This window comes from Glycine max, chromosome 8, assembly GCF_000004515.6.
Source record: "Glycine max cultivar Williams 82 chromosome 8, Glycine_max_v4.0, whole genome shotgun sequence".
NCBI lineage: Eukaryota > Viridiplantae > Streptophyta > Magnoliopsida > Fabales > Fabaceae > Glycine > Glycine max.
Genome location: NC_038244.2, coordinates 13,181,995 through 13,244,873, shown reverse-complemented (window position 1 = coordinate 13,244,873; position 62,879 = coordinate 13,181,995). Strand labels below are relative to the sequence as shown.

The 62,879-nt window shown below is 33.8% G+C and overlaps 5 protein-coding genes, 1 non-coding gene and 1 pseudogene across 13 annotated transcripts; 1 reads left to right on the top strand and 6 right to left on the bottom strand.

Annotated features, from left to right (window-relative positions):
* Positions 1–5,651: 5,651 nt before the first annotated feature.
* On the bottom strand, positions 5,652–9,401 carry LOC100802322 (uncharacterized). 2 transcript variants are annotated; one of them, XR_001389485.2, is made up of 4 exons: positions 9,124–9,401; positions 8,689–9,025; positions 7,285–7,358; positions 5,652–6,289 (listed from the first exon to the last, which is right to left on the bottom strand). It is a non-coding gene; the product is annotated as an uncharacterized protein (transcript). The 2 variants fall into 2 exon arrangements; XR_001389484.2 differs by having other exon boundaries at positions 5,652–6,257.
* Positions 9,402–21,730: 12,329 nt separating this feature from the next.
* LOC121175304 (uncharacterized) lies at positions 21,731–26,930 on the bottom strand. Its single transcript, XM_041018224.1, has 5 exons — positions 24,056–26,930; positions 23,883–23,986; positions 23,732–23,818; positions 23,305–23,652; positions 21,731–23,227 (listed from the first exon to the last, which is right to left on the bottom strand). Exons 1-5 carry the CDS (start codon positions 25,668–25,670, stop codon positions 22,199–22,201), a joined length of 3,183 nt encoding a protein of 1,060 aa, XP_040874158.1. The 5' UTR covers positions 25,671–26,930; the 3' UTR covers positions 21,731–22,198.
* LOC100527791 (uncharacterized) lies at positions 26,775–27,436 on the bottom strand. The gene has a single exon (NM_001250526.2). The coding sequence runs from the start codon at positions 27,378–27,380 to the stop codon at positions 27,075–27,077; it is 306 nt and encodes a 101-aa protein (NP_001237455.1). The 5' UTR covers positions 27,381–27,436; the 3' UTR covers positions 26,775–27,074.
* Positions 27,437–31,738: 4,302 nt separating this feature from the next.
* Positions 31,739–40,876, bottom strand: LOC106799740 (aspartic proteinase CDR1). 7 transcript variants are annotated; one of them, XM_041018220.1, is made up of 5 exons: positions 39,420–40,876; positions 38,763–38,837; positions 33,670–33,853; positions 32,384–32,781; positions 31,739–32,148 (listed from the first exon to the last, which is right to left on the bottom strand). In XM_041018220.1, the coding sequence occupies exon 1, from the start codon at positions 40,839–40,841 to the stop codon at positions 39,474–39,476; it is 1,368 nt and encodes a 455-aa protein (XP_040874154.1). In that variant the 5' UTR covers positions 40,842–40,876; the 3' UTR covers positions 31,739–32,148; positions 32,384–32,781; positions 33,670–33,853; positions 38,763–38,837; positions 39,420–39,473. The 7 variants fall into 7 exon arrangements, with proteins under 7 accessions (XP_040874154.1, XP_040874152.1, XP_040874155.1 ...); XM_041018218.1 differs by having other exon boundaries at positions 32,384–33,853; XM_041018221.1 differs by lacking the exon at positions 32,384–32,781.
* LOC100801790 (probable aspartic protease At2g35615) lies at positions 34,913–38,079 on the bottom strand (annotated as a pseudogene).
* An 8,367-nt stretch (positions 40,877–49,243) lies between the features above and the next one.
* On the top strand, positions 49,244–50,302 carry LOC100800705 (aspartic proteinase CDR1). Its single transcript, XM_026129397.1, has one exon. The coding sequence runs from the start codon at positions 49,244–49,246 to the stop codon at positions 50,300–50,302; it is 1,059 nt and encodes a 352-aa protein (XP_025985182.1).
* Positions 50,303–57,983: 7,681 nt separating this feature from the next.
* LOC100800174 (probable aspartic protease At2g35615) lies at positions 57,984–59,306 on the bottom strand. The gene has a single exon (XM_003532875.5). The coding sequence runs from the start codon at positions 59,304–59,306 to the stop codon at positions 57,984–57,986; it is 1,323 nt and encodes a 440-aa protein (XP_003532923.1).
* Between the last annotated feature and the right edge of the window lie 3,573 nt (positions 59,307–62,879).

Here is a 62,879-nt window from a genome sequence, read left to right as displayed (position 1 = left end):
ATCTATATACTTATTACTTGAGTAAGCAGTATCAGCTTTTTAGTTGCACTTATACCAAATGTTGCCTGGAAACTTTAGTAGTTTTATAAATTAAACATCCTTTTGTTTTTGTTTCTTTGGCAAAAAAAACTTTTGGTTCATCCTTCTAAAAGTCTCACATTGCTTATAAATTGAGATCAATGATCATTTAATAAACATTTCCTTTCTTTGATTTGGTTTTCTGATTTTGTTGGGGTGGTTTTTCATTTTGAAATAAATTTGATTAAATTTTGATGGTAGTGAAAGACTGAGAGGAGAATTAAAGGGTGACATGTAAGTAATGAGAGCACTTAATTCAGTAAACGATTGCAGACAAATTTTGATTTTAGAGGCATAATATGACAACTTTTTAAGTTAAACCATTTATTCATCTTTTTTAGATTTTCCGATCATATAATTATCACAGGAATTAACGAATGACAATAATAACGTAATTGTTTTATTGATATTTAATTTTTATATAACTTTTGTTGAAGATAAGTCTGTATCTTTTAAGGGTGGAGAAAGACTTTTGTGTTCATAATAATTTTATCAATTTGAACAAGTTTGTTGTGAACAACATTACCTATTGTAAAATTAAGGATACATGTGATTTAATTAAAAAAAAGTTCATAAATAAACTTAGATTAAAAACACTCCATTAAGGTTTCATTTAAAACTCATGTTACTTTTTTTTTTGACAGAAAAAACTCACCTGACTTGTTATATAAAATAAACCCAATAAAACCCAATATCATAACTTTTAGTGCATCTATTCCAGTGATTTTTTTTTCATTTATCTTGGTAAAAGGTACCTGGGTGGTTGAGAGAAGATGCTTATAAATGATCCCTAACCTCCACTCTTAAGTGATGTGAGATTTTGTGATTATCAAAACAAGTCTCCTAGTCGAGATTAAGAGGCAAGAGTGACTTAAACCTTCCTTCTAGGATCAATATTTTAACCTCAAATCCACATATATCATTAGGGTTTTCATATTTGAGGTATTATCTGCTTAGATATGACAATCAATGATGCGTCATGGTTTTATCCTAATAAAAAGTGTCTCATTGGATTGAAAGGAAAAAATATTTATAAATGATTTATGGTCTCAACTCCTACTTAATGTGAGACTTTGTGGCCATCAGAATAATATATTATCTCACCAACCCTTATCTCAAGGAAACCAAGCCACATGCATGGAACAAAATCTATACTTTGTAACAGCTGTTACTTTTTTAAGGATATTAACAGTTTTTGTATGTTACAACAGGTTAAGAGCAACAAAGGCAATAGTTAAATCAATAGCCAATTAAATTTTTTTAAGCCTAAAATATGTTTTTTTCCTTAAAAATATCAAAAAATTTGAAAATCATCGTTACAAAATTTTTTATATATTTTTCATTCTCGTAAAATTGAAATGTATTATTAATAAAATTGAAAACATTATACTAGCATTCTCTTGTATGTTTGAAAATATTACACTATCACTTCCTCAAATCTTGAGTGTAAAAAAAATATATTCCCTCAAATCTTACACTAACATCCTTTACAAGAGAGATGGATATAATGGTTAAAAAAACAAAAAAAAATGTTTATGTTATATATTACACAAAACCTCAGGGAGAGAGAGTATTGCTGTAATTTGTTCTTTCTTTTATTGATTACCAATAGAGTAATGCTAACATTTTACGAAAAATATTGAAACATTTGAAAAATACAGGTTGAATTTTATTTTATTTTCACATTTTTAAGAGAATTTTTCCTTTTTATTTTCACATAATCAATCAACTTTAAACAAAGTTATAATAAGGTTATTTTTTATGGTTTAAGAGAAAGGACAGAGGAAGTGCACACTAATGTTAGATTTGGTTGAAAGGATTATTAAAAAAAATATTCACGACACTCACTAAAACCTATACATCTTGTGAGGAAAAAGTCTTGGATAGATTCTTGCCTAAATCTGATGTGTTAGACACATCCAATAAAAAATGTCACGTGATTATAAAATATAAAATAATATAAACTGAAAGAAAGAAAAATAAAAAGACTTTTTAGTTTGAATCTAAAAGAGCAAACCCAAATAGTGAAACACACACTGCTATGCTAACAGCTTGTCTCTTCGATGTATCGAGGTTGGATATTAGCAGGGGAGGAAGCCACTATCACAATGTGTAAGTATTGTTGTTAACTAGAAAATAGGCTTCAACCAATTTGGTTTGCTTGTCTGTCTGATAAAATGCAGTTTGCAGCAAAGCAATTCTCCAAATTGAATTGATAGGAAAGGACTTGATGACACATTATCATCATTGCATTTTGTTCTATTTTCATTATCAAATAACTGAGTTTTCAAATATGTTTTTAAGTGTTGAAATACATAGACCAAACTCTTGTATGCTTGACTTGGGCAAATTGTTTTCTATGACAAATTAACTCTAGTAATATGTGATTGAAGTTTTAAGGTGTTTACATTTGTTAAGAATAGTCTTACATCGGGTAATTCATGAACATGATAAGTACTTATATAGCTGGGTAGACCACCCTCTTATGAACCGATTTTTAAGGGTACCTTTCGAATGTCTTTGCTGCACTATAAAATTTAATATGATATTAGAGTCATATTCTGCTTCTGTCCAGTGGGTGCCCTGGCTCGAGGGGGCATGTTAAGAATAGTCCCACATCGGGTAATTCATGAACATGATAAGTGCTTATATAGTTGGGTAGACCACCCTCTTATAAACCGGTTTAATACTTTGAGCGTATGAACTTTTGGTCAACATAAGAGAGACTTTCAGTACAAGAATAATACATTAATAATTTACGTAACTGCGCTCTCAAGGAATTTTCCTTTTTTTTTAATATTCACTGTTTTTACCTCCTTTTATTTTATCTGTAAAATTAATTTCTACATTTTATTGGACAACATTCGAGTAATTAAAAAGTGTAACACTTCCGCTGAACGGTGAGCCTCAAAACACAACAAAGATTTTGTGAGTGCTGGTCGGCAATCAGCTGAGGCCACCTTGTGCATTTGAGAAGAACAAAGATGAATTTTTTAAAAAAAAAAACCAAAAACTAGTTTTAGTTTTAAGAAAATATAAAACTTAAAAGTACTCCAAGCTGGCTTTAGTTGCTTAATTTTTTAAGATTTTAAATTTTTTAAAAATGTGTTGGGCCCACTTTTTCTTTTAAGAGAAACAAATTTTTAAAAATTGAGTCAAAAAATATTTCTTTACCTTATTCGTGTCTGTAAAAGTGAATTATGATAATTTTATAAATCATATTAAAATATGTTTCTATAAATTTTACAAAAAAATGTTGAAATAAGCTTTTTTTTTTAATAAATTTCATAATCAAGTGTATAAATAACTTTTGTACAACAACTTATTATTAAATAAAGACGAAAATATATTTTTGATCTTTATAGGACTTTATTTATTTATTTTAGTTCTTTAAAGTTTTTTGTTTTGGTTTTAATGTCCACAGTCACGTCCATATATTCAAAACAGTTGATGATTGATTTTAAAATATAATTCACCAAAAAGAATTATACGTGTTTGTCTTATCTAATTCCTTAATGTTGTGACAAATTAATAGACTACTAACATCGTCAATATGTTATTTGTTATTGTTGTTACTTGATAATAGAGATTAAAATAAAAAAAAATTAAATCTTTAAAGGACTAAAAAAAACTTTAAAAAACTAAAATAGAAAACACCATATTGTATAGGGACCAAAATGTTATTTAGATCTTAAATAAATATTGTATTAAAGTATGTACTCAAGTGCTACTAAATCTCTTTGAAACCAGGCATTGTAAATTGTTAAAATCTGAGACTTTCCCAATTGTCTTTTAAAATATCCCTACAACTGATTACTTTTTAAGCATATTTTAATTTGATTTAGTAGCTGTGGGCTAATGATGCCAATTTTTAATTAGCCATGATTTATTGCTTGTTTTACCCAATGAAAGACTCGTTAGTTTTTTTTATATTTAAATCACTGGTTGTAACAGTTAAGCTGTGTGAAAAATGTGAAATATATCAGTCTAATTTACTCCTTACATGTTTGCATATGTTAGTTTTTATATGTTTATGTTTTTATAACATGGTATCAAGAGTTTCTTTGATCTTTAAGGGTCTACAAGAGAGAGAATACAGATTTATTGAAGGAGAGAAAAGCATGAAAAACGGAGTGAGAAGAAACCAATAAGAAAACTCACAAAAAACCTCCAAACACCAAAAAACGGCTTCCAGCGGTAGATCTTTACCTCCACCTCTTATATTTGCATGTGAGCATTATCATTTGTGGGCTGCAAAAATGAGGACTTATCTTAGAGCTCAAAGTTTGTGGGATGTGGTGGAAAATGAAAGTAATCCGCCACCATTAGCTCAAATGAGAAATCATAATGACAAAGGAAGGAAGAGCACTTTCCATTATACAGTTAGCACTGCACGATAATGTTTTTATCAAGATCCTGACTCTTGAGACTACAAAAGAGGCATGGGATAAGTTGAAGAAGTTCCAAAGGAGTGAAAGAACAAAAAGAATGCAAGTGTTGAACTTAACGAGAGTTTGAAGCTGTGAAAATGAAAGAAAGTGAATACATCAAAGATTTTACAGATAGACTTTTAAAGGTGGTTACACATCAGATTGCTTGGTGATCAACGGGTTTGTAGAAAAAAATCTTGATGTGCCTTCCAAATAGGTTTAAGTAAAAAAAAAATCCTCTCTTGAAGAATTTTTTTTTTTCTCAAATATCCATTGGAACTTTGGTTGGTTAGAAAAAAAGGAGGAAGAAGACAACAAAGGGGAGGCTAGAAAAATAAGTTTGTCTCCATTATAAAAAGAGCAACCATACAGAAAACTTTGGTTGGTTTGGGTCATGAGTTAAATATAGAGCTTGTAATCAACTTGGACATGTTTAGAAGATTTGCAAAAATAAATCAAATCAGCAGAGCCCAGGGAGCTCAAGTTGTTGGCTTTTTCCCTAACAGAGCAGTTGTTTGATGCTGCATGTAGTTCAACTAAAAGTAGCAGAGAAATTAGGCTAATGGACAGTGGGTCACAAATCATATGTATATCCCAGACCATTTCTGAGGCTTTAATTTTAGAGTTTCCAATCTTGAATGGTATTCAAGTAAAGATAATACTGAAATTGAAGCTCAAATTTTCTGGAACATTCAAAGAAAAATAAGGTCCTGCAAAGAGCTTGTAGTTCAATGTACCAAATTTGATCAAAGTTGTAGTTCGAGGCCTAAAAGCAAGTTTCATAGAAGTGCAAGGAGGGAAGAATTCAAGTGGAGTCTCTGATAAAGACAATAACTTTGGTTAAATAAATCTGACAAAACCAAGGGAGGTCTAACTCAATTGGTTGAGCTGGATACGTAAGTATTATAAACCCCTTAATACAACTGTCTTTGATTCTTATGGATAAAAAAAAATCTGACAAAAAATAGAATTTATTGTTTTATAAGGATTAGGAACGTTAATGAATTGCAACCAAGAAATCAGAGCAGGTATTAATTTACATTATCTTTTGTATAAGAAAATTGGTATTGGAGCACATGGCCGGTTAAACATGTGGAGCTTGCAGCAGATCCAATTCTCAACACACAATCTACCAGCAAAACATTCAACAACTTCCAACTCTTCTATGGAAACAAGCCAAAACATTATTGTTTAGGAAGTATTTTCCATTATTATACAAAACTGACCAAATAATGTACAAAAACATTTAGGGAGTATTTCCCTTTAATATACTACAGTAAAAAAAAGTCACTAAAACTTGGTTTAATGCATCAATAGGTCCCTGAACTTTTTGAAAATTTGTAATTAGGTCCCTCCCTAAACTAAAAAAGTTGTAATTAGGTCCTTGATCTTGTACAATTTTAGTAATTGAGCCCCAGGAATTGGTTTATGATGGTTTGCAATCACCTGAAAAATAACAATTTGTCATGGTTTTACTAACTCCAAGGACCCAGTTACAAAAAATGAAGATCAAGGACCCAATTACAAACTTTTTAGTTTAAAGACAGACCTTATTAAAAATTCTCAAATAGTTCAAGGACCTACTAATATATTAATGACACAAAGTAAAGCATTAGAATTATCACCGTCCTCCAGGGTGCCCAACATAAACCACTATGCTGATAAGCCCACCTGGCATTAGAATTCTCTATGCAGCTTCCAATGCTAGTAATGTTGTTTCTGATCTTGTTATTATCTCTTTGTCACCACCTGGAAGACAACCTAAGTTGAATGCAACAAGCCTATGCAGAATATTATGATAGAAACAAGCTTTAAATGATCAGGAAATTGTATACACAGCAACTCACCATGATATGCAGTTTTATAATAATAAATACATAAATATTCAGGGTTACAGCTAATATTGATAATCTTTTGGATCAATGTAATGTTTAAGTAGACACTAAACTGATGGTTAGGCTTGTAAATCAACATTCAAAATTACTATTTTTTTCTTGTTTTGTATTCATATCCAATTGATGGAAACATGGAAAAATTATAATTTAAAATAAAATTCTTGGGCTATCTTATTCTTTGAAAATTGTTTTGGTAGTATCCTGTATTCCTGTATGGTTATTGCAATCCACTGATCTAATAAGAATGACATAATCAATCATTAGTCAACAATAATATATAACTAGCTCCATATGGACCTTATCAAATGTGAGTTTACCAACCTACATCTATAATCAAATCAGCCTTTAAAGCCTGGCCATGAAAGTGGAATGGCATGATATGAAGATTTTATATTAATTCATTGCAAATTTTGACACATATCTGTTTAGCCTTGAATAAGATGCATGCAGATGAGACCAAGTTGGCATAAAGACCAAGTTATAATTCTATTTTCAATAAATCTATTAAATGAACAGTATAATTAAATTAAGAGTATACCCCAGTCCTAGTCTCCAACATGATAAGCATCAATCACTTTAGTTCCAAACTTTACATAATCCTTGACTTTGCTAAAGGTCATTTATTTGAGTCCTTTTCTCCCTTTTATTTTTCACTGTCACTTCATATAAATAAAGAACTAAAGTGAATGATGTTTTGCAAAGTTAGGGACAACAGCAATAATTTTACAGATTCAAGGACTAAAGTGATAAATGTTTACAATTTCAGAGACTCAAATGAGGGTTTACTAATGAAATTAACTGCACCAGTTATTTATTATCATTAGCTTCTAAACATGAAGTAGGAACAGGGGAATGAGGTTAAGGGAACATGAAGCAAGTACCTAACTGAAGCATTCCTTGGAACAGCATTCTCCATTTTACTATGGCAGATATTGAAGAGCTTGACAAGTTGTTTCTGCATGTATTTTGAAATTATTGTTGGGGACATGGAAGTTCTTAGTTGTTGCCAAATTAACTAAACCAAAACTAAAAGGCTCAAGGCCAGTTCAAGTGCCAAGACTAGGATCAAGTGTTATCCTAGTAACTTTGTCTATGGCTATGTAACACAGACTATTTTATACAATATTTTCACCAATTAAAAGTTGAAACTAATTGCTCAATTATAGTCCCGACCTCATTGGGATTAAGTGATTCTTCCAGCAAGAGTGAAATGTTATCTAAAGCATCTTTTTGAATGTCCAATGCATACACACAACCATTATGAGAATCATCAGAAACCAAATTAAGCATTGCTAAGGTGTCAAAACCATTGCCACAAGTGGCATCAATGACAGTGTCTCCTTTCTGGACAACATGTTTTCATACCCTGGTAGGAACAAGATATATAGCTATTATTAAGGCTAAATCTATATAGATAAATATGAGAATAATAAAAAGTAGCAGTCTGGCTAAATAGAGTTCTGTAACAACCTTGGAATATGTTTACTTTTAACTCAACCGATGCACCTTTTATAAGCATGGAAACTGAAATGGATATATAACAGATGCCATCTAAATTATATAGCAAAGAGAATTTTGGCACAAATTATTAGAATTTTAGACTACAAAAAGTTAAATTGCTCAGCATTTAGTGGCTCTGGGTGATACAAATGCAGCATAAGATCAATTCCAAGTCTAACACTCGCGTAAATAATCATAATCAATCATATACAATGTAATTTTCTAGTATCACGTTCTCGTAAAACATCGGCCTATGCATACCTTAAAATTAAAAATAGAAAATTATTTATATGATTATTTGTGACAACAAATAAAGCTGATGGTTGAGAGAGAAAAAACAGCATGTACAAAAATCTGAAATTTTAATCTGCCCCTTTATTAGAAGAAACAATAACAACTCAAAATTGAAAACTTAAAGGCAGCAAACATGTGAGTGCATTTTTTATATTTGTAGAGAATCAAAAGCAGAACACTCAGCCACTGAGGCCTTAAGAACATAGGTACTGGACAACAAAACTGACTAATCCCCCAAATACTAACCCGAAAATTGGAAAAAGCAAGCAGAAATTTTGAAAACAGAAGCATTTCAATTTTCAATGAGTACATACATGTGATGATAGCTTAACAGATACAGGGGAGATCATGACAAGCAAAGACCAAGATACAGCAGTAACAACAATTTACCATAGTGTAATACAGGGGTGCCATTAGCAGTTACACACCAAGCAAATACAGGGGTGCAAACAGTAAGCAAAACCAAAAGGAGGATTGTAAGGCCCGCTTACCTCAAGGATTTGGTCTGAATCCTTTTGCTCGTGTGGAAATGATACGGTAGCGCTGCAAGGATTTGGTGCTAGCAATCAGGAGACAAGAATAACGATTTTGCTGATATTCTGTAATCACAAAAGGACAAATTCTGTTATGAGAATTTCAGTATAAATATCATAGTGTAATAACAGCACCAATCATGAATGAAAATAGCAAATTTCTCTTCTTATCTTAGCATTCTGGTGGAGCTGGAACCGTCGAAACCAGTAGCTTAGCCTTTTGCACCTATCATGTGAGCAATGTCAGTTGCCCTCTTCTTCCCAAAGAGATAACTCATCAAAGCATCATCCAACCCTGAAAAACATGGCAAGGGCATGACTAGAAGATTATGCACATGGTTCATATCAGTGCCACAAAGACAACATTTTTGGAGCCTAAATGGAAATGGGTACCTGAAAAGGGAGAATGTTTGGGGAAGGAAGAAGAAGAAGAAGATTGGAGGTCACTGGTAACTGCAAAAAAACCACATTTTGCTGGATGAGTTTCTCATAGCTGCAACTAAGGTTTCTGGAGGTGTTGTTCAGTATTTGAGGAGGCACCAAAAACAAGGATCTTCGCAAAGAACATGAAAGGGTGTTGTGAGTGGATAAATAAGAGAACCAAAGCCTAAGGGACAAAATCAGCTAATTTGACTGACTTCCAACCAAAGGAATAAAATACAATGAACAGATATACACCTTCTGTTGGCAAAAACAGCAAAAGGGGGAACTTTTACAAATTATTTTCCAAAAAGAGGCTCTTTTACAATTAATTCCGGGAAGGGTCTGTTTTTTTATTGCAAAGCGCTCTCCAGACAGGCGCCTCCACTGTGCACGTGACACGTGGCACAGCAGGTAGCACCCTGACGCGGGCGCCTTTGGTAGCGCCCAGGGGTCAGGCACTATTGGTGGCGCCCCTGCTGCAGGCGCTACGGTTAGCGCAGGCAGCCAGGCGCCTGCCCCCCAGCCTCTTCTTCTCACACCCTCCAGTCTCTTCTCACACCCCCAGCCTCTCTTCTTCTCACACCCCCCACCCCAAAATTTTATATTTTTTATATTGTTTATCAAAAATTTAAATTTTGTTTCATTTTTGTTATTAGTATTATTTGTTATTTTTTTATATTCCCACACCCCCCACCCCAAAATTTCAATAAGATTATTTTTTATACACTTTAAATTGTATATTTTTTAATTTGTTTATCAAAAATTTAAATTTTTTTCATTTTTATTATTAGTATTATTTGTTATTTTTTTATATTTTATTAATCTCTCTTTTTGAAGTATATATAAGTACATTTTCAATAAAATACATTTTCACCTAAAATACATTTTGAATTCCTAAAATGTTTTAAAATGTTTTTTGATTTGGTCAATTCTTTTTTGATTTGGCCATTAAATTACGATAGAGATCACTTTTGGTTTATATGTCATTAACATTATGGTTATTTATTTGTCTTTTCAATCTTATCGTGCAATGCCACGTGTCACGTGCACAGTGGAGGCGTCTTTCTGGGGGGCGCTTTGCAATAAAAAAACAGACCTCCCCCGGAAATAATTGCAAAAGAGCCCATTTTTGATAAATAATTTGTAAAAGTGCCCCATTTTGGTGTTTTTGCCCCTTCTGTTCGGAGTTAACGAAACACCTTATTTATTAATCTCGCTTTTTAAGTTTTGTATTTACTTTTTTTCTAAACTATTCATATATACCTTATCTTTATTTTATGTTACAATTTAATCCTTATTATTTTAAAGGTAAAATTACAAATTTAGTCTTCTAATTGTTTTCATTTTCAATTTTGGTCATCCTTTAAAATTATTCACACATTTCGTCTTCTTTTTTTATTCAATCACGCAGTCTTGATCCTTAAATGTCTAAATTTAGACTTGTTACAAAAGAATGTTGACATGTTTTGATTGAACAATAGATAACTCGTATCATGTTATATGATTGGTCCATGACAATCAAAACATGATATGTGATAGTCATCGTCCAATCAAAATGTGACACGTGACTGTCAACATTCCGTCAACGTCTAAATCTGGACTTGAGAATCAAGATTGCGTTATTAGATAAAAAAGGATAACAAAATGCGTGAATAATTTTAAAGGGTAACCAAATTCGAAAATTAAAGACAAGTACGAAGATCAAAAATACAAATTTGCTTATTTTAAAAGTTACAACTAATCCCTTATTTATTAAAATTTTAAAATGATTTAGGCATTTTTTTATAGCATGTATATCCCAAAAGAATTGAAAAATACATTACTTAAGGGTCCATTTTACATATTTTAATGAATAAAGAACCATTTGGTAATTTTATAAAACAAATGACTAAATTGTAACCTAAAATAAAAATAAGGAACCAACGCCAGTTGTTTATTTTTTTTCATCACCTGCGAATATTAGTTTGTTGTAATGATTGTTTTGTTAGTAGAAGGAAATAAACTTGTCAAAATTTTCTTCTTTCTTTTTTAATCATACAATTCATTTTATATCTCCAAGTTATTTAGCCTTTTTTTGCATAACTAGAAAGTATTTGGAAATTTTTATTTGACATACAACTATTATCCTTCCATCGGTTGTCTTATTTTGGAGTAAAATGATTCTTCTGAGCCTCATCTTGGTTAATGACCCAAATGTTAAATAACTTAATTTGGTGCATTAATTAATGTGACAGTAAATAACAAGAAATTAAGTCGGGTGTATTATATAGAAATTATAAAAGACTCTTTCGACCAAAAAATGTCTCGTGAAATTTTGATTTTGTACGGTTGACTAACAATCTATGTGGTTTACGGTGAATAAGCTTTCCTGAGTGTTAGATCCAACAGACGCAAAGAAGATCATTTACTTAGAACAGTTACTTGCTAAAGAAGTCCATATATAAATACTAAAAGATGTAAAGAGCTCAAGTTATGAATTTTGAATTGCATATTCTTTCTGGTCTTCATTCTTTTTGTATTCAAAATTTTGATAAGTTGTAAAATTTTCAAAACCTCTTTTGTAAATCCTGAGAGAAAAAGATAATGAACTTATATTGTACATCGATCTATTTGTAAGACAATAACTTAGTTTGTGTGCATCAAACCTTCAAACAAATCTATTAATTTGTTTTTGAGTCAAAAGTAATTTGATAGTGAAAAAAAATACTTAGGTTGGTAAAACTTTTTTTAATAACTAGAATTGACCATGGACAATACATATAACTTAATTGTTTTAAAAATTATCACTAAAATTTTGTCACCCCAAAATCGAAGACGAAAAAAGATTTTCATCATTAATTTTTTTTTGGTTGTAAATGAACACATAGAACCTTCATACATATTTTTACAAATGAAATGACTAAGAAGCTTCATACAAACAAATAATACATACATAGTACTTTTTTTTGTTATGCTATTGATATGAAATATTCACTGGTTTTTATCGATAACTAATCTCTGTTAGACTTGATTGCCCACCTTAGTTTGGTATCGAACTAATGATTTGTTGGTACATGCATAGTATATTTTAAACTTATAACTAAATAAAAACTATATATATTACTTGATATTATTTACATTGATTTTTAATTTAGGTCTTCCATTTTAATTAACAGTTAAAAATGATCATTCTTATTCTCATATAAGATGGTTATTCTCATATGATATATCATATTTATATATTACTATTCTTATTCTTGTGAGAACACTTTAATATTTGAAAACATGACGACAATTAATAACAACTATCATATAAAGATTTAAAATAATAAACTGTTGAGATTAAAATATTAAAAAGTTAAATTAAAATTTAATACAAATATCTAAAAGATTCACAAAAAAAATATAAAAAATGTCAATTATAACATCATAAAATATTTCAATTATTATTAATTCATTATCATTATTATCGTTGTCACCATCATCATCATTGATAGTATTCTCTCATAAATTATATATATATAGACAGATCAGATTGAAGTACTAATTATGCACTAAGATTTTGTTTTAATCAAAAAGACAAATTTTATTAAAAAATACCAGGAGTATTTTAACCGATACTCCTGCATCAAATCCCTGCCTTCAAAGTCTATTTGATACAACATATTAATTGTTTCAGGCTTTTTAAAGGACAAGCATACACATACCAATCATAAAAAAACAAAATATCCCCTTTCAAACCTAGCACAACATCGGTTCTTATTGAAAAGAAAGCACACTTTAAGCACTTTCTTTCATATATACATATATATAAAATTTAAATTTATAATAATTAATTAAAATTTAGAACAATCAGTAGGAGCAAAAGAAACTTTCCTCCCTTCGAGATCGTACCCCACTTGAAAATCAACCTGTGCAATATTTCCAAAGATGGAAATTCCACTTACTTGGCTGGGTACCACCGCCAAGCAAAACAGGTTGGTTATTGGAAGAAAAAGGTTCTTAGATCTCACTGCACCACTAGCTCCGGTAAATTGAAGTTCAATATCAGGAAGAACCTCACGGCCAGTTCTACCAAAACACTTGAGTGGTATCGAATGATGTGTCACTAACGCAGTATCAAGGGCCTCTTGCACCAATGCCATAAAATTGTTGTAAAAGGTCTCTTCAAGATGCACCAAGGGTGTCCCGCAGTCAATGATTATGTTGCCATCGGTTCGACCCGTTTGCAACACCTTTTGTCCAATGGTGACGGTTTCGAGGTTGAGAAAGTAGAAGGTAGGCAAATTGGGTTTGATTATGAGGGGAGTGGACACAACCCCATTTGTGGTTATGATTGCTTCACTCCCAAATTTCAATTTGCTAGAGGAAGTTGAATCGTAAGGAACTAAACAATAGGAGAATTTGTGACCAATTTGAGCTCCTAGTTGTGACACTAGTGACAGTGGCCCTGCCCCAAGACCCACTACACCCGTGACTTTGTTGCTAAAACGAAATTTGATTTCATTGCTCATCCCACACCCGAAAATAGAGTTAGGAAATGAAACGTTTTGTGCACCACCCGTGGAACCAAAACTTAGGGTTTCAGTGCCTACTAATCCAACGGTGAATGATTCTGCAAATTTGCCACCGTATTCGTATGAATATATGCACTGACCTACTTTTCCACAATGACGGTTGTTAGGATGGAGTAATGTGCAAGGTTGTGAGTCACATGTGGCACCCTTGAACGTGGAAGATTTGAGGGGTTCAAACAATGGGGTGTCTTGGGGGAAACAACTTAGGCAAGGGGAACATTGTACCCAAATGAGATCACTCGCTGTGTTTGCCACAGCAAGACGCTCCACGGGAGGGGTACCGATGTAAAATCTCATTAGGTATTGTTAGCCCATATTTTCGACGAGCTAAAATATGTTCTAAGTATGCATTGGATGTCGTCTCGAGGTTCGGAGCGTATTACAGAGCAAGAGTCTGGCCAGGACCTGCTCGAATCGAAAAGAGAGGAGAGTCTTTAAGAAGGAATTCCCAGGTTCAAAGGAGTATTTACGAAGTACAAAGCTAAGACAAGAAAGAGGACTTCGAGTTATTGGGCAATTCGAACTGGTGTATGGACGAGTCGAAGTCGAGGCAGCAAGAGTTCTGGACTTAGCATAATTTCTGAACAAATCTTCACTAAACCAGTTCGACTTCGAGCAAGATGGATAACCGTTCTAAGGGGCAGTTATGTGCATGTAAGATGTACGTGGCAGGACACTTGGCATTCGGATAATGTTCGACCGTTAGGGCAGTTTATTTTCGAATGTCTATATATAGCAGTTTTAGTTAGTTTTTGAGGGTCGCAAATCATTTCTACAGAATCCTTATACACTCAAAGTATCCAGCGCAGAGAGAAACGAGTACACAAGGAGAATGTATGTTTGTTTGTGAACCATTTTAAGTTTCTGTAAACTTTACATTTCGAATGCAATTTACGTTTCGTTTTATAATTCCTGCATTTTAAATGGTTCATTCGATCGAATGAACTCGCTGAGCCTTTACATTCTGCAATTTTCCTTTCCTTGCCTAGTTATTTCCAGCCTTTCGATTTCTGTTAAACAATTTTACTTTCTGCAAATTTCGAACCAGTAAGTGTTTGCTGCAACGATGAACATTCAAAAGCTTTACATTTAAACGCAAAATACACAAGTGACATGCTCCTGAGATTCACTAGTTGATCTCGCAAGCAATTAACTTAGACTAGCGGTTGTTTACCAAATTCCAGTGTAAACAAATTGGCACGCCCAGTGGGACCGGTCAATTGTGTGTTTTGGTTTTAAATTATTTTTAAAGTTTTGTTTGTTGCAGTTGGTTTATTGCCTTCTTAATTGTTTTGATTTTGTATGCATTTAAGAAGTGGGAAATCTGTTCCACACTTAACAGAATTCAAAACTCGTACAAGGATGGCTAGACCACCCCCAAGCAATCGAAACAATGACCTTCCAAATATGGAGGGGCAACCAACGCAAACATCTGTCAGTAATGCCAATATAAATTCTGGTATAGGAGCAATTCCTGACCAAACTGTTGGCACAATTAGTTCAACCGCTTCGACGGTTATGAATCAGACAGGGGTAACCTCTCCCATGACCAACATGACGTTGGCAAGTTCGACCACGTCAGCGTCTGCTTTTGCCCCTTGGAACAATCCTAGTTTAGGGAATCCCAGTGGAAGTCCCTTTCGACCGCCTCAAAATCCTCTATATGGCATGCCTACATCTTTGATGGTAGGGTTGCAAAATTCTCAACCAAACATAGAGAATCTTAATATGGCCTCTCCATCAGGATCTGTAGCGGGCAATCAAGGTAGGGTAATTCCGCAACATTTAACTAATACATCCGTTTTGTCACTCAGACAACAAATGGATGAAAGTAACCATGATATGGTTAACATGTTAACACAACAAATAGGAACTGTTATTAACCCTTTAATTCAAAATACAAATGACAGTTACCAAACGTTAACAAATCAAATAAGTCGAATTGCTGACTTTTTTGGGGCACCACCCATACAGCAACCACCGATTCGACAGATCCAAATACAGGCGCCTGTCCAAGAGATACAGATGCCTAATAACCCCGGGATGCAAATGGCTCAAGCACCACAACCAGCGGCACGCATAGAGCCACCAGTCCAACAGGTCGAACCAAACCCTGGTATAGTATTGGTAAATAGGAACCAAAATGCTGATGAAGTAATAGGGAATATTCAACAAAACCGTTTCGATATGCAGAATAACCTAGCCCAAATGGTCGAAACGATTTTGGTGCAGAATGGTTTGAACTTAGGCTTACATAGGCCTAATTTTGTGTCTCCATTATCTGAGTATGTGTTACAGACAGAATTACCAAGGGGTGTGAAAATCCCTAAGTTTACCAAGTTTGCGGGAGAGACAAATGAGTCCACTGTCGAACACGTTGCTAGATATTTGGTCGAAGCAGGGGATTTGGCTAATAATGAAAATTTAAGAATGAAATTTTTCCCTAGTTCCTTGACTAAAAATGCTTTTACATGGTTTACAACCCTTCCTCCTCATTCCATACATAATTGGAACCAATTGGAAAGGATTTTCCATGAGCAATTTTATATGGGACAGTCTAAGATCAGCCTTAAAGAGTTAGCCAGCGTTCGACGCAAGGCACTTGAATCAATTGATGATTATTTGAACAGATTCAGACTCTTAAAGGCAAGGTGTTTCACCCAAGTCCCTGAACATGAATTAGTCGAAATGGCTGCTGGTGGCCTAGACTATTCGATTAGAAAGAAATTAGATACCCAGTATTTAAGGGATATGGCTCAATTGGCTGATAGAGTTCGACAACTCGAACGGTTGAAGGCCGAAAAGGCTAGAAATTCTAAATTCCACAAGAAGGAAAAGGTTGCATATGTCGAAACCAATGACAGTGACCAGGAGTTCGATATTATTTATGAAGATATCGAAGACAGTGAGGTTGATTTAGCAGAATTAAAACCTGGACCTCCTTATGTTTGTAAACTCCTTAGACCTTCCAATGGAAAAAACCCTGTTGAACCTAAAAATGATAAATTTGTGTCTAAAACTTATACATTTGACATAACTAAATGTGATGAAATATTTGATTTATTAGTCACAGATGGCCAGATTGTTGTTCCTAAGGGCTTGAAAGTACCCCCAATCGAACAACAGAAAAAAAGGGGTTATTGTAAATTTCATAATTTCCTTGGCCATAAAACCTCACGTTGTGTTCTTTTCAGGGATTTGGTTCAAAAGGCTCTTGACGAAGGAAGGCTAAAATTTGGTGAGAAACCAAAGGTTGTTCAGGCAAATGCTGAAACATCCAAAGCTGCCGAAACTCTCTATGCGGAGCCCCAAGAAATAATGATGGTCGAAACAATGGAGGTGTCCCATGTGCAAGTTCAGGATGTATCTGAAGAGGATTACAACGAACAGATGAAGGTTGTTTATCCTCAGGCTGAGGAGGAGTTAATTGATTTCTTGAACAGATGCAAACTCGAAAATAAGATTGTGATGCTCTGCCCTCGCTGCAGTGCAGTATGTGATAAGGAGGCTACTGAGGGCCTCAAGAAATACCAAGTTGTTAACAAGGGGGCAAGGCAGAACCAACGTTTCGATAAAGGCAAAAGAGTTATGGTGCAGTCGAATACTAATCAGAAGTCAGGTCGAAGGAATACTTTCGCTCCTCCTGGTTCAGTGCCGGTCGAAAAATGGATGCACCAGGGACTCATAAGGTTCAACAAAGGGATTATGGAAGTAGGTGGTTCGAGTGGAACGAAGCAAATTGGCCCACAGGAGGCCAATAGGTACTCGTATAGGAACAATTACAAAGGAAAGAATCCTATGACGAGGACCCAATGGCGTAGGTTCCAGCGTCAGAAGAAATTGGCCCAGCAGAACCCGCAAATGGGCCAATATAAAGAAGTATTTAGGAGGCCAGTAAAGGAGAGACTCCTGCCTCCGGTGGATGAAGATAAGATGGAGGATGAGGATCTACTGGATTCTGAGCCAGATTTCGATGTCATCTGTGTGGTATCTATCTTGCCATCTGAATATGATGTCCAATCTGAAGTTACTGAGATCGAAAGTGAGTTCGATCATTTTGATATGGCTGACCCAAAGCCAGTATGTTACTATGTTATGAATAATGGCTGTGTGGAAGAGCAAGTAGCTTATTTCGAAAAGCCAGATTTTCAGATGAAAAGTCATCTCAAACCTCTTTTCATCAGAGCAAAAGTTGAGAATGTTGGAATCAACAAAGTGCTCATTGATGGAGGAGCGGCTGTCAACTTAATGCCTCGATCTATGCTCTACAAGATCGGGAAACATGACACTGATCTATCTGCCCACAACATTGTGCTTTCGAATTATGAGGGTAAAACTGGCTATTCTTTGGGAGCCATTCAAGTAGATGTTGCTGTAGGCAGTATAGTTCGACCAACTCTTTTCCTGGTGATACAGTCTAAGGCTAATTTTAACTTGCTATTAGGAAGGGAGTGGATTCATGGAGTTGGAGCTGTGCCATCTACCCTTCACCAGAAGCTCATTATCTGGAGGGAAGATGGGATTGTGGAAAATATAGAGGCGGATCAAAGCTTCTATAAGTCAGAGGTCGATAATGTTACTGCACAAACCTTTGACAAAAAGTTGGCTAACATAGCGCCTTGTGGTGACAAGGAGGCTGTTGTCGAATCGAGTGACAATGTTGTCCACTCTGTCAAACTCCATCCTACTTATGGGTTTATATGGGAGAGGGAGGAAATTAATGATGTTCCCTCTGAAGATGGAGTCATTCCACCAACTGGGTGGAATATATATGAAGATTAATATGACTGAGGCCGCTGCATGGGCCAGAATTACGGCTTATATGGCCGAAAATAGACTAAATACGGCCTTCGAGGCTGAGTCTCAACAAAATATGGCAGTTGAAGCCAAGATCGAAGATCATGAGAATAAAGAAACAAAGGATCGAAGACTGGATTGCATATATGACGATGAGCCGCTGGGTTTCGAGAAAAATCCCGTAAGTGAGGTGCCAAAGATGCAGGCTCAAGATCCTTTGGAAGAGGTCGATATGGGAGATGGCTCGATTAAAAGGCCAACTTATATCAGTGCCAATATCACCTCAAGTTTAAAAGAAAAGCTGGTGCCTCTTCTTAGAGAGTTTAAAGACTGTTTTGCTTGGGATTACCACGAAATGCCTGGGTTAAGCAGAGAATTGGTCGAAATGAAGTTACCTATCAAGGAGGGAAAAAGACCAGTAAAACAACTACCAAGAAGATTCGCACCAGAAATCATGTCCAAGATCAAGGAAGAGATCGAAAGGCTGCTGAGGTGTAAATTCATCAGAGCTGCCAGGTATGTCGAATGGTTAGCAAATATAGTCCCTGTCATTAAAAAGAATGGAACTCTTAGAGTATGCATAGATTTTAGGGATTTAAATAATGCTACACCTAAAGATGAATATGCTATGCCAGTAGCGGAAATGTTGGTAGATTCGGCAGCTGGTTTCGAGTTTTTAAGCATGTTAGATGGTTATTCTGGTTATAACCAAATATTTATTGCTGAAAATGATGTGTCGAAAACAGCATTTCGATGCCCTGGTGCTTTAGGCACTTATGAATGGGTGGTTATGCCCTTTGGGTTGAAAAATGCTGGGGCCACTTATCAAAGGGCTATGAATTCCATGTTTCATGATTTTATTGACACATTTATGCAAATTTATATTGATGATATAATCATCAAATCCTCCTCAGAAGATAGCCATTTGGATTATCTTAGGCAATCTTTCGAACGAATGAGGAAACATGGATTAAAAATGAATCCATTAAAATGTGCTTTTTGTGTGCGTGCAGGAGATTTCCTTGGTTTCGTGGTGCATAAAAAAGGCATTGAGATAAATCAAAATAAGACAAAGGCTATTCTTGAGACGAAGCCTCCTTCGACTAAAAAACAGCTTCAGTCTTTGCTAGGAAAAATCAACTTCTTGAGGCGATTCATTTCGAATCTAAGTGGCAAAGCTCAGATTTTTTCGCCATTACTTCGACTCAAGAAAGATGAACCATTCAAATGGAATGAAGAGCATCAAAAGGCTTTCGATGAAATTAAAGAATATCTGATCAAGCCTCCTGTGTTAATGCCTCCTAGTCGAAACAAGTCTATGAAATTGTATATTGCTGCGTCTGACAAGACCATTGGTAGCATGTTGGCTCAGGAAGATGATGATGGCATAGAACATGCAATTTATTATCTTAGTCGTGTACTAAATGATGCAGAAACTAGATATACTGCCATAGAAAAACTCTGTCTTTGTCTGTATTTCTCTTGTGCAAAACTTAAGCAATATATAAAGCCTGTTGATGTTTATGTGTATTCTCATTATGATGTTATTAAGCACATGTTGTCAAAACCGATTTTACACAGTAGAATTGGAAAATGGGCTTTAGCATTAACAGAATATTCTTTAACGTACAAGCCTTTGAAATCTGTTAAGGGTCAAATTGTGGCAGATTTTATTGTAGATCACTCAGTGGTCGAAATGTCGCAAGACTATGTCGATACAGAGCCATGGATTTTGTATTTCGATGGTTCGAAACACAAACATGGAACTGGAATTGGAGTTTTAATAATATCCCCCAATAAAGTTCCAACTAAGTTCAAATATAAAATCAAAGGGCTTTGTTCTAATAATGAGGCTGAGTATGAAGCTCTAATTACAGGCCTTGAAATTTTAATTAGCCTGGGGGCAAGAAATGTTAATATAAGAGGTGATTCAGAATTAGTGTTGAGGCAATTAACACAAGAATACAAATGTGTTAATGAACACTTAGCAAAATATTTTGTTATAGCAAGTTCTCTTCTGAATCATTTCGATTATATCAACATTGAGCATGTACCTCGACAAGAAAACCGAGAAGCAAATGATTTAGCCCAAATAGCTTCAGGGTACAAAATGTCGAAGGAAAAGTTAACTCAGTTGATCGAAATAAAAGATAAACTGGTGTTACCAGAGCCATTAAGCACTAAATTGCCAATGCCAAAACTTGTGGGGGCAAGTATACCACAAAATAATGAAGATGAAAGTATGAATGATCTTCAGGAAAAAATTCAAATTTTGGCCATTGACAATATGTTAGATAATGATTGGAGAAAGTCCATTATTGAATATTTGGAAAATCCAATAGGCAATGTGGCTCGAAAGATCAAATATAGGGCTTTAAATTACGTGATTGTGGAAAATGATTTGTTTAAAAAGACTGCAGAAGGAGTGTTGTTAAAATGTCTAAGTGAATCAGAAGCATACTTGGCAGTTTCCCATGTTCACAGTGGGGCTTGTGGATCACATCAAGCAGGCCATAAAATGAAATGGCTTTTATTTCGACAAGGTTTGTATTGGCCTTCGATGTTAAAAGACTGCATAGAATTCGCTAAAGGCTGTCAGGAATGCCAAAAGCATGCAGGGATACAGCATGTACCTGCTAGTGAGTTACATTCCATAATCAAACCTTGGCCTTTCAGAGGATGGGCTTTGGACTTAATTGGTGAAATCAAGCCTGCCTCTTCTAAGAACCAGCGTTATATTATAGTTGGTATCGATTACTTTACAAAATGGATCGAAGCAGTCCCTTTGCCAAATGTTGATCAGGAAGCAGTAATTAGTTTCATTCAAAATTATATTATTTATAGGTGTGGTATTCCCGAAACAATTACCACTGATCAAGGTTCAGTTTTTACTGGACGAAAAATGAAAGAATTTGCCCAAAAAACTGGCTTTCGATTGTTAACCTCAACACCATATTACGCGCAAGCAAATGGTCAGGTCGAAGCAGCCAATAAGATTGTAATTAACTTGATTAAAAAACACATTGCCCAAAAGCCAAGAAATTGGAATAAAACGTTAGATCAAGTTCTATGGGCATGTAGAAATTCTCCTAAGGAATCAACTAATACTACCCCATTTCGACTAACTTATGGGCACGATGCTGTACTTCCGGTCGAAATACATTTGCAATCAGCTAGAGTACAAAAACAAATGGACATTCCGATCGACCATTATTGGAAAATGATGTCAGATGAGTTAGTTGATTTAGACGAGGAGAGATTAAGAGCATTAGAAGTCTTGACTAAACAAAAAGAAAGGGTTGCTAAAGCTTATAATAAGAAAGTGAAGTCGAAAACTTTTAATGTTGGAGATTTAGTTTGGAAGGTTATCCTGCCCATGGATAGTAAGGATCGAGCCTTGGGCAAATGGTCCCCAAATTGGGAAGGACCGTTTAAAATAATTCAGATCTATTCGAATGGTGCTTATGAATTAGAGGAATTAACCCCTCAGAAACGTACTTTGAGGATAAATGGTAAATATTTGAAAAAATATAAACCAACATTGCTCGAAGTTAAAATAAGCATAGAATAAACAGAAGTGATGGAAACATAAAAATGGCAATAACAGTAAAATTGCTACGAAAGGGCATGTGTCTATTACATCAAGAGTAGAATCGAAATACAGAATTCGAAATAAAAAATCATAAATTCTACTAAGTCATGATCAAATCCTCATATAGCTTCTTCAAGGTGGCCATCTCTTTGCTTAAAACCTGGTCAGCACTCTCCATAGCTCTCGCCTCATCTGCTACCGCTTGAGATGCACTAAAGGCCTTCAGGCCTTCCCTCCCTTTTTCGGCAACCAGCTTCTGAATCGAATCAGCGGCCTTCTCCTGGAGTTCTTTGCGTTTAGCCTGCTCTGTTACAATTTTCTGCCTTAGATCATCGACCTGAGACAGCAAATTTGTAATAGTTGCCTCCCAGGAGGAGATATTATCATCACAGGCTTTGATCTCAGAAGATCCTTCTTTCGCCTCTTTGGTGAGACGCTCGACTTCACGTTGAGCCGCTCGGGCTTTCTCGAGCAGAAGGATATGTGCCTGTTTCTGGGCATCGAGTCTGGCGCCATTTTCGCGTTTTTTCTGCACAGTATTTGCAAATTGATCGATAATGGACTCGATTTGTATAACTTTGCCCAGAATTTCATCAGAAGTAAGGGGGTTATGCAATTTCTTCAAAAAGTTCAGGTGCCCAAAAGCAGCAGAAGGGTTCTCTTCAATGGATTTAAGTACGTCTGCCCGTGCGTATTCCATTGATAACTTCAAAAGCAGGCAATCTTGGCGTACTGTAGAGGTTATATCAGCATCAGATGAGGACGAAGCACCAGGATTCTTTTCACTTGAGGTGTTGGCTTGACTGGTGTTCAGCAGGAGTCGAAGGGCTGCAGCAGGGTCTTCGTCTTGCATTTGAATGAATGTATCCTCTGCGATCCCTATGCTAGCGGAAAGCTTAGATGTCGAAGACACTGGGAAAATGTCTGAACCTCCAGCTTCAGCCTCTTGTATGGCCTCTTCATCGGGAAAGTGTTCTTCAGATGAACTTCTCTGACTCGATCCCTGAGGACTGCTGGGTCCAATACCTTGACCTTCACCCTGTTCCTCAACATTCACTGCATCCGTCTCAGGAGCAGGAGAGGTTCGAGCACATGAGGGTATTTCTTCTACAGAAACATTTTGTTGTACCTGATTCGAGTTGTCATGAAAAAGGTTAACAAATAGTTTCGTATTAGCTATGATTAAAATCATATTAAGAATGGTACCTCGACGGTAGGGTGTTCTTGTGGTAAGTCCGGTTGTTCGACAAGGTTGCCCATCTCAGCAATAGAGGGAGTAGTTTCTGTTTCAGCGCCGCCAACATCAGTCGAAGGTGGTTGGACGTCAACAGGTTGATTCTCACCTTGTTCTTTTGAAGACTTTGTCTTCTTCTTTTTCTTCCTGATTGGCTCACCACCCTCGACCGTCACAGAAGGTTCAGGCTCGATCTGCTTCACTTTCTTTTTCTTCTTAGGCATTTGAGCCTGGGAATCGCCTGCCTCTGTTTGGACAGCAGATTTGGTCGAAGTCTCAGGTGATTTTCTCTTTCTTACAAGAGGTCTTTCCTCTTCTTCCTGTGTTATGAGGGTAGAGAAATGTCAGAATATAGACTTGAAAGAGAGTTATAATATTGACATTAGAAATAAAACTTGCATCTTTTTCTTCGTCGAATTCGATGACCACACGCTTCGAGCGTTTTGAGGTCGTGGTAGTCTCGGTGCTATCATCTTTCTTTTGACTCTGAAAAAATAAAGAAATATGAGGCAAAGACGTTAAGAGTAAAAGATAAGTTCAGAAGAGTTACCTTCTCTTCTTGTTTCCATTCTTGGATCTTCACCCCAGTGGGTTTCTTGGGTCTCACATCAGCTCGAGACGTTTCAACAATTTTCTTTGTCATGATTGTTTTGCCTGAAAGTAAGAATATTAGAAAAGGCAAAAATACATATCAATTTAGAAAGTCAAAAGTAATATTAATACCTCGAGCTTGAAGGTTTGAGCGGATATTTTCGACCGTTGGTTGGGTAAAACCACTCTCAAGTCTGGAAATCATGATAGTTGTGTCTCCGACCGAACGGCCCGAATAATATTTCTCCCACCAGGTAACAAATCCCATGGTGCAGAAGTGGGAATGGTTGAACTCAAAAGGATGCAGGTTATAATTTTCATCAAGAGAAATCTTCAAAAATTTCTTGAAAGTCTTTTCTGAAAGATTGGCCCCTCTTATGACGTCTCTAGGATCTTCGAACAAGCTTTTGGGACGGATCTGTGAGAGGCCAAATTGTCTTGAAACCAAATTTGGCTGGTATCCAACCAGGCCTAAATAGTTCGATTGAACACCTGTACGACAGGACAGGATCTGTGGATTCAAATAAAATGACCATATTTCATTCACTTCTTCTTCATTGTCCGGATCGACAGCAGGAAAATCGTCAGTGAACCAGGCCGGGCCGACCTCTCGACTAATGAATGGAGCATGTTGGGGAAGAAACTTGTCAAAACTCAGAAAAATCTTCATGTACTTGAGGAACAGCTTTTGTGGGTTTTGATCGAAGGTTTTGGGTGTTAATCGAAGTGCTCTCTGGCCTTCGATCGAGCGATTGGCAACTTCTTCAGCATAATCTTGTGGGATTATTAATCCCATTTCTTGTTCGAAAGTGGCATTAAGCCACAACTGGAGAAGCCACATAGGCCCAGATACTAAGAAGGAAGACCCATCCTTCGATTTCTTCAGGTCATCGCATGCCTCACCAAGCGATTCGTATAGTACTGCTAACAAGAGGCGTCCAAATCCAAAGCTCTGACCTTCATGAATTTGTATTGCCATTGGAATAAATCTTTTGGCTACTTGCAAGGATTTTGTGCAAAAGACGTAGTGAGATAGCCATAGGGTCAAGAAGGCTACATGCTCTTCATCAGAGACTTCCTCTTCGACCGATCCTTTGTGTTCAGCTATATATTTGGAAAAGGTGTTCTCCTTATATACTAGCTTGATATTATCACTAGATTTAGTGGGATCATACGTTTCTCCGCTAGGCCTAAGGCCTGTGAGGGCAGCTACATCTAAAAGAGTAGGGGTCATCATACCACATTTAAATTGAAAGGTGTTGGTAGAAGACTCGAAAAAATGCATAGCTGCTATCAGCATTTCTGGTCGATATTCAGGACCAAATCGAGAGAATTGTATTAAGTCAAATATGCCATATGTCTTCCAGAAATCCTCATACGCTTGTTCGACTCGATCAAGCCAAGGTATGTAATCCCTATGGGCTATTGACGGGGCGGATCGAAAGAGTTTGTGGGGTTTGCTTAAACAATTGAAGTTGTAAGGCTCACTATCAAAAATCCTAGGTTCGCAAGTTGGGTAGCAGGGGAATACCTTGTTCATTGAACTCGAGAGTGACTCTTGGTCTGGCAGAGGTCCACCGAAAGCGTAAACTGTCCTTTCTACTGCGAAAGGGATCATCACCTCCGATTCCCAGATTTCTGTGTGTTCGGCGTCACCTTGTGGTTCTGGAACCACCTTCTCTCCGTCGTTCCTGACTGTGAAACGGTGCCATTTCCCAGCAAACGGAACTGCTTGGCCTTGCGACATTATGAGAAATCTGAAAAAAGGATGATTTTCTCGTGAAGGGTTTTGTAGTTGATAGAATCAGTGAGTGAGAGCTTGGGTTCACGAAGAACAGTTGGCGAAGCTCAGAGATACGGTGAGGTTGATGATGAAAGGAGTAACAAGTTAATAGGAAGATCTGAAAGCAAGAAAGGTTTCGCCGGAAATATGAAGCAAAGAAGAAGAAGGGTTTCAGAAACAAGGAAGAAGAAGGGTTTTGGAAGAAGCTGAAGGGGTTTTATCTGTAGTTCTGGCGCTATTTATGGGGTTTCACTTTAAAAAAAGGGAAAATAATATAATAAGAATCAAGGGTCAGAAATCAATCACATCAGATTTCCCTTTTTACTCCCCAGCGTGACACGTGTCCCACTCAGCCTAGAAAGGTGGAATTAATGATGGGTAATGGAGATCGAGGCGACGGTTACACAGTGAACGTGCGATCGTGACGTCGTTTCAGGAAAGCTGGTAGAAGAGAAAAAATGTCAACTTCTCATCTTCCTTCGATCTCGAATCGAAGCAGACATTTTTTGGGGGCAATTTGTTAGCCCATATTTTCGACGAGCTAAAATATGTTCTAAGTATGCATTGGATGTCGTCTCGAGGTTCGGAGCGTATTACAGAGCAAGAGTCTGGCCAGGACCTGCTCGAATCGAAAAGAGAGGAGAGTCTTTAAGAAGGAATTCCCAGGTTCAAAGGAGTATTTACGAAGTACAAAGCTAAGACAAGAAAGAGGACTTCGAGTTATTGGGCAATTCGAACTGGTGTATGGACGAGTCGAAGTCGAGGCAGCAAGAGTTCTGGACTTAGCATAATTTCTGAACAAATCTTCACTAAACCAGTTCGACTTCGAGCAAGATGGATAACCGTTCTAAGGGGCAGTTATGTGCATGTAAGATGTACGTGGCAGGACACTTGGCATTCGGATAATGTTCGACCGTTAGGGCAGTTTATTTTCGAATGTCTATATATAGCAGTTTTAGTTAGTTTTTGAGGGTCGCAAATCATTTCTACAGAATCCTTATACACTCAAAGTATCCAGCGCAGAGAGAAACGAGTACACAAGGAGAATGTATGTTTGTTTGTGAACCATTTTAAGTTTCTGTAAACTTTACATTTCGAATGCAATTTACGTTTCGTTTTATAATTCCTGCATTTTAAATGGTTCATTCGATCGAATGAACTCGCTGAGCCTTTACATTCTGCAATTTTCCTTTCCTTGCCTAGTTATTTCCAGCCTTTCGATTTCTGTTAAACAATTTTACTTTCTGCAAATTTCGAACCAGTAAGTGTTTGCTGCAACGATGAACATTCAAAAGCTTTACATTTAAACGCAAAATACACAAGTGACATGCTCCTGAGATTCACTAGTTGATCTCGCAAGCAATTAACTTAGACTAGCGGTTGTTTACCAAATTCCAGTGTAAACAGGTATTCAACCTTGTCTAGGATTAGAAGAGATTCGGGTAGTCTGTTTTCATCTAAAAAGTTTGATACTCGGTTTAATCGAGAAATGGAGCGCAAGGCAGCGTTTGTGATGCGCTCTGATGGGGTGAGTGAAGAGTTGTAAAAGGGTGACAATGGTGAGTCGCGATGAATAAGGTCGATGCTGAAGCCCCTTAGGCTTTCATTGGCTTCTCCAGAGGATATAGAAGAAAGTGAGTATAAGGCTAAAGACAAGAACAAGAGTGGATGCATGTTGATGAAATGTAAATTCAAAGAAGTAAAGGCTAAAGACAAGAACCTGAATGCACGAGTGGAGCACGTTGAAGTTGCTCTATTTATAGATTTTTAAGTTTTTGGATTGAGTTATTTCTCTAGGTTTTGTTGGGGCCAACTCACAAGTGCAAGAAATGGTTTTCTGTCTCGACAAAGAGGTCTAATCATGAGAATTTTTTTAATACTAATGAAAAATGGTTTTCGGTCTCAACATGGGGACAATGAAGAAATTAAATGTTCAATAATCATGAGAGATGCATCCTTCACAGTCTCAAAAGTATATATAGTTTTGTTTTACGGTATTTAAGAGTAAAGTTAGGTTATCTTTTTGTTTTAAAAATAAGAAGTCAGGTTAGTTTATGTATTTTGCATTTATTTTTATACCTTGTTACTATCACATAATTGTGCTTAACAACAATTAAAAAATGTTTTTAAATATATTTAAATTTTTACAAATTTAGTATAAAGTTCATATTGTTAAATATATTTAGTAGCATTTTAATATATCATTCATTTACTAATCAGCAAAGTTATTAGATAAATATGTTTCACAAGCATGTTGATAGATGTTTGATTATTTGGTTGGGAGTGTATTAAAAGATTTTGTTGTGAGAGGTAGAATTCACTTTGGTGATCTTCATGTTTAAGGGATTAGTCTCATTGATGAGAAGACCTTGCTCTAAGCAAAAAAAAAAAAAAAATCATTTTAGCATACCAATTAATCAAGGATGGAGTTATGACTTGGGGCTTTGGCCTCCTAGCTTTTTTTTCTAATTTATTTTTGTTAATGTATATAATTTAATAATAATAAATTCTTTTTTAGGAATTTAATTGTACAATTAATAGTATTTAAATGTTGTTTATTTATTATTTTGATAAAATATTTTATCATCTTTTTATAGTATTTATTGTAAAGATAATAAGATTTTGTTTTCCTTTTCTTTGAAAAATCTATTATTTCCGGTTCTATAGTATTTATTGTAGACATAGTTATATATTTTTTTCCTTTTAGATAAAATATTTTAGTATTATTAATATTTTTACAGTCTTTTCCTTTTTAATTTATCATCGTTATTTTAAAAAATATAAATTATTACGTTAACAAACTAATAACTTTATTATTCTTTCTTTTGCATATACCGATTTGATTATAATTGATTTGACAATTTAGAGTGACTTTTTTACCCCGTGAAGATAAAAAAAAGTGTAAAAAATTTTATAACAACTTAACGAGTCTTCTTTAACGAGCTGGACCCCTTGAGTCCTTGGCTGAAAATTAAAAGTTATTTATTAGTAACCTTTGCTTTTGGGATGCAGGAACTAATTAACATATAATATAAGAAATAGATAACTTAAAATTTATTTGAGAATTAAATTTTTTTTTTATTAATCTTTGCTGATGGAATGTAGTTACTAACACATTATATAAGAAATAGACAACTTAAAATTTTTGAGAAATCAATAATATTCTAATATTTTTCTATCATGTACTTTTTAAAAACTTTTTGTTTATTTTTTCTCCTTTTTTTCTTCTTGCATTTTGTTTATGATGTCATGTGCTTCTGGCTTTAAGTGTACAGGTCGAGACACACCATTGTGCAAACATTAGGAAAACAAAGCAAATATGAGCCTGTACCAAATGTGTGTTAGAATTTGCTTTCTAATGTTACGATACAACATTTTACTCTTACTTTCCAATAATTTTAAAGCAATTTTTTTAATATTTATTAGTGGCTAATATTGTTATAAAAGATATTTAGTGAGTAACATTATTCATTTAGATTTAGTATATTCACAGGGTTAATAGGATTGTTTTTTTTTTTTTAAAAAAAAGTATAGTTAATATAGATAATAATGGACTGTACAATCCAGTGGCTTCCTTATATGGATATGGACTGTACAATCATATATACTAGAAGATACAAAATCTAGTTTCTTAATTAAGAACAAAAGGCGAAACTTTCTATATGGTTGGGTGTGGAAGATATATAGGAGCAGAATTTCTTGGTGAGGTGGATAAAGTGTGTCAGCCACTAGAAAAAGAAGATTCGAGGATAAAAAGTTTGATTATATAACTTTAGGTTGTTGGCTACGTGGAGATAAACTTTTTTTTTTTAACAGTTTCAAAAGCGATTTGGCATAATTTGCTTTAACTTAAATATGACCCTGAATTTTACAAGGTTGATCCCAATAGTTGGAATAGGAACAATGCTTCGTTTGGTGTAGAGATGTTGGCAATGTAGAAGTCCATTACATTATTCACCTTTTTCAACTAATAAATTCTGGATTTCATCTCATTTTGTTCAAACAATAAACCCAAAACTTTATAGGTTCATCAATTAATTCCTTTAAGTTTTAAAGGTGAGTCAAAATGTTTTTTTTTTCAAAAAAAAAAAATAATGATCATTTTCAATTTTGGGATATAATGTTAAATCTTTTTTTATTAATTTGATATGTGAATTTTGTTTTATTGGATTTACTTACATCAAAATTATGGAATCAAACCAATGTTCAAAACAAAAAGAATCATAGACATAGTGAAAATTATGTGAAAAAATATCTCATGAGCAACCGAAAAAAGAATACAATATTAGGTTTTTTAAATATTTGATTGCTCGTTGAATTCACTTTTCATGTGATTTTTTTAACCATGCTTATGACTTTTATTTCTTTTGAACATTAATTGGATTCTATAGTCTTCATTTATGTGGTCAAGATTTCTCAACTTTTTTTCATTAAAGTTTTTAGTCCTTGAAATTTCATTAAATTAATAAAAAATAATAGATTCAAATTTTATTTAGGGACTAAATGCTGATTTTTTTTTTTAAGTTTACAGACCTTGAGCAATTATACAAAAATTTAGGAATAAAAAATTAAATTTTAAACAAATTAGGAACTAAAAACTTAATCCTAATTGGAACAATTGTAAAATTATTTTTTACAATTAGTACAAACACATAATAATTTCACAATGCAATTGGCATCGCAGCAGCTTCAATCCCGCAACCGTGGCCGCATCGGAAATTTATTAAAACCATGGAAATGACTATTAGAACTTTCATACAAACAATATAATATCGTGGAACCTGTAATGCTGGAGTTGGGTGCAATCACTCCTAATTCTTCGAATAGTGATATGATAAGGTCTGGAAGGTGGATGGATAATTGTCAGTGAGGACAGCTTATAAAGCATTGCTTGGACAAATACTGGGTGAGGGACATCAATTTGCGTGGTTGATTCCAGCATCATTATCTGCCTTACATTTTGTCTGGAATTTGGCGTGGAATAGACTAACAACTAGAGTCAATGTTACTAAAATAATTGTGCAGCTACAAGATATTAAATGTCCTTTCTGTGGTTTAGAGGATTAAACGGCCTCCCATATTTTGTTTCTCTGTAGTATGGCTGAAAAGGTTTGGAAACACTACACCAGAAAAGAATTTTAGTGGCGATAAATGTTTCCTTTACTGACAATAAATATTGCCATAAAGTATATTACCAACAATTACTCATTAGCCGTTGCATCCGGGGTAGGTAAAAACTTATACCGACTATTAACGCGAATGCTGGTAAAGACCCTCACAGCGGCCGGGGAAAGTACTAAGTTTTTGGTGACTATTCTCTCTGCATTTATAATGGCCAATAACATATTAACTTCTAAATGCTTCTCTCTTCTTTTCTGCCGACTTATCTTTGTTGCCACTAAAAATTCCAGAAACATTTCTTTTGCCATTGCTTGAAGGAATAAAAATACCATCAGTGCAACATATGAAAAGGTGAACTACATTTTTTTTATTGGATGCTTGTGAATTCTTGCTTCTGCCACAAATTCTTTCTCCTAAAGAAGACTTGACAAGATAAATTTTTAAATTGATTCTTTTTTTTTATGCAAGGTTGATCATTTATGTGAGGCAATTTCTTGTGCAGACAATTTCTTGACAGCAATCAGCCTTCCATTTTGCAAACTTTCTCTGTCAAAACAATTGAAATTCTGCATAGTAACCAACTAACCATAATATATAGGAGTATATACATTTATCCGAGGCTCAAATACCAAGTATATATTAGTTCTTTATCACAAAGCACGTTTTCTCATGCAAATAGACGGCAAACTAAGTATTTTTACATGTGTCATAGCCCTGAACTAGCTTGACAGGGAGAGTACTAAATGGTTGCAACTTAAAAAGAAAGAAACAAGAATGTAGTGATGAAATTAATAAAAACATCGCACTGCATAACCAGATCTGGGAAAAAAGAAACAAACAATGTCTGACTTGTATGCAGTAGAAACAATATTTGGAAATATTCTAGGAATTGCAGGATTTGCCCAATGATATGACCAACAAGCAAATGTATATTGCATCTCAGAACAAACACTTTTTTCAATTTTTGCAATCTTAATACAAGAAAATCAAATGACTTCTTTTGCTCCAATCCAATTGGCATGAGCTTAAACATAAATTAAACTCATTCCGTTGGCTTAAATATGTTGGAGATTCCTTAAAAATAACCAAATTTTGCAACTGATCCTTGAAAATTCAATAGTTTTGTGGGAGATCCTTGCCATTAGTCTCCTGTGATGATGTGTCTGTTTGTTGAACATGTCAGCGATATACGTGCGGAACCACATCAGAGATATTAATTACATGGCGTACCACTGCACCTTCGTCATCCCCACTTTGTCTCTGCATTACAAATGCCTCTTTGCCACTGATAGATCCATTGCTTCTCCATGGCCATCAATGGCTTTCAAGGAAGCAACAAACAAAAGAGAACAAAAAATTCAATGATAAAAGCTATGAAGATAATCAATTTCATTTCAGATATGAGAAATATGTACAAAAAGCCAACAACAAAAATTTATGATACCGGATTTAAGAAATAGATCTGAGAAATTTACAATACCAAATCAACATAAAAAAAAGAAATCGCGAGTCACTGTGACTGCAAAATCAAAAGGCACAGACGATCGAGTTTGAACCTGGGCCATGAGACACGTTCTCAAGAAGTGATAGTGCTTTGAGATGCTGCAACACGATTTGGATCTGGAGAGCACTATCGCCACACTTCGTTGCTCGTCTGAGACGACGAGGCAATGGTCACGTGGAGCAATCATTTTCCAACTGGTGCCAATGACGGAGAAGATCCTTCTAGATTCCAATGTCGCCATCGACGACCACCTACAAATCCGATGAGAATGCCGACGTCAGAATCACTGTTCCTCTGCATCATCGTCTGTGTGGTTGAACTTCTGAGACGTGCTCCATAGCAACTATACTTCCATGACCGCATTGCGATTTAATGTCGGAGTATTTCCTTGTTGGACCATTGGTGTAATGGGGGAGCAACTCAGATGGAGAGATGAAGGGCATCTCAGATCTGAAAGGGGAGGAAGAAGGGACAAAGAGAGAAAAAACAAACCAGGGGCAAGTTTGGAAAGGGAGGGGAAAAAAGGAAAAAAAAAGAATAAATACTGACGTGGCTTTATACGTGTATTGTCATCATGTTTTAGACGAAGACTAATGGGATCTCATACAAAACTTTTGAAGTTTTAGAGATCCAACGAAAATATTTTTTTTCAGAGATCAATTACAAAATTCGGATATATTTCAGGAATCTCGAACCTATTTATGCCCATTCCATTTATAATATTTGAGGGAAAAGTGAAAATGGAAGCCACTTATGGTTGTTTGCTGCCTCTAAGATTCAGGATCATATTCAAAGGAATATTTCTGGCTCTGTTTAATCACAAATTTATCACCAATCCCTTTTTAAGCATCAACCCTCCATGATAATTTTTAAAAATAAAGCGTGAAATACTGAAATAATTACATGAAATCCCAAAAGGCAGACTAACATTGCAAAATATTAGTAGTTTCTGAGAGAAGCTTTCATATTATAATTTAAAAAATAAATTATATTATAAGCAACCACTAGTAGCTTCATCAAATGCACCCTTCCCTATCATAGTCAAGGGATCAAAATTATCACCCTCCATGTTATGCCTCTAAAGCACGTTTGTTTCAAAAGTTTAAGACGTGCTACAAGTGAAGCTAATACATGCAAAACTATAATAAATTACCAAAGAAATTATAAGAAACGGCGAGACAAAATAATCAACAATTAAAATCTTCACTATTTAATTTTCACGTAGTTCTTGGAAATTTCCCTTTCCCTACTTTCTGCAACCCTAATCATCCACCAAAACCAACACTCAATCAATGTAACAATTATGAGATTAAACAAGGGAGAAGAGACAGATCAAACCTCGCTTTCGCTTGCACTTGAAGTGTTGAGGAATGACTTCACCGCTTGATGTGCCATGAGGTGCAGTGGTGAAGAACGTCATCGGTGAATAATGAAATCTTGCCAGAATTGACGGAGTTTGCGCTACTCTCCTCCTATTGCTCGATGAATTAAAGGATATGATGTGCCACGAGGCACGATGGCTCTGATCACAACGACAAGTTCTTAATTTTTATTGAGTTTAGGGTTCTTTATTTTTCATCTTTACACTTTTTTCTTAGAAAGTTTTTTATGGTGAAAATTAGGACGATTGAAATCACTTTGTGCCCCACTAATAAAAACATGCAACATCAATTATAAATTACACCGTGGATTTATTATCTTCTCGCCATCTCTTTCACTCATCCACTTATGTTCTCTACCGTAAAAAAACCCTACAACCTTCCTCTGTCAAACCACTGCATCAAAGGTAGAAATTAGCTACTTGCACTGTCAAACCATGCCATGCTCTTCGGCATCATTGCACTACAGGCCGAAATTATCATTTGATTATTTTTGTTCCTATTCTCTTTTTTTTTTCAACTAATTTTCGAAGGGACACTACCAAAATTGGAAGACGTTAGTTCTTGTATTTCTATTAACAAAAGCAATGAGCAATGAGTTATAGCATGTTACATATATATTATTATTATATTAAGGTTATTGGTTAGAAGAACACACACACACATATATATATATATATATATGTGTGTGTGTTTTGAGTCTTTGATTTTATTGTGCAATAGTAGAAGTTAGGTTTATCTTTTGATCAATTCTAGAAAGATCAGTACCATACATATGAATTGAGCAATCAGATAAAGGAGTTACCAGAAAAAAATGTTAAATAGTGAAGCATATGAGGAAATCTTAGGAAAAATTAAGACGACAATACAACAGATAAATGTTGATCAATCATATTTAAATCAGTGGCTTAAAGATGTATTGCAGTCCCTTGATTTGGTGGTTTGACGGAGGGAGTAGGTAATAGAGGAAGAGGACTTATGCCTTTTTACAGCGTGAAAGAAGTGGTGAGATTTGAGAAGATAATAAATCCAATATTTAATTTTTAATTGGTGGGGTACAAAGTGTGACACAATATGGGACTGGTGATTTCAGTCCCCAAATCCCAGCCCTAACAAAGTTTATTTGCACAACATTGTTTGAAGCATTTCAAATGACAAGCATACCTAGCTATCATAGAAAATAAAATATTCCCTTTCAAATGTAGCACTGAATAGATTCTTATTGAAATGAAACCACAAGTTAAACATTTTTTATATTTTTTAATTTTAATTAATTAAACTTTAGTACAATCCGTAGGAGCAACAGAAACTTTCTTCCCATCGAGATCATACAGCACTTGAAAATCAAACTGTGCAATAATTCCAAAGATGGAAATTACACTTAGTGAGCTAGCGCTTGGCACCACAGCCAATCAAAGCATGTTCCTATCTTGGAGCTTAATAAGAAGGTTCTTAGGCCTCAGCGCAACACTAGCTCCGGTAAATTGAAACGCAATAGCAGGAACAGTCATGTTGTCACGATATGGAAAACAAAATTTGAATGGGAATGGAAGATCTTGAACTGACTCAACACCAAGGGTTTCTTGCAACAAAGACACAAAATTGTAGTAAAAGGTTTGTTCAAGATACATCAACACCGTGCCCTAGTCAATGATTATGTTGTCATCGATTCAACCCGTTGGCACCACCTTTTGGCCGATGGTGACGACTTCAAGGTTGAGGAAGTAAAGGAAGGCAAAGAGGGTTTGATTATGAGGGGGGTGGACACAACTCCATTTGTGGTTATTATTGCCTCACTCCCAAACTTCAAATAGGAGAATTTGTAACCAATTTGAGCACCTAGTTGTGACACTAGTGACAATTGTCCTGCCACAAGACCCACTAAACCTGTGGCTTTGTCACTTGAACGAAATGTTAAATTATTGTTCGCTCCACACCCAAAAATAGAGTTAGGAAATGAAACGGTTTGAGCACCACCCGTGGAATCAAAACTTAGGGTTTCGGTGCCTACTACTTCAATGGTGAATGATTTGTTAGCATATATGTTTAAATATACACACTGACCTACTTTTCCACATTGACGTTGGCTTGGTGGGACTAATGTGCGAGGTTGAGTCACATGTTGCAGCCTTAAATGTGGAAGACTTGAGGGGTTTGTTGATGGATTAACAAGTGCACTAATTCGTCTCAAATAGTAAAGTTAAAATGAAAGTTTGAGTGTTAAATCCACATGGACTTTCTTTGTACTTAGATAGATGAATATTTTATTAATAAAAAAAATTAAAGAAAATTGACTTGAAAAGGTTATGAGAAAAATAGTAATTTAAATTGGCAAAAAATTAAATCTAACAAGAGAAAAAATTAAACAAGAATTTAAATTGATTAATTAAAGACAGAAAAGTTAGAGAACCCAATAATATTTTAGAAGTAAATTTAGAAGATGAGAATGTTGGAAACTTAGTCTACTAGAGCTACTCTTTGATGTAATGTTAATAATTTTTCTCTATTTATAATTATTTTAATTTATACATGCATCTACTAATATACTCTAACTTTGGTCCCCCGCATGAAAGAACCTAATTTATCTATTTTCTTTCCCAAATTCATTTGCAAAGCTAAAATAGTAAATTGCATTAAAAATAGAGATGTATGACAAACTAAACAAATATCAATCTATCCCTAGTGATGACTTTATTTATATATTCCTTCTTAGTTCTATTAGAAAATAACGTCTCCCCATGCTATCCCTAAAACTTACCATGCAAATGGGTGATCAAGCCACAAGCAATAAAATAAAGCATAAGAAAAGATAATACAAATGTAATATTCATAAGCAGATAGAAAGAGAAATTACATCAAGAGTACTTAGTTGTCAAGTTCCCAACAAAGGAGGGTTTAGCTTCTCATAGTCACAAGAGATTTTACAAGTGTAAGGGAGAAATATATAGTGAAGGAAAATTAGATAAGAAAACAGGATTGAATGATTACTTCTTCTTCTAGTCTTTGTCTCCTAAAAAGAATTATATTCTCTTAGAATTTCAGTGTGTTTTTTCCTTATTTTCTCTTCTCCTTTTAGAGGTGCAAATTAGCTTAGTGCTAAACGGTCTTCTCGTGCTAATCCTACCTTTACTTTCGTGAAGTAATCTGTTTTTCTTAATTAATCTACTTTCCTCAATTAGTCATGTTTTTCTTAATTTTCTTGTTTTCCTTAATTATTTTACTTTTTTGAACTTTATTTTACTTACTAAACATCATAAATTCATCACTTTTAATATTCTTTGGACAAAAATTTAAATGATGTTAATTTAACAATTATTTGCTCAAAAAAGAATAATTAGGAGAAAAAAATTACAAACTCTTATATAATTTAATCCCAAAATATATTCATAATTAGCAGTTATCAGGGTTCAAATAATGAGGTGTCTTGGGGCAAACAATTTTGGCAAGGAGAACATTGTACCCAAATGAAATCACTGCCCGTGTCTGCAATAACAAGCCTTTCCACTGGAGGGGTACCAATGTATAATCTCATGAGGTATTCACCATTGTTTGGGATTAGAATAGACTCAGGTAGTTTGTTTTCATCTAGAAAGCGTAATACTCAGTTTAATCGAGAACTGGAGCTCAAGGCAGCGTCTGTGATGCGTTCTGATGGAGTGAGTGAAGGGTTGTAAAAGGGAGACAATGGTGAGTCACGATGGATAAGGTCGATGCTGAAGCCCCTTAGGCCTTCACTAGATTCTCTAGAGGATATAGAAGAAAGAGAGTATAAGGCTAAAAACATGAACACAAGAGGATGCATGCTGAGAAAATGTAGATTCAAATTAAGTACAGGATGGATGGGGAGGACGTTGAACTGTTTGTATTCATAGATCTTTTAGTTATTTCTGCATGTCTAGGGGCCAAGTCAACCTGAGTCCTGAGCAAGTAATGGCTTTCTGTCTCAACTAAGAGGCCTAATGAGAAATTGATTGATACTTATGAGAAATTGTTTTCGGTCATAATATGGGGACAATGAAGAAATTAATTGTTCAATAATCATTAGAGATGCATTCTTTCTGAGTCTCAAAAGGTATTTAAGAGTGAGGTTATGCTTTGTTTAATTTTCTTTAAGTGAGGTTAGTTATATGTATACATTTTGCATTAGATTTTTATACCTTGTTAATTACTACAACATATTGACCTTAATTAACAACATTTAAAAAATTTACTAAATTAAGGAAAATGCTACTAAATGTAATTAAAACATTTTTACAAATTTAGTATAAAGTTCATATTGCTAAATTGTTTAACATTTTAACATATCAATTATCATCAAGGACGGAGCTATATATTTGGTGACTACATTATTCTTTTTTTAAAATTTATTTTTGTTAATACATATAATATTTTAATAATAATTAGTTATATTTTATGAATTTAATTGTAGAAATAATAGTATTTAAGCGTTATGAATTTCTTCTTTTAAAGTCTTTTCTTTTTATAATTTTTTATTGTGTTTTTAAAAATAGAAATGATTAAATTAACAATCTAATAACTTTATTAGTTTTTCTTTTATATTGATTTGGCAATTAAAAATAATTTATTATTACCTTTGCTTATGGATGAAGTTATTACTAACATATTATATAATAAGAAATGGACAACTTAAAATTATTTTAACATTAAAAGTTATTTATTATTAGCCTTTGCTAATAGGGTGAAGTTACTATCATATATATATAAACTTATAACCTAACAGCTTTGCCTACACGTAAGCCACTTAGAGTAAAAACCAGGCCAAAGCTAGAAATCAAACTCTACAAATGAAGCAGCATCAACTTTGGATGAAGGGATCAATCGTATAATGAGAAAGAAAAATTCTGACAGTTTAGCTTTCCCCCACATCCACCACCTAAGTTTCACCAACTCTAAACTATTATCCAAATCCTTTGTAGAAACATTGAAAATAATATATATATATATATATATATATATATATATATATATATATATATATATATATATATATATACCAACAGCAATTGACACAAATGATAACAGTTTACTTACCTTAATCAAATTGTTCAAGATTCAAAGCTTGGCCTTGAGTATGGAATAAACTATTTTGGGAGAAGGATACACAATCTTGCATGCAGTTATGATTCCAAATAAAAATTAGTTATTACTTTGGAAACTACTTCATACAAATGCAATAGTCAGAAAAAAAAAAACTAACATATTATATACTCTTTCTGACACTCTTTTACTAATATTCTTTCTTTAATTGAGTGAAATTTATTAAAAAAATCATCAATTTTGATGAGTCTCATTTTTTCATTTAATGATTATCACTCTTGATTTAAAACCAGAGATTATAAAAAATGTGTCTTATTTGTGGTTCTCAAGATTCTAGTGAGTATTTTTTAAGCTATTCAAAATATATCCCAAGAACATTATTTATTGTAAAAAATAAAATAAAATGCATATACATTATTACCGAGAATTCAAATTACATTAATATAACTTAAACCAACTATTATATTATCGTAAATTTATATAAATGATATAATATAATAGTTAATGTAATGTAGATAGATAAATTACTTTTCAAAAATGATATATATTCTCCATTACAATACTTGGTTAACGTCAATCATTTCTCTCTATCTTCTTATCATTAATCATAATATTGTCTATCATATCTATTCTTAATTATCTCTCTTTTACCTCAATCTCTTTCTAGATGTTAAACAACATGGAGGTGTCAAGCATCATTATTTGCTAGTTTTTGGAGCAGTCGGCAGGAGCAAAAGACACTTTTTTCCCTTTGCGATCATACTCCACTTGAAAATCAACCTGCGCCAAATTTCCAAAGACAGAAAATCCCTTTGCATAGAAGTCGGGTAGTACCGCCAAGCAAATCATGTTCAAGTCATCGAACCTGAAAAATAGGTTCTTAGGGCTCAGAAAAACCTTAGCTCCAGTAAATTGAAACACAATTTTAGGAAAAGTTATATTAGCTTGATTTGGAAAGCAAAAGTCAAATGGGTATGGAATATCATCCTTTGTCTCTGAAATCCCAAGGGCTTCTCGCAACAAAGTTACAAAATTGTGGTAAAAGTTCACTTCAAGATATGTCAACACTGTCCCCAAATCAATGATTATGTTGCCATTAGTATGATCGGTTGTACGCACTTGCAGCATCTTTTGTCCAATAGTGATGCCTACAAGATGGAGGAAGTAATAGGAAGGATAATGTGGGTCGATTATGAGGGGAGTTGAGACAACCCCATTTCCAGTTATTGTTGTATCGTTCCCAAATTTCAGCTTGATTGTAGAGGTTGAAGTGAAAGGAAGTAAACAATATGAGAATTTGTGACCGATTTGGTCACCTAGTTGTGATACTAGCGACAATGGCCCAGCTCCAAGACCCACTATTCCTGTGACTTTGTTGCTAATTTGATGCATGAAGTCGTTGTTTGATCCACATCCGAAAATAGTCTTAGGAAATGTGACGGTTTGAGACCCAAAATGAATGGATTCAGTGCACAATACTCCTTTGGTGGATGATCCGTCACCATAAGTGTTTGTGTATAAGCATAAATTACCTACAAGTGGGCAATAATATATATTGGATGATGTGCAAGGTTGTGAGTCACATGACAAATTTGCGAACGTGGAAGACTTGTGTGGTTCAAACAATGGGGTGTCTTGGGGAAAACATGTCTCACAAGGGGAACATTGTACCCAAATAAGATCACTCGCTGTGTCTGCGATAGCAAGTCTTTCCACAGGAGGGGTACCGATGTAGAACCTCATGAGATATTCTCCGTGGTTTGGAATCCTAACACGTTCGAGTGTTTTTTTTTCATTTAGATCAGAGTGGGAAGCTCGATTTAATTGATAAATGGAGCGCAAGGCAGTGTTTATGATGCGATCTGATGGGGTGAGTGAAGGTTTGTAAAAGGGTGACAATGGTGAGTCACGGTGAATAAGATCAATGCTGAAGCCCCTTTGGCCTTCACTGACTTCTCTAGATGATACAGTAGAAAGTAAGTATAAAGCTAAAGACAAGAACACGAGTGGATGCATTTTGAGGATATACAGATTCAAAGTAAAGGATAGAGGAGGGAGCAAATTGAAGGGCATCTATTTATATATTTTTTGGTTTAGCATTGAGTTATTTCTTCATGTTTTGTTGGGGCCAAGTCAACTTGTACAAGAAATTAATGGCCTAATGAGAAACTATTTAATAATGAGAAACGGTTTTCGGTCTCAACATTGGGACACTGAAGAAAATGTTGAATAATGAGAGATGCATCGTTCCAGTCTCAAAAGGTTATATAGTTTATTATATAAGAAATTAATTTGTTTTACCATATGTAAGATTGAGGTCAGTTATTATATGGATACGTTTTGCATACGTTTTTTTTACGTACTACAGCATCATGGAGCTTTTTTTCGACAAAGCAACATCATTGAGCTTACCAACATAAAAAAACTTAATATTATTAAGTTATGAAAAATGTTACTATTTCAATGTAATTAACATTTTAACATATCAATTGAATCATTTTATAAATATCACCAATTAACATATGTTATTTATTATTATTATTATTATTATTATTATTATTATTATTATTATTATTATTATTTTTTAGTGCTGGAGTATTCTTGCCTCAATGTTGGACAACCCAAATTTAATCAAGATCTTGATAATAATTGTTTTCCTTTTGTGCTTAAATAGAAAGGGGAAAGCAGTTCTAGCAAGAAATAAAATCTAGTTTTATCTTGGCAAAAAAAAATGTAGTTTTATTGTGGTCCCACCAAAAGGCTTTGAATTCTCTTAAACTCTCAAAATAAATTGTGTTTGCATTAATAATAATGAATAATTTATACATTATGTTTAATAAAATAATAAATATTTTATAGTTATATCAATAATGATTTCATTGATATCGACAATCCGAAAGTTTCTTTTTTTCATGTTATGTTTTCTTCTAATTAAAATAGAAATTGTTAAAAATTTTATGGTATGAAAATAAAAAACAAAAGGTCAGTTTAAATTCACTATGCAAAAGTTCATTTTTACCAGGCAATATGACCTTTACCAGCCATATAAATAGCCGTTAAATCCTTTATCGACATTTAACTATTCACAGTCGTCGTATCCAGGGTCAGTGAAAGTACCGAAATTTATAGCAAGCGCAGGTATATAGTAAATACCCATTTTATGGCCAAGAAAAATTAAAACTTTTACCGGCAATTGTTATGACCACAAAAGATCATTTATAAATTATTCATTCCTTTCCATTTAGTAACTATTATATATAGCCGGTAAAACATGATTAGCCTATTACGAGCTTTTATATGTATATGCTAATAGCATATAACTAATATGTATATATGTGCCTACCGTGCTTTGCATATGCTAATATAGCATCAATTTTGTTTAAGTATTTATATTTATATAGGGATGTGATATTAATGATGTGTAAGGAGTTAGTATTTGTTATTTAGCTAGTGATAGGTAGAAGGAGGCACAGGGGTAGCAAACACACGGATTCCATGCTCAACTAGCAGAAAATGTGGTGCAAATAGCAAGCCTGCTTCAAGGTTGGTGCACGTATGAAGAGTAGTGGCGTGAAAGGGAGCAAACCTGGATTGTGAAAATGGAATACAAATTGCAGAATTGCTAATGATTTCTAGAATATTCCCTTTACACAAAATGACAAATTCTGTTATTAAGGAACTGGTATAAATAAAAGCATTTTAAGGGAAGAAATCTGCTATTTCATTTATTTATATCCCTCAATGGTTTACAAATGCTTTTATTTATACCAGTTCCTTAATAACAGAATTTGTCATTTTGTGTAAAGGGAATATTCTAGAAATCGTTAGCAATTCTGCAATTTGTATTCCATTTTCACAATCCAGGTTTGCTCCCTTTCACGCCACTACTCTTCATACGTGCACCAACCTTGAAGCAGGCTTGCTGTTTGCACCACATTTTCTGCTAGTTGAGCATGGAATCCGTGTGTTTGCTACCCCTGTGCCTCCTTCTACCTATCACTCCCAACCCCATCAAAAACACCTTGTCCTCAAGGTGTTGGGGCTACGATCACAGCTTCAAAATTCGAACCGGGATCCCAAATTAAAATGGGTGAAGGAATGAGGGCGTGAAAATGAGTGTTGCGGAAGCGGAGCCATCCAACAGAGTCGATGGTGATGTCAGAGGGAAGGAAATGGTAGTCGAGCTCTGTGTCCGTGGTTATGGCGATGAACATGACGGAAGGGAATAAGTCAAGGTCGGAGAGGAGGATATGGTGGCTGGGGGAGGACGCCTGGGGCTGGCTATCAGCGAGGAGGTAGACAGTAGCAATGGTAAGTGGATCCGGTAAAGGGAAGGGGTGTTGCGGCATGAGTGCGGGGAGTGGCGACAGAGTTGGTATGGGCGGAGGTGCAGTGAGCGTAGGTGACTGAGTTGACTGGAGCGGCGGGGGCCTCGGAGGTGGCGCCGGAGTTCGCGGCTGAGGCAACCGCAGAGGCGGCGGTGGAGTCAGTGGTGTAGGCGGCAGTGGAGGCAACGGCGGAGGCGTCGTGGCTGGCGGAGGTGGCGGCAGCGGAGGCGTTGTTGCTGGTGGCGGTGGCAACTGCGGAGGGGTCGGTGGAGTTAACGGCGGTGGCGTCGACAATGGCGGAGGTGGGAGTGGAATCTGCGGCAGAGGTCCGGGTCGTCGAGGTAGTCAGAGGAGAAGGGCGTCCAGTCGGGCATCCAAGCGGCGTGTTGCGGCATCAAGTTCGGCTAGGACAACGTCGAGGCGGTCCGTAGTGGCGGTCGAAAATTCAATGGGGTGTGATGGTTGTTGTGTGGGATAGTGGAGGGTTCCGTACGACGAGGAGTAGTGTGGGTGGTGGTAAGCAGCCATGGAAGCTCCGTACGTTGAGTGACGGCCATGGAAGACAGCCATGGAAGCTTCGTACGGTGAGTGGCAGCCATGGAAGGCGGCCATAGGAGGTCAATGAAAGCACCAAATTGTTACGTGCTGGGAAAAGCTAGCTGAACTTCGAGGGTCAGCACCTCCAAGAAGAAGAAGAGAAGAAGAAAGCTAAGGGAAGAAATCTGCTATTTCATTCATTTATATCCCTCAATGGTTTACAAATGCTTTTATTTATACCAGTTCCTTAATAACAGAATTTGTCATTTTGTGTAAAGGGAATATTCTAGAAATCATTAGCAATTCTGCAATTTGTATTCCATTTTCACAATCCAGGTTTGCTCCCTTTCACGCCACTACTCTTCATACGTGCACCAACCTTGAAGCAGGCTTGCTGTTTGCACCACATTTTCTGCTAGTTGAGCATGGAATCCGTGTGTTTGCTACCCCTGTGCCTCCTTCTACCTATCAGCTAGTCTTCGAATTTTCATTTGCAGTTAATCACATGGTTGTCAAACACCATTTAGATTCCATAATAGACAAAAGAAAAACAATTGGAATTTAATTTGAAACCAATTCAAACTAATAATTAAAACCTATTCCCAGCAAGTGTAGGAGTATATAACTCTTTAGTCACCCTGCTCAAGTTAAAAGTCCAGTCAGAGAGTATCATATCAAAGGTGCCTACTGCCTAATAACATCCTACAAGATATTAATCAAATACTTCATAGTTGTTTCCCATGTTACTAATCAATAATCGTTAATAATTTCCATTAAGTACAGAAAAAAAAGACTTATGAATTTTATATATTGTTTAGACAAAAGGTCCATGTCAAATAAATAGATCTTCCCTCTTTTCTACCCATAGTAAAACTTCACCTGCATGGAATGCATACAGGTAAACCAGATATCAAAATACAGCAAACAATGACAATTCATACTGTAAAAGTAAAAAACTCAAACTGATTTCCTAAGACATTCCAGCGGGTTATTGCTCCTATTGGCAAACATCATACCCCTGCACATTGAACCCTTATACATAAACCAGATCAAAGTCAAGTTCTGAATATCAGAGACCACAGATCAGGGGCAAAGCCAGAAATTTAATTCGAGGGGGGCCAAGAAAAAAAATTAGTAAAAAAAAATTAAATCTTCGGAAGCAAAAAATATTATAATATATATATATATAGATAGATATATAATACTAATTTCATAAATAATTAGTGACATTAGTAATTGCAAGGTGATGGTTTGGTAGTCGCACTGGGTTCTGTTATTCTATGGAGTATATGGATCATGGTGGGAGTTCGATTAAGTGTTACAGATTTGGGAATGGCCTTTTATTTTTTCGGGTCTTATGTTGTTGGACTGATTTCATATGCACTACAAGAAAAATGAATACTCTTATTATATAAATAAAATTTTATTGCAATAAAAATTCATGTTATCATATAAATGGAGACAAGCAAAGACAAACACACAAGATGTTCCAGAGAAACCTATAAGCTTTCAAATGCTGTATAACTTTGACAGAGTGCACAAGCTTTTATTTACATAACTTTGACAGAAGAAAGAGGACAGAGTATGCTTCAAGATTCAATGGTGATCGCCTCGTAAATGTGAGCTACATTCAAATTGGGGAAAATCAATTGGTTATAATGATGAAAGGAAAAACTCTAAACAAGCTCCTTTTTTTCTTCTTGCATTTGTTTATGATGTCATGTGCTTCTGGCTTTAAGTGTACAGGTCGAGACACACCATTGTGCAAACATTAGGAAAACAAAGCAAATATGAGCCTGTACCAAATGTGTGTTAGAATTTGCTTTCTAATGTTACGATACAACATTTTACTCCTACTTTCCAATAATTTAAAAGCAATTTTTTTAATATTTATTAGTGGCTAATATTGTTATAAAAGATGTTTAGCGAGTAACATTATTCATTCAGATTTAGTATATTCACAGAGTTAATAGGATTTTTTTATAAAAAAAAAACGTATAGTTAATATAGATAATAATGGACTGTACAATCCAGTGGCTTCCTTATATGGATATGGACTGTACAATCATATATACTAGAAGATATAAAATCTAGTTTCTTAAGAACAAAAGGCGAAATTTTCTATATGGCGGTTGGGTGTGGAAGATATATAGGAGCAGAATTTCTTGGTGAGGTGGATAAAGTGTGTCAGCCACTAGAAAAAGAAGATTGGAGGATAAAAAGTTGGATTGTATAACTTTAAGTTGTTGGCTACGTGGAGATAAAGTTTTTCTTTTAACAGTTTCAAGAGCGATTTGGCATAAGTTGCTTTAACTTAAATATGACCCTGAATTTTACAAGGTCGATCCCAATAGTTGGAATAGAGACAATGCTTCGTTTTGGTGTAGAGATGTTGGCAATGTAGAAGTCCATTACATTCACCTTTTTCAACTAATAAATTCTGGATTTCATCTCATTTTGTTCAAACAATAAACCCTAAGTTTTAAAGGTGAGTCAAAATGGTTTTTTTTTTCAAAAAAACAATGATCATTTTCAATTTCAGAATACAATTTTGAACATTTTTTTATTAATTCGAGATGTGAATTTCGTTTCATTGGATTTACTTACATCAAAATTATGGAATCAAACCAATGTTCAAAACAAAAAGAATCATAGACATAGTGAAAATTGTGTGGAAAAATATCTCATGAGCAACTGAAAAAAGAATACAATATTAGATTTTTGAATATTCGATTGCTCGTTGAATTCACTTTTTATGTGATTTTTTTCACCATGTTTATGGCTTTTATTTCTTTTGAACATTAATTGGATTCCATAGTCTTCATCTACGTGGTCAAGATTTCTCAGCTTTTATCCATTAAAGTTTTTAGCCCTTGAAATTTCATTAAATAAATAAAAAATAATGGATTCAAATTTTTATTATTTAGGGACTAAATACTGAATTCTTTTAAAAGTTTATAGACATTGACCAGTTAAACAAAAATTTAGGAACTAAAAATTAAATTTAAAAAAAAATCAAAAACTAAAAACTTAGTTAATCCTAATTAGAACAATTGTAAAATTATTTTTTACAATTAGTACAAATACATAATAATTTCACACTGCAATTGGCATCGCAGCAGCTTCAATCCCGCAACTGTGGCCGCATCGGAAATTTATTAAAACCATGGAAATGACTATTAGAACTTTCATACAAACAATATAATATCGTGGAATCTCTAATGCTGGAGTTGGGTGCAATCACTCCTAATTCTTCGAATAGTGATATGATAAAGTCTGGAAGGCGGATGGATAATTGTCAGTGGGGACAGCTTATAAAGCAGTGCTTGGACAAATACAGGGTGAGGGACATCAATTTGCGTGGTTGATTCCAGCATCATTATCTGCCTTACATTTTGTCTGGAAATTGGCGTGGAATAGACTAGCAACTAGAGTCTATCTTATTAAAATAATTGTGCAGCTACAAGATATTAAATGTCCTTTCTGTGGTTTAGAGGATTAAACGGCCTCCAATATTTTGTTTCTCTGTGGTATGGCTGAAAAGGTCTGGAAACACTACACCAGAAAAGACTTTTAGTGGCAATAAATGTTTCCTTTACTGACAATAAATATTGCCATAAAATATATTACCAACAATTACTCATTAGCCGTTGCATCCAGGGTCGGTAAAAACTTATACCGACTATTAAGCAAATGCTGGTAAAGACCCTCACAGCGGCCAGGGAAAGTACTAAGTTTTTGGTGACTATTCTCTCTGCATTTATAATGGCCAGTAACATATTAACTTCTAAATGCTTCTCTCTTCTTTTTTGCCAACTTATCTTTGTTGCCACTAAAAATTCCAGAAACATTTCTTTTGTCATTGCTTGAAGGAATAAGAATACCATCAGTGCAACATATGAAAAGGTGAACCACATTTTTTTATTGGATGCTTGTGAAAATTCTTGCTTCTGCCACAAATTCTTTCTCCTAAAGCAGACTTGACAAGATAAATTTTTAAATTGATTCTTTTTTTATGCAAGGTTGAGCATTTATGTGAGGCAATTTCTTGTGCAGACAATTTCTTGACTGCAATTAGCCTTCCGTTTTGCAAACTTTCTCTGTCAAAACAATTAAAATTCAGCATAGTAACCAACTAACCATAATATATAGGAGTATATAAATTTATCCGAGGCTCAACTACCAAGTATATATTAGTTCTTTATCACAAAGCACGTTTTTCTCATGCGAATAGACGTAAGTATTTTTACATGTGTCATAGCCCTGAACTAGCTTGACAGGGGAGTACTAAATGGTTGCAACTTAAAAAGAAAGAAACAAGAATGTAGTGATGAAATTAATAAAAACATCGCAGTGCATAACCAGATTTGCGGTTTCAATGATATTTTTTTGATAATCATCATTTAAATGTTACTACTATTTACAAAAATGTCACTGCATTTCTAATGACGACGGTTTTGGTAGAACTATTGTTGAATTAGCGTCAGTAAAGCTTGTTTTTATGGTAGTAGTTGAATCATATTACAATTTCATAAACCTCAAAGCACTATCATATCTGAATTTATATAATAATGCTCATAACTTATCATAATATATATATATAATTAATATAACAAACAGTAATAATAGTCAAATACAACAAATTGACTATATATTGTTGCGAATCAATGTGAAAGTTCACAAACAATGGCAACCTTCAATTTCAGCCACTAAAATTAAAGATTTTTAACAAATTAGAGATATAATCATTAATGATAAGTATGATTTACCAAAATTTAAAAAAAAAATCAATGAATCAAAGAAAAAATATTAAAAAGTGAGTTTCTAATAAAGTTTCATTAACTTTTCTGTACTTGTATATGCATATAAATAATGAATGTTAGATTATCAATCATTATTTTTCTTATCAACTAGGGAAAACATTTACTTTACTCGTCGAGAGAGATTAACGGGTAAATTTTTGCTATTCAGACAAATTAACTTTATCCATGATTAATTGTTATGGCTACTTTATGTATTTATACTTTTCACGTGTCAATTTGTCATGTGAAAATATATACCATCGTACCTATCAGCTTTATGACCTCCACACGGTGAGGCAAGCATGATGACAAATTGGAAAATACAATAATCGAAGCCATGGTAGGATTAGGAAGCACTCAACGTATAAAATTACGCGAATATTAAAGGCTACATACATATATATGATATTCATAAGTAACAAAAAAATCTATAAAAAAGAAGCACTTCGAGTCTTCCACACACGTTTCTTCCATCCATTCAAATTCTATCCCTTGGACGCCTTAATCATCAATCATGCTTGTTTTTCTATTTTGTTTCTTACTGCTATGTTCACTTTCTACTGCCTCCTTCGCTGAAGCCACACAAACTCTAAGCGGCTTCAGCGTTGATCTTATTCATCGTGACTCACCATTGTCACCCTTCTACAACCCTTCGCTCACCCCATCAGAGCGCCTAAGAAATGCTGCCATGTGCTCCATTTCTTGATCCAAACGTCTTGGATCAAGCGCGTTTGGATCGAGCAATGAAGATAAAGATGAGTCCCCTAAAACTATTACATTTCCAGACACACCCATTGGCGAATACCTAATGAGATTTTACATTGGTACCCCTCCCGTGGAAATGTTTGCCACTGCAGACACAGGGAGTGATCTCATTTGGATGCAATGTTCCCCTTGTAAGAAATGTTCACCCCAAAACACCCCTTTGTTTGAACCAAGAAAGTTTTCAACGTTCAGAACCGTGTCTTGTGACTCACAACCTCGCACACTACTCTCCCAATCCCAACGTACTTGCACAAAATCAGGTGAGTGCCAGTACTCTTATGCATATGGTGACAAGACATTCACCGTTGGAACATTGGGTGTTGATAAAATTAATTTTGGTTCAAAGGGTGTTGTTCAATTTCCCAAATTCACTGTTGGGTGTGCATATTACAATCAGGATACCCCAAATTCAAAGGGTCTTGGAGAAGGACCATTATCCCTAGTTTCACAACTAGGTGATCAAATAGGTTACAAATTTTCCTATTGTTTGATCCCCTACGGTTTAAACTACACTAGCAAATTGAAATTTGGGGACATAGCATTAGCAACGATAAAAGGAAAAAGGGTTGTGTCCACACCCCTCATACTCAAATCTTCTGAACCAAGTTTTTACTATGTCAATTTTGAAGGCATCAGCATTGGAAAAAGGAAGGTGGAGATGAGTAAAAGTGAAAGTGATGGCAACATGTTCATTGGTTCAGGGGCCACGTACACGATGTTGCAGCAAGATTTTTACAATAAGTTTGTGACTTTGGTGAAGGAAGTCGCTGGTGCTGAGGTGGAGAAAAATCCTCCAGCACCATTCGATTTTTGTTTAAGAGATAAGGGTACTAAGCACCTTTGGTTCAAGGATAGCAGTGATGACGACGACGATGGTGTGCCTGATGTTGTGTTTCATTTTACGGGTGCTGAGGTTCGACTGGATTTTTTTACTCACATGTTTTCATTGGTCAATGACAACTTGTATTGCATGTTGGTACACCCCAGCAACGGAGATGGATTTAACATCTTCGGGAATGTGCAACAAATGGGATTTCAGGTGGAGTATGATCTTAGAGGGGGAAAGGTTTCGTTTGCTCCTGCTGATTGTGCCAAACATTAGTTTGCGTAACCTGTGTTCGGTTAATAATGATTACACTTGTGCTTGTATACCTAGAAAATATGAGAAAGTTGTATGTTTGTAAGATGTACGAAAAAAAGTTTTATACTTTGTGTGGCTTTTGGAAGAACGTATAAATATGTTATTTGGACTTATTTCCAAGTTAAATTACTATTAAGTATTTTAAAACTTTTTGATAGGTTCTTAAACTTTTTTATTATCATTTAGATGTCTAAATTAAAAGGTTCTTAAAAGTATTTATAATGTTTTCAAACCCTAAAATAACTATTTGTAAGAATCATATACAAATATAGAAGCAGGTTGATAACAACTTACACACTGCCTGTTCAATTTAGTTATATTCTCTTAGTTAGAAATTAATTTAGTTATATTCTCTTACTTAGAAATTAATTTGTATGAAATAACTTGTTATGCAACAAAAATAATTTGTTTTCCCAAAATGTAGTCCTACAGTAACAATATAAAAAAAAAAAACTGCAGAGTTGGGTCTAGTTTATAAGAAAACAAGCTTATATTTCCAAATGACATGGGTCTCATTTTCGCTCACAATGTAAGGATCTTGTTAATGTATAATTTGTAAGTTTTTATGCAAGTGATCTTTAATCCTTGAGGCTTATTCTGACTTTGATGAATGCCTGAGACTCATCTCACCTAAAATTTTATATAATTATAAATAAAAGTAACAATATCAAGAAAAGAATAACAAATTTGATTTTTTATTTGTTTCATCCGTTGAACAAAATAATAATTTTTTAGTTAAAAAATATTTTTCATCCCTAATAAATACTTGAATTTTGTGTTTATTATCCTATAAATTTATTCTTTACATTGAGTTCCTAATAAAATAATAATTTTAATTTGATCTTTCAAACTTTTTTAATCTTTAATAAATAAGTGAATTTTGTGTTTTAGCTATCAGATAATTTTTTTTATTTGTTATTAGTTATTTTAAAATATAATAATAAAAAATGAAAAAATAAATTATTAGGAAACAAACAAAAAATTTACTAATTTATAGGAATTAAAAAATGTAAAAAATTAAAAATAAAATATTTATTTTATCAGAAAAAATTATTATAAAACAAATATAAAATTTGAATGCATATTAAAAATAAACATATTTTAGTTTCTTTTTTATTTCAATGATGCAAAATTAACATTATTGTAAGATATTTAGGTGTTGACGTGACTTTAGGGCCATGGTCCTGCATGTACAAGAGCACAACGAGGATAATGGTCTGGGTAATTATTATAATAAGAATGGATCTTATCAACAAAAGTGGGAGAATAGTAAAATAAAAGGACCAATTTTAGGGTAGACCATCATATAGGTATCATGTACCATAATACCGACCTTCAGATTAATCTACGATAGCATCCATATTAGTTGAGATAGAGGCGAAAACAAAAATAGTCCCCAACTACTAGAGTTTGCTTTAGATCTAGAATGTCCAACTTAAGGCTGATGCAACATGAATAAGACATAACAAAAAATAATTTTAAAAAAAAACTCATCTTAGTTAAAAAATAAATAAATAAAAAAAGAAGAAGAAGAAAGAAACTCATCTTGGTGTCGGTGTTGAGGCTAATACTAAAGTACCTACAACTATTTATCATCAAACTTGTAGTATGAGTTTTGCAATATTCTTATAAGATTTGATTTTGAAAGATGTAGCATAAGATCTTAAAAAAATAAAGCTCTAGATCTACACAATTCTTCAAAAACATTATCATTAATGTACACACTCAGCCAATTCCTTTAGAATTCATCCAAATTTTAAATTTATGCTATCATTAAAATATTGAATGCAATAAAAATCATATGCTAATAGATTTCTATTTGACTAACTTTTTTTGTTATTTTTCTATTTGACTAATTAAAGTATATGAATAATGCATCCCGGAACAGAGATTTATAAGATACTCACGTAATATAGAGATGGACTTTAACATTAATTGTTATCCAACCAGTAAGGTCTAGAGACATAAATAAGACGAGTATACTTTTCTGGAAACAAAAATGAATAGGTATTACAATACCTTACACCCTCTACCTATTATTTTTCCTACTTTTAACATGGGGATGGTTCAAATTAAGTGTTGGACAATGTGGCATTCACATTTCCCACCCGTGCCCAGTGTTTTGAAAAGCAAACAAAATTATGTCTAACTTATTGAATTGACTAGTTGAACTTATTGAAAAGCATCATCCTTAAAATCGTGCGTGTCACAAACCAGTCAAGAAATTATTGAAAAGCATTATGACCACCTTCATCATCAAACGCATGAACCTCTATATATACTCGTCAAACCAACAAGAGCCAGCAATCAAAGACTCAATTGACGGTGTTGCGTTGAGCACTGTATTGCCAGCACGCCTTCACTGTTTTACACGTAAAATCCAATAATTGCTGCTCTTCCTTGTCGCATCGTAGCACGGTGCAAAAAGAAGGGCGCAAGTCACACAACACTTAAACCCTAATATGGCAGATGATTTTTAGTATTTTCCCAATGAAAAGGATGCATGAACTACTGCGTGATAAAAGAGAAATTAAAGAAACATAAATATGGCAGATGATTCAATGTCATACGAAAAGAAAAACAAAAAAAATTATTAAATTAAGTACTTTACAGATATTCCTTTCTCCAACGTTGCAAGCAGCAATTTATAACTGAGTTGATAAGAAGTGAAAACCTAATAAATCTTTTATATTTGTGGGCAATTGAAACTATATACTTAGTATTTACATTGGATGCTGTCTACACTAGCACCTTTTTATTCAATAAAACTTTTAGCTATTTTCTTATAAAAAAAGACATTGGATTTATAAAATAAAGAAACAGGGAGAAAAAAAGTTATACAATTTGGCTTAATATATTTTTAAATTGCATGTTTACTCCATTTAATATATAGTATTTGAACAATTAATTTTTCTAATTTTTAATTACTTAATTTTTGTCTTCATAATTTGGCTTTATATATATATATATATATATATATATATATATATATATGCGCGCGCTTCATTAATTATCCTTTTAGTCCTGTAAATTTATTTAATTTTAGTTTTAGTTTTTCCAATTTTTTTCTTAAAAGCATATCTTAGAATTCGTTTTTTCATTAGTTCTTGTTATCAGAAGCCATTGATATATATAACTAAAAGTTGTTGATATCTACAAGTGCCACATTAGAGAAAAAATATCATGTCATTGGTGCTATAAGTTAGCAAAAAATGTCATGCTATATAATCATAATTTTGTCTGTTGACTAGACAATCACCTATACATTTGTGGTTAATTTTCATCAAAGATGGTGTATCTGTCGAAAATCAATGCTAACTTGGTCATACAAATCATATCAATCACAATCACACAACGTGCTTTTCTTGTTAAAATGTGAAATGATTGTTATTTAACAAAGAACATAAGCTACTTTGTTATTATCTCTTCCTATACGTTTCCCTTTAATTATAGTTCATTTTATCATATCTTTCAATTTACATGATCAGTGATGGGAGGACAAATTAAGGACACTTGAACTTTGGTAGCACTTCGGAAGGTAGTTCTCTAATTGAGACAAACATCAGTGGGATGGATTGATGGAACAACATTATGTGCGTGGAGCCTTATTATGTGCACATGTCTATTGGCTTGAATCATCTTTATATATCACATAATGCCACACCATAATCTCCATTGCCTTTAATGTTATTCACTATCACTTAATTAGTCAATTCTTTTGCTTATAAAAAGAATCTTTTATTGTTTTTGTTATAATTTTATTTTAAAGAATTGTGTTTTCGTATAATTTTGTTGTAATTGTTTTCTATAATTCTTTTTGTTTTTACAATTTTTTATATTAATTTTTTTTTGTAATTGTATATTGGTACAAAATTATCGACTTTGCCAATATTACTCCGACCAACGATTTATTTACTGGTTATATTAACAAGTTTATCTCTCAATTTATACATTTTCATTTTTTTATAAGACTAAATGATTTCATTGTTCACACACATAGCTGATAAAGTTACGCCTCATGTAGATTTAGACTTTTTTTAAGGTATTAACTTAGTAAATGTTGATAGAGAATAAGTTGTATATGCATTTATTTTCTTGTGATTCACACAATCACGTACGTGCGTTTACACATATATAACTTACTGAAAAGTCATTAATTTTTTTTTATAAATTTATTCAAATACATGTGTAACTATTTAATTTATATTATAAATTAAATACGTTGAAATACACACACAAATAACTTACTGAAATGTCATAAATTGTTTTTTATAAATTTATTCAAACACACGTATAACTATATATTTATATAATAAAATAAGTTGAAATAATAAATTATTTGTAATGTCTACTAAAAGGCACGCAATACGTCAATACTAAATTTATTTTATATTTAAGTAATCATTTCATCCTTATATTTGTGCAAACTTTAATTTTTTTTGTTACTACACATAGAAACTCCATGTTTTAGTTCTTGTACTAGCATTTTTTTTATCTTGTAGTTCCTACATCAATTTCATTATAACAATGTAAATTGTTGTAGATGTGACCATATGGGACCCGCCAAAGTGCACTGTTCGCATGCTGAGGTGGCAATTTTGATAAATTCATTACTTATTTGATTTGTATACTTGTCTAAACATTGCATTTGGTACCTATATATACCTAGAAAGTTTACGATTTAGTCTCCTTACCTATAAACTTTACATTTTAGTCTCTATATCAGTATTTTTTTTTTTTGTTTCAATTGTTTTCCTCAGTTGCAAAGAACAAAAATGACTCCACCACACACACCATACGGCCAATGGCGATTTTCGGTAGTGGAGTTCGTCCCACTGTTTGTTCCTTTTTATGTCATATATGTTTCAATTTCCCATTCTTTCATCAGAAATCGCCTCCACCAGCAGTGCATGACAAAAATCTTCATTTGGCAGTTTAACAACCGCAAAAAAAAAAATTCAAATTGTTTAACAAGTGTGAAAAAGATCTAAGAATTTTACATCGTCAAATTTTATTTTGTGACAATGTTAGAGCATATAAAGATAATTAATGGAGTTACTTGACAACTAACAACAGACAATAAAATATAAAAAAGTAGTTATATAAGAATTTCAACGTAAAATTTCTCTGTATATGCAATGTTTTGCCAAGTATATGAGCTAAATGAATAATTAAATTATTGATATCGTCACCTTAGCATCACAACTGTGCACATAGGTAAAAAGATTTTAAAAACAAAAAATTAAAAAAATTGGAATAACTGTCAACAAAGGATCAATGTCGATATAATGCAACCGACAATTGGGATTAAAAGAGAAAAAATAATTAAAACGTAAATTTCTATGCATAGAGACTACAACGAAAAGTTTGCACAACTAATATTAATTAAACCAGGCATTATTTTCCATACATCATCTTACAGAAAATATAAAAAGTCTCCTCAAATATCCTATGAAAATTAATTACAAGGCCAGAAATGAAAAGAATAGTGTATTTCATATATGATTTTAAATTGAGGTTGCAGTTGTAATGAGCCAAAAAAAAAAATGTTATAGAAAAATATAGGTGATACGATCGCAATTATAATCAGGATGTGATTGTGATGAATCAAAATATCTTAATTTTGAGGATCACAATTTAAAACCATGATGTATTTATAAGAACTGGAATTCATGCAAGCCTGTATTACTCCAGTTCTCGGTAAATGTGCTTTAGGCAAACAAGTATGTCATTCAAACCACATATTAGCTTCCCTGCTGCGTTGCTTAACAAAATGACAAGTGGCTATGATGATGAATTCCACTTGCACCAATAAAGAAAAATAAAGAGGTATATTGTTGTATTCTGTAGAGAAATGGGGGGGGACCATTTTTGCAAGCTAAAAAATGGTTCAAGGGTTGAAAAATAAGCACAGAAAACAGAATCTTTAGTAAATTAGCATTTTCAAGTGTTTAGTGGTCGAACATAACTTCGACAATGGAAAACCCTAAAAACACTCAACCTCGAGCAAACATCCACGTGGTTGCTGAATTACATAAGAAACTCAGTATATGGATAAGGAACATAATATTGGGTTTATAAAGTAATTTTCTGTTTAGAATTTCTAGCTGCTTTAGAGACACATGGATTATTTTCCTACGGTGCTACCTTTCATTCAACACCCCTGGACATATTTATGTCCATTGCACACATAGCAATGCTAATCAAATTTAGGCTAAACTAGTAGTTACAGTTTATATATATATATATATATATATATATATATATAGCTAGAGAGAGCTAGAGAGAATCCCTTAACAAAGAACATAGCTTCTTTGTGCTTATCTTTTCCTCTAGTTTTTCTGTATAGTTCATTTTTATCTCATCCTTCAATTTACATGACAGTGGTGGGACGAGAAATTAATGCACTTTGCGAGCACTTCGGAAGGCAGGTCTCACCAAGTCTTTTTGCTCGAGAGTTGAGACAAACATCGGTGGAATGTGATGATGGAACAATATTACTATGCGCGTGTGGAGCCTTATGATATGTCTATTCGTGTTTTGTTTTTTTTTTTTTCTCATATGTATATTCGTTTGAATGTATACCACATAACTCCACTCCATAATCACCATTGCCTTTCACGTAGTTTAGAGTTTACATTGATATCCTTTCGTTATATTTTGTCTATATTTATTGATTTAACTCCCAAGTTATACGGTGTATGTTCAAACTTTTTTGTAATATTAAATGATTTCATGGTTCTTAAATACAAGACACAAGTTACATACGGTCACAGATGATCATTGTGCAATGAGCAAGGCAAACAAGAAATAACAGAACAATCGAATTCCGAAATATGAACAAAATAAACACAATATAGGCTATTGACACAAGATTATATTACACCTTTTTTTCATATATGATATAAGACTCCATCTCATATTTATACTTTAACAATAACTAATAAGTAGGTTTCGAATTGAGGACTTTAGGCTTAAAGATTTAAACTCCAAATCAACAAATCACTTAGGAAATCAAAGTTAGTCTTCGTAGTTTAAAACATTTTATTTTAGTTAATTTATACAGTTACAATTTTTTTATGGTCAAGTTTCAACTAAGAAATGTAGATAACATTAGTTGAAACTTAACGGTGTTCAATTGTGCATGTTTCCTATTTTTATTAATTTCACTAATTATTTTTCAAACTTTATTAGTCAAAATTTGATAGTTAATTTATTATTAGCTTAATTTGGGTTTAATAAAATAGTAAATAAAATAATCAGTATTTTTATAAAAAAAAGAATTATCAAACATTTAAATATAGTGGGTTCGAAATTTTATGACACACAATATTGTAAAATAAGTTGAAATAAACTATTGATATGGTCTTATAAAAGGCACGCAATCTATGAAAGTTCATTTTCCATGCATTTCCCGATTGAAAATACTTAACATTAAAAAGTTTACTCAAATATCTTTATGATAATTAAGTATAAGATAAGAAATAAAAAAGAATGCGTGCATGTATTCATAGATCCCTAGCTAGGTTCATTCATTCATTATTGTTATCAAGTCCGAAACTTACAAAACATAATACTGTTTTTTTTTCTTTCCTCGGTACAAGTTGAAATCCTAATTAACCAAACGCAAAGGTTAATTAAGCTAGTCTTTGGCACAATCAGCAGGAGCAAAAGAAACCATCCCCCCTTGAAGATCATACTCCACTTGATAACCAATTTGTGCATGATTTCCAAAGATGGAATCATCTTCATCAGAGGTGGGTAATGCGACCATGCAAAGCAAGTTGTTGTCTTCGGCCTCAAACAAGTTTGAAGCATCCACGCGAACCTTAGCACCCGTGAAAAGAAACACAACATCAGGGAAACGTTTCCTCTTACCCTTATTTTCGAAACAAAAGTTGTATACCAATGGAGGGATTTTCACTGCCTCAACACCATACACTTCCTTCACCAAAGCCACAAACTTATTGTAAAAGCTTTGCTTGAGAATCGTGAAAGAGGTCCCTGAATCGATTAATATGTTGCCATCTGTTTGACTTTCACTTGTCTTCACCTTCTTGTTTCCAATGCTGACGCCTTCAAGATTGAGGTAGTAATAGCTTGGTCCAATAGATTTGATTATGAGGGGAGTGGACACAACCCCTTTTATTTGTTTTACAATTGCATCGTTCCCGAATCTCATTTTGCTAGTGGAGTTTGAACTCAAAGGAGGGAAACAATAGGAGAATTTGCGACCAATTTGATACCCTAGTTGTGAAATTAGTGACAATGGCCCTACTCCAAGACCCACTAGACCCATGTTTCTCTTGCTCTCGTCCACGGTATCATTATTGGAAAATGTGCATCCAAAAGTAAGCTTGGGAAATTTAATAGCATTGTTCTTGGAACCAAAATTAATGGACTCAAAACCCAATATTCCAGAGACTAATGTATGGTCACCATATATATATTGGTAGTAGCACTGACCTGACTTTCCAACACAGGCACGTTGGGATGGAGGGAGTAGTGTGCAAGGTTGTGAGTCACATGGCACAGTCTTGAATGTGGAAGACTTTCTTGGATCAAATAATGGGGCGTTTTGGGGTACACATTTCTCACAAGGGGCACATTGCACCCAAATTAGATCACTTCCTGTGTCCGCAATAGCAAACCTTTCCACAGGAGGGGTGCCAATGTAAAACCTCATGAGGTATTCAGTGATGGGTTCGTCTGGAATGGTAATGGTTCCGGGTGATCTATCATCGTTTTGAGATAGGCGAAGACGACGTTTGGAGCGAGCAAAGGAGCGCAAGACAGTGTTCTTGATGCGCTCTGATGGGGTGAGTGAAGGGTTGTAAAAGGGTGACAATGGTGATTCACGGTGAATAAGATTGATGCTGAAGCCACTTAGAGTTTTGGAGGCTTCAGCGAAGGATGCAATAGAATGTGAACATAGGAGTAAGAAACAAAATACAAAAGCATGCATGATTGATAATAAAGGTACTGTACAACAATACAAGGGATAGAATAGGAGTGGATGGAGGGAAGCATCTCAAAGCGCTTCTATTTATAGATTTTTTTTGTTACTACATATGTTAAGGGTCAATGCGAAAAATTATTAGGTGATTCGGAATTGCTACTTATATATTGTCCCTACTAAATTTTTATTTTCAAATATTTAGAATAATATTTAGATTTATATGATATTATCTTATTTTAGGATATTGTTTAGATTGATATTATCTGTATTTTAGGGATTTATTTTTTCTGTTAAAATGGGATGTTAGGTATATAAATAGATGCTCTCGGGATGACAAGAATCATTCACCATGCCACTCTAGTTAGAGAGGAGTTGTGTGAAGGGAGAGTTAAACTTATAATGACTATAAATATAATATCAATGAAACTCTTTTAATTTGCAATATATCTCCTCTCTGCACACAAAAAATCACCATATGTGACCCGTATTTAAGTTTTAAAATTTAAGAGAAAACAATTAAAAACACTTGATTAAGTAGGTAGATATTTTTTTCTTATCAAAAAAATGTTAATTCCTAATTGTTAGTTCTTTATTAGTGGGGGAGTCACATCCATGACCTCTCACTTCCTTTTTTTTATTATTATTAGACCAATCTTATAACTCCTGTATAAAGATCGATTAAAATTATGGACAATAATGATCAAAGACTACCTAATAATTTATCAATAAATGTGCAGCCTTTTACATTTGTGTTTATACATCATCGATCGAGTACTTTCTATGGCGATCGACTTATTATGTTCTCTGATGAACTTCCGTCATGCTTACCTCACCATGCCGAGGTAAATTCATTTATAAGCTAAATTGACATATTTAAATTAAAATGAGCACTTTAACCGAAGATCTGATAAAAGTGTTAAGAAATACAGTTTAACTAATACGAAAACCCTTTCAAAAAATAAACTAATACGAAACCCTGTACAAAACCATGTCGAGGTCATAAAGCTGGTTTATATACGATGATATAAACTGAGTGGATATCATGATTGGGCACATTACAAGATTCATTCAGTCCACAAAAGATGGGACTTCTACGAAATTAATTCCTTTGAATGCAATATGCTATGAGAGACGACTATGCAAACATGAGTGAAAAACTTTATTTTTGTTTTAGGACGTAGTAGTGGAATGTGAACATGGCCTTTCGTATATACAATTCAAAAAGACTAAAAGAAAATGTGAATTATGGCCTTTCTTTTTCGTTTTCAGATGGCAAATATACACAAGGGAAATGATGAATTATGCCTTTACTCATTTTAAAGATAATGTTATGAATTGTGATTTTTTGTTTTTGCACAGCTATGAATTATGAATGAAATATGAATATGATTTAATTAAATTATTCTTTTTCTATACAATGTAAAAAATCTAGATAAAACATGAATTACATTTAAAAAAATAACTATATTTAACAAGCACACACATAAATATAATTTAAATACAGTAAAAATAAATAGTAAACAATAGTCATACTATAATACGTTCGCAATTATAGATTATGTTCTGTTGTTTAAATATTTGACGGATTAGGAGCATGGGTGTGGACACAATTCTTTTGTAGGGTAAAGGTTGTGAGGTGGGCTTTAGTTGCTGCTGATTTTTATGCTTAAGATTGAAAACGTGTAAGTGATGAAAAGATTGATATGGGTGAGCAACATAGACTCGTATTGACCAAGACAATTCCATTATTGAAGGCATGTGTGATACTATTATTAAAAAAGACACAAGTTTTATATCGATTAAAAATAAAGTTAAGATAAAACATATAAATGAGAGATAAATCTCATTCAATGAATTTAATTTTTTGTTTTAAGTTAATTCAAATTCATATTCTAAGATGATATTATAATTTATCTAATTATATCTATTAAAAATGGAATTACCATATGTCATTCACATATCAAGTTAAAAGTATTGAACATTATGAAAAAATTCAAGTTTCATATTGTCTAAAAATAAGATCAATATAAAATAATACATAAGTGAAAAATAACATTTATGAATTAATTTTTGAAGTTAAATTAATTCTTCGATTCAAATTCTAAGAACTATGACTATCAAATCATTGACATTTGTGCGGTATATATTTTCCGCTTTCACATATGATTTTTTTGGAGGCTGGGAGGTGTTTTTACTTTGATGCTACCTGTGCCTTTTATGTGGGAGGTTTTGTCTTTTGTTTTGTGGCTGTGAATAAATTGTTTTGTGGCTGTGAATAAATTGTTTTGGGGCCATTATTCCTTTTATGTTGTTTTGATGGATGTGTAATAATGTACAATGGAAGTGTAACTTTGTAGTTAAATGAAAATGATTTATTTAATAAGAAAATTTATATTTAAATTCCCTCAAGATCAAATTTTGTTTTGAAAAGTCATCCACACAGGGATCACTTGCAGCAGAAATGTATCTATAACGTCTAGCACTAAGTCGTTATGTTGTCTTAAAGACTCAAATGGATCACTGTGTTATTGGTTGTATGCCATTTCTTTTTAGTTATCAACACTAAATTACTAGATAATTCATTATAGATCAAGGTGTTGAGTTTAGTTAGTATGAATGCGATTCTTATAATGAATAAAAACAGTTCATTAAAGTTTTTTCACTAATATTTGTATGGTAATTAAATGTAATTAATTTTATCCAATAAATTGAAATTTTTTAATAAATATCACAAAAACAAAAAAAAATATAAAAAAACAAATAAATGAAAATAAAATTATCCCTGCAGCTATTAGCACAAGATGTTATTCAGTTATTATTTCTGTTTTTTCTTGTATTGAGGTTAATTAAAATCATTTTCATGATGTAATATGCATGACGTGTATTAATAATTTTTTTTAGCAAGCCAATTTTTTCTTATTAATTTGAAGCTTCCATGATGAAGCACGAGACGAAAGACACGTAAGCATGACGTGTACGTATGTGAATGAAAGACTTTTATTTTTGACAGTAAAAAGTGGTGTACATATGAACATGAATATTGTTTGTATGCTAGCTAATGGAATGATAAATAAAGAATGAGCCCCACTATATTTTAATTTATTTCCAGATTTTTAGGACGAAAGTTAAGATACCTTTGACAAGCTACTAATAAGCTAACCACACATGAATGGTGCTGTGAGTGCGTGTGGAAAATAACTAAATGCTGAGAGTATGCTGGTACATGTGAGTTTCACAAAAAAAATATTATATATATGCTTCAAAGATTCCTCAATATTTGTGATCTTTATGTAATATATAATCGATATTATTAGTTTTGGAAAATGAGTTAATAAAACTTAATTACATGCGTAAAGATTTATGGGAATTATAATCATTCTAAACTATATAATAATTTCTTGTGTTTGATAGAATGATAGAAGAGATCGTGAGAGAAGAGTGTGTGGTTGAGTACTTGGTATCGTTATTAACAATGAATCAGTCTTGAATGGTTTCGTTAGCTTGAAGAAAAGAAAATAGTAAAGTGTAATTTTGGTATTCTAATAATTTGAAATTTATTATTTTAGTTATTTTATTTTT

Bases quoted from the DNA above. Each gene is read 5' to 3' on its own strand.
- LOC100527791 (NM_001250526.2), bottom strand. From the start codon at position 27,380: ATGCATCCACTCTTGTTCTTGTCTTTAGCCTTATACTCACTTTCTTCT.
- LOC106799740 (XM_041018218.1), bottom strand. From the start codon at position 40,841: ATGCCCTTCAATTTGCTCCCTCCTCTATCCTTTACTTTGAATCTGTAT.
- LOC121175304 (XM_041018224.1), bottom strand. From the start codon at position 25,670: ATGTCGCAAGGCCAAGCAGTTCCGTTTGCTGGGAAATGGCACCGTTTC. The intron at 23,987-24,055 runs GTATTAATATTA...TCTTACTTTCAG, and splicing joins CTCAAACCTTCAAGCTCGAG to GCAAAACAATCATGACAAAG. The intron at 23,228-23,304 runs GTACCATTCTTA...AACTCGAATCAG, and splicing joins AAGAACACCCTACCGTCGAG to GTACAACAAAATGTTTCTGT.
- LOC100800174 (XM_003532875.5), bottom strand. From the start codon at position 59,306: ATGCATGCTTTTGTATTTTGTTTCTTACTCCTATGTTCACATTCTATT.
- LOC100800705 (XM_026129397.1), top strand. From the start codon at position 49,244: ATGAGATTTTACATTGGTACCCCTCCCGTGGAAATGTTTGCCACTGCA.